The 72089-nt window shown below is 43.6% G+C and overlaps 2 protein-coding genes across 2 annotated transcripts; one reads left to right on the top strand and one right to left on the bottom strand.

Moving 5' to 3' along the window:
• Positions 1–14922: 14922 nt before the first annotated feature.
• On the top strand, positions 14923–38840 carry LOC310858291 (metal transporter CNNM1-like; the record flags this gene model as incomplete). Its single annotated transcript, XM_083764399.1, is given in 13 exon segments — positions 14923–15606; positions 16206–16739; positions 17600–17915; positions 26662–26805; positions 27650–27784; positions 28986–29155; positions 29425–29515; positions 30042–30193; positions 32926–33178; positions 34440–34544; positions 36720–36797; positions 36800–36820; positions 38703–38840. Coding segments are annotated over 13 exon segments (2763 nt in total). The 3' UTR covers positions 38783–38840.
• A 6488-nt stretch (positions 38841–45328) lies between these two features.
• On the bottom strand, positions 45329–69314 carry LOC310858696 (aspartate aminotransferase, cytoplasmic-like). The gene is made up of 9 exons (XM_083764924.1): positions 69107–69314; positions 60459–60640; positions 57519–57642; positions 55049–55161; positions 53670–53774; positions 53182–53332; positions 51658–51823; positions 49105–49247; positions 45329–47164 (listed from the first exon to the last, which is right to left on the bottom strand). The coding sequence occupies exons 1-9, from the start codon at positions 69213–69215 to the stop codon at positions 47025–47027; spliced, it is 1233 nt and encodes a 410-aa protein (XP_083621050.1). The 5' UTR covers positions 69216–69314; the 3' UTR covers positions 45329–47024.
• Positions 69315–72089: the final 2775 nt, after the last annotated feature.

The raw sequence follows: 72089 nt of genomic DNA, 5'->3' as shown, positions 1-72089 counted from the left end.
CACAAAAGCCACGGTCAACACCCACAATAACATCCTGTGAAAACTAGTGAACTCCCAAGTGGGGCGCAGACCCACAAACAATCCGTGCAACTGCCATGGCCCTGTCTTTCTCTACAGCAGAGTATTCCTGCTCAAGCTGGAGCCGATCACGTCACACCAAATTGGTCGACACAGCCCTAAATGACACCTGTCGCATCATCACGGGATGGGTCAAGAAAACACCTGTCCCGTCCGTGCCTTTATGCGCTAGCCGGCACCTCCCCCCGCACATCAGACGACTGTGTAACGCTCAAGATGAATGGAAAACACAGGAGATAGACAGTGAAGTCTGGAATGAAATGATAGAGAACACCTCACACACACAGTTTCCTTTCGTGGCTGTTTACATTCGAGGGTCGCCGGTCCTCTCAAACGGAACAGTTTAACGTCATGCCCAGGACGAAAAGATATAGAGAACACCATAATGACAAATGACAAATAACAGCAGGAAGGCATGGGCCACAATCCACCGTCTTGGCAAAGACCACACCACCCATAATTCACAACGGTCACAGCAAATTCTGTTGCATCACAACTAGTGTAGGTATTGGATGGAGCCCGCACACCACAGGTATAAGAAAGACGTGATGCAGAGGAGGGAAATGGGTCGGTAGCTCTTCGGGGATAATGGGTCTTTGCCAGGTTTAGGGATTGCAACCACTTTGGCCTTTTTCCAGACAGAAGGGGTGGTTTTCTGTGCTGTGCATGTGTTCAGCATCCCCACAAGCCAGGGCCTTGATTGAGTTAGGTCCCAGGTGCTGTATCATTTCTGCCAGTAGGTCATCAATCCCTGCTGCTTTTCCGGGTTTCAACTTTCCCATTGCAGTTTCAAGTTCTTCTAGGTCGAAGGGTTTGGTTTGAGTGATGGCTGATTATGGTTGGTCTGATACCACTGTGCGATGGTATTCTATGTGGGTCGGTGGCGGTGTTGGTTACAACTGTTGGCCACCAGTTGTGACCAAGACCGCCACCAACCCACAGGAGAATACCATCGCACAGTGGTATCAGACCAACCACAATTAGCCAGCCTTCAAACCAAACCCTTCGACCTAGAAGAACGTGAAACTGCAATGGGAAAGTTGAAACCCGGAAAAGCAGCAGGGATTGATGACCTACTAGCAGAAATGATACAGCACCTGGGACCTAACGGAAAGACCTGGCTTGTGGGGATGCTGAACACATGCATAGCACAGAAAACCATCCCTTCTGTCTGGAAAAAGGCCAAAGTGGTTGCAATCCCTAAACCTGGCAAAGACCCATTATCCCCAAAGAGCTACCGACCCATTTCCCTCCTCTGCATCACCTACAAGCCTATCCCGTCACACCAAATTGGTCGACACAGCCCTAAATGACACCTGTGGCATCATCATAGGATGCATCAAGACAACACCTGACCCTGTCCCAACACCTGTTTACATTCGAGGGTCGCCGGTCCTCTCGAACGGAACAGTTTAACGTCATGCCCAGGACGAAAAGATATAGAGAACACCAACATGACAAATAACAGCAGGAAGGCATGGGCCACAATCCACCGTCTTGGCAAAGACCACACCACCCATAATTCACAACGGTCACAGCAAACTCTATTGCATCACAACTGGTGTAGTTATTGGATGGAGCCCGCACACCACCAAAAAAAAGAAAAACAACATACTATAGTATGCCCTCCGTGACCATGGACTTTAGCCTTTCGCTTTTCTGCAATTTAACCTTTTTTCAAATCCTCAACAATGATGAAGAATCGCGCACTATAGCGTGCCACTTAATGACCTTGACCAATATCAATGACCTTGAGCAGTATAAATTACCTTCAATAAGACTAGTAAATGACCTTGACCAGTATAAATGACCTTGACAAGTACAAATGACCTTGACCAGTATAAATGACCTTCACCAGTAGAAATGACCGTGACCAGTATATGACTGTGACCAGTATAAATTACCTTCATGAGACTAGTAATTGACCTTGACCAGTATAAATGACCTTTAGAAGACTAGTAAATGATCTTCACCAGTATAAATGACCTTTAGAAGACTAGTAAATGATCTTCACCAGTATAAATGACCTTGACCAGTATGCGGTCCGTGACCATGGACTATAGCCTTTTGCTTTTCCTTGATTTTCACCTTTAAAAAATCCTCAACAATGATGAAGAATCGCACACTATAGCGCGCCGCTCAATGACCTGAGACCATGGACCAATGAATGAAATACAACACATTGAGCAGGGCACTGCAGGGAGTTGAACCCCGTTCCGGTAAACCAGAAGTCCGACACCAGTGCCTTAGTTTTTGTGTTGTTGTTCATTTAAAGGTCCAGGTGTGCATACGCATGTGCCCCTGTGTGTGTAGGTGCATGTGTGCATGTGTGTGCACGCTTCAATGACCACTGTTGGACCCAATGGCGATCAAGGACCTCAGGGAGCCACCCATAATTCACAACAGTCACAGCGAACTCTGTTGCATCACAACTGGTGGCCAACAGTCGTAACCAACACCGCCACGACCCACAGGAGAATACCATCGCACAGTGGTATCAGACCAACCACAATCAGCCAGCCCTCAAACCAAACCCTTCGACCTAGAAGAACTCAAAACTGCAATGGGAAAGTTGAAACCCGGAAAAGCAGCAGGGATTGATGACATACTGGCAGAAATTATACAGCACCTGGAACCTAACGCAAAGACCTGGCTCGTGGGGATGCTGGACACATGCATGGCACAGAAAACCATCCCTTCTGTCTGGAGAAAAGCCAAAGTGGTTGCAATCCCCAAACCTGGCAAAGACCCATCATCCTCAAAGAGCTACCGACCCATTTCCCTCCTCTGCATCACCTACAAGAGAGGCTGCTACTCCAACGCCTCATACCACTCATAGACACCAAGCTGACTAAAGACCAAGCTGGTTTCCGTCCCGTCCTGTGCTGGACAGAGCTCAACCTCACCCAACACATTGAGGATGGGTTTGAGGGAAAACACATAACTGGAGCAGCAACTGGAGGGCGAAGCAAGCACGCAGGCAGCTTGTGCCTGCCTGCGTGCCTGCCTGCCTTCCTCATGTGGAAGCTGCATAGTTGAGTTTGTGTGTGTGTTTCTTTTTCTGTCTTTCTTTCTTAGGACGAAGATCAAGGTAGACGCCGTTGGAAGGCTCAACACAAGCCGATGCCCCTAGAGATCCATCCCAAAGCTTCCCTCAGGGAGTCCAGCAAGCCAGCTAGCCAGCAAGCTCGCCCAGTCAGCCAACGCAGCCAGCCAGCTCCGCCAGTCAGCCAGTGTAGAAAGTCAGGCTGCCAAGCCAGCGCACATCAGCCCTTGCAGTCAACCATTGTAGCCATACCAGCCTTGCTCAGTCAGCTCAGCCAGGCCTCTCTCGAGGCCTGGCTCTCTGTCTGCCTGGCCCGGTCTGCCCCGCCCTGCCTTGCAGCAACAGAACCAGCCTTGCTGGCAAGCCAGCCAGCTCAGAATACGAGCTCAGCAAGCCAGCGCAGCTGGCAAGCACGCAGTTAGTCTAAACCAGTTTCAGACTGGCAGGCCAAGGCAGACAGACAGGAAGACCGAGGCGCCTAGGCAGGCAGACAGGCCAGGAAGGCAACAAAGTGCAGGCAGGGGGACTGTCCGGCCTAAGGCTGCGCTGCAAGGGTTGGAGCCTGGCCAGCTCCTGCTGGTCTAGACTGAGTGGCTGTGGCTGCACAGTAAGGCTGCGGTAACCTAGTCTGGGCTTGCTGCTGCACTGGCTTGCTCAGCTCGCATTCTGAGCTGGCTGGCTTTCCAGAAAGGCTGGTTCTGTTGCTGCAAGGCAGGGCAGGGCAGACCGGGCCAGGCAGACAGAGAGCCAGGCCTCAAGAGAGGCCTGGCTGAGCTGACTGAGCAAGGCTGGTATGGCTGCAATGGCTGACTGCAAGGGCTGATATAATCTGGCTTGGCAGCCTGACTTTCTACACTGGCTGACTGGCGGAGCTGACTGGCTGCGTTGGCTGACTGGGCAGGCTTGCTGGCTAGCTGGCTTGCTGTGCTCCCTGAGGGAAGCTTTGGGATGGATCTCTAGGGGCATCGGCTAGTGTTGAGCCTTCCTATGGCGTCTACCTTGATCTCCGTCCTAAGAAAGAAAGACAGAAAAAGAAAGACACACAAACCCAACTATGCAGCTTCCACCTGAGGAACCGAGACGCGAGAAAAGAACTGAGCGTCACTTGGGATGGTCACAAACTCTCCAACCATACCCACCCCATGTATCTTGGAGTTACACTGGACAGAACACTCTTCTTCAAAAAAACACCTGGAGAACACAAAAGCCACGGTCAACACCCACAATAACATCCTGTGAAAACTAGTGAACTCCCAAGTGGGGCGCAGACCCACAAACAATCCGTGCAACTGCCATGGCCCTGTCTTTCTCTACAGCAGAGTATGCCTGCTCAAGCTGGAGCCGATCACGTCACACCAAATTGGTCGACACAGCCCTAAATGACACCTGTCGCATCATCACGGGATGGGTCAAGACAACACCTGTCCCGTCCGTGCCTTTATGCGCTAGCCGGCACCTCCCCCCGCACATCAGACGACTGTGTAACGCTCAAGATGAATGGAAAACACAGGAGATAGACAGTGAAGTCTGGAATGAAATGATAGAGAACACCTCACACACACAGTTTCCTTTCGTGGCCGTTTACATTCGAGGGTCGCCGGTCTTCTCGAACGGAACAGTTTAACGTCATGCCCAGGACGAAAAGATATAGAGAACACCATAATGACAAATAACAGCAGGAAGGCATGGGCCACAATCCACCGTCTTGGCAAAGACCACACCACCCATAATTCACAACGGTCACAGCAAACTCTGTTGCATCACAACTGGTGTAGGTATTGGATGGAGCCCGCACACCACAGGTATAAGAAAGACGTGATGCAGAGGAGGGAAATGGGTCGGTAGCTCTTCGGGGATAATGGGTCTTTGCCAGGTTTAGGGATTGCAACTACTCCAGCCTTTTTCCAAACAGAAGGGATGGTTTTCTGTGCTATGCATGTGTTCAGCATCCCCACAAGCCAGGTCCTTGCGATAGGTCCCAGGTGCTGTATCATTTCTGCCAGTATGCCATCAATCCCTGCTGCTTTTCCGGGTTTCAACTTTCCCATTGCAGTTTCACGTTCTTCTAAGTCGAAGGGTTTGGTTTGAGGGCTGGCTGATTGTGGTTGGTCTGATACCACTGTGCGATGGTATTCTATGTGGGTCGGTGGCGGTGTTGGTTACAACTGTTGGCCACCAGTTGTGACCAAGACCGCCACCGACCCACAGGAGAATACCATCGCACAGTGGTATCAGACCAACCACAATCAGCCAGCCCTCAAACCAAACCCTTCGACCTAGAAGAACTTGAAACTGCAATGGGAAAGTTGAAACCCGGAAAAGCAGCAGGGATTGATGACCTACTGGCAGAAATGTTACAGCACCTGGGACCCAACGCAAAGACCTGGCTTGTGGGGATGCTGAACACATGCATAGCACAGAAAACCATCCCTTCTGTCTGGGAAAAGGCCAAAGTGGTTGCAATCCCTAAACCTGGCAAAGACCCATTATCCACAAAGAGCTACCGACCCATTTCCCTCTGCATCACCTACAAGGCTATATGAGAAGCTGCTACTCCAACGCCTTGTTGCCACTCATAGATACCAAGCTGACTAAAGACCAAGCTGGTTTCCGTCCCAGCCGCTCCTGTGCTGGACAGAGCTCAACCTCACCCAACACATTGAGGATGGGTTTGAGGGGAAACAAATAACTGGAGCAGCATTCAGAGATCTCTCTGCTGCCTACGACACTGTCCAACACCGCACAATGGTCAGGAAAAGCCTCCTCAACAACAGGCGCTTCTATGTCCAGTTAAATGACCAGAGGAGTAAATGGAAAGCCCAAAATAACGGCCTCCAACAAGGTAGCGTGCTCGCCCCCCTCCTTTTCAATATCTACACAAACGACCAGCCACTACCCAATGCCTAATGCCAGCGTTTCATCTACGCCGACAACCTCTGCATTACGACCCAACAAGCAGACTTCCAGAAGATTGAGTCTGTCCTTGAAAGTGCCCTCCAAGAAATGTCAAGCTACTACAATACAACCACCTGAAACCCAGCCTATAGAGAACACCTCACACACACATAATTTCCTTTCGTGGCCGTTTACATTCGAGGGTCGCTGGTCCTCTCGAACGGAACAGTTTAACGTCATGCCCAGGACGAAAAGATATAGAGAACACCAACATGTCAAATAACAGCAGGAAGGCATGGGCCACAATCCACCGTCTTGGCAAAAACCACACCACCCATAATTCACAACGGTCACAGCAAACTCTGTTGCATCACAACTGGTGTAGGTATTGGATGGAGCCCGCACACCACAGGTATAAGAAAGACGTTCTTTGTTGAAATACTGACAGCGTTTCGATCCATTTGATCTTCATCAGGTCATGTGTACACAAAACATACACTTTTATACTAAGGGAGTGCCCCCATTAAACAATCAAAATACCACATTTTGGTGCCCCTCCCATCACTGCAGGTGTGACACGTCAACCCTGAGTGAGTAGGTGGGGACCCAGACATATTGATGTAAATATAGTCTGTTCAGAAATTGTAGTGCCTCTCATAGAGCTTGTAGGTGATGCAGAGGAGGGAAATGGGTCGGTAGCTCTTCGGGGATAATGGGTCTTTGCCAGGTTTAGGGATTGCAACTACTCCAGCCTTTTTCCAAACAGAAGGGATGGTTTTCTGTGCTATGCATGTGTTCAGCATCCCCACAAGCCAGGTCCTTGCGATAGGTCCCAGGTGCTGTATCATTTCTGCCAGTATGCCATCAATCCCTGCTGCTTTTCCGGGTTTCAACTTTCCCATTGCAGTTTCACGTTCTTCTAAGTCGAAGGGTTTGGTTTGAGGGCTGGCTGATTGTGGTTGGTCTGATACCACTGTGCGATGGTATTCTATGTGGGTCGGTGGCGGTGTTGGTTACAACTGTTGGCCACCAGTTGTGACCAAGACCGCCACCGACCCACAGGAGAATACCATCGCACAGTGGTATCAGACCAACCACAATCAGCCAGCCCTCAAACCAAACCCTTCGACCTAGAAGAACTTGAAACTGCAATGGGAAAGTTGAAACCCGGAAAAGCAGCAGGGATTGATGACCTACTGGCAGAAATGTTACAGCACCTGGGACCCAACGCAAAGACCTGGCTTGTGGGGATGCTGAACACATGCATAGCACAGAAAACCATCCCTTCTGTCTGGGAAAAGGCCAAAGTGGTTGCAATCCCTAAACCTGGCAAAGACCCATTATCCACAAAGAGCTACCGACCCATTTCCCTCTGCATCACCTACAAGGCTATATGAGAAGCTGCTACTCCAACGCCTTGTTGCCACTCATAGATACCAAGCTGACTAAAGACCAAGCTGGTTTCCGTCCCAGCCGCTCCTGTGCTGGACAGAGCTCAACCTCACCCAACACATTGAGGATGGTTTTGAGGGGAAACAAATAACTGGAGCAGCATTCAGAGATCTCTCTGCTGCCTACGACACTGTCCAACACCGCACAATGGTCAGGAAAAGCCTCCTCAACAACAGGCGCTTCTATGTCCAGTTAAATGACCAGAGGAGTAAATGGAAAGCCCAAAAGAACGGCCTCCAACAAGGTAGCGTGCTCGCCCCCCTCCTTTTCAATATCTACACAAACGACCAGCCACTACCCAATGCCTAATGCCAGCGTTTCATCTACGCCGACAACCTCTGCATTACGACCCAACAAGCAGACTTCCAGAAGATTGAGTCTGTCCTTGAAAGTGCCCTCCAAGAAATGTCAAGCTACTACAATACAACCACCTGAAACCCAACCTATAGAGAACACCTCACACACACATAATTTCCTTTCGTGGCCGTTTACATTCGAGGGTCACTGGTCCTCTCGAACGGAACAGTTTAACGTCATGCCCAGGACGAAAAGATATAGAGAACACCAACATGTCAAATAACAGCAGGAAGGCATGGGCCACAATCCACCGTCTTGGCAAAAACCACACCACCCATTATTCACAACGGTCACAGCAAACTCTGTTGCATCACAACTGGTGTAGGTATTGGATGGAGCCCGCACACCACAGGTATAAGAAAGACGTTCTTTGTTGAAATACTGACAGCGTTTCGATCCATTTGATCTTCATCAGGTCATGTGTACACAAAACATACACTTTTATACTAAGGGAGTGCCCCCATTAAACAATCAAAATACCACATTTTGGTGCCCCTCCCATCACTGCAGGTGTGACACGTCAACCCTGAGTGAGTAGGTGGGGACCCAGACATATTGATGTAAATATAGTCTGTTCAGAAATTGTAGTGCCTCTCATAGAGCTTGTAGGTGATGCAGAGGAGGGAAATGGGTCGGTAGCTCTTCGGGGATAATGGGTCTTTGCCAGGTTTAGGGATTGCAACTACTCCAGCCTTTTCCTAAACAGAAGGGATGGTTTTCTGTGCTATGCATGTGTTCAGCATCCCCACAAGCCAGGTCCTTGCGATAGGTCCCAGGTGCTGTATCATTTCTGCCAGTATGCCATCAATCCCTGCTGCTTTTCCGGGTTTCAACTTTCCCATTGCAGTTTCACGTTCTTCTAAGTCGAAGGGTTTGGTTTGAGGGCTGGCTGATTGTGGTTGGTCTGATACCACTGTGCGATGGTATTCTATGTGGGTCGGTGGCGGTGTTGGTTACAACTGTTGGCCACCAGTTGTGACCAAGACCGCCACCGACCCACAGGAGAATACCATCGCACAGTGGTATCAGACCAACCACAATCAGCCAGCCCTCAAACCAAACCCTTCGACCTAGAAGAACTTGAAACTGCAATGGGAAAGTTGAAACCCGGAAAAGCAGCAGGGATTGATGACCTACTGGCAGAAATGTTACAGCACCTGGGACCCAACGCAAAGACCTGGCTTGTGGGGATGCTGAACACATGCATAGCACAGAAAACCATCCCTTCTGTCTGGGAAAAGGCCAACGTGGTTGCAATCCCTAAACCTGGCATAGACCCATTATCCACAAAGAGCTACCGACCCATTTCCCTCTGCATCACCTACAAGGCTATATGAGAAGCTGCTACTCCAACGCCTTGTTGCCACTCATAGATACCAAGCTGACTAAAGACCAAGCTGGTTTCCGTCCCAGCCGCTCCTGTGCTGGACAGAGCTCAACCTCACCCAACACATTGAGGATGGGTTTGAGGGGAAACAAATAACTGGAGCAGCATTCAGAGATCTCTCTGCTGCCTACGACACTGTCCAACACCGCACAATGGTCAGGAAAAGCCTCCTCAACAACAGGCGCTTCTATGTTCAGTTAAATGACCAGAGGAGTAAATGGAAAGACGAAAAGAACGGCCTCCCACAAGGTAGCGCGCTCGCCCCCCTCCTTTTCAATATCTAAACAAACGACCAGCCACTTGAAACCCAACCCATCAAAAACCCAACTATGCAGCTTCCACCTGAGGAACCGAGACGCAAAAAAAGAACTGAGCATCACAAACTCTCAAACCATACCCACCCCATGTAACTTGGAGTTACACTGGACAGTTTAACGTCATGCCCAGGACGAAAAGTTATAGAGAACACCAACATGACAAACCCTACACTTAAACCCTCTATATTTAATAAAAAACAATTCTGGACAGGAATCCTGTATTGCAGGGGTGCCCAAAAGGTACATTGTGATCTACCAGTAATCACAAAGGCTGTGCAGGTAGACCATATGGCATGCCCCTGTATATAATCTATCACTTGAATTAAGGTGACTTGACACCAGCTCAAATGTTGCACACAAACATCAGTAGCAAAAGTACAAAGTTATTGTGGCAGTAATAATTGCTATAGTGTGTGTTCAGTAACAGGAATATTCCTGTCTCTCCAGCTCTTTAATAAATAGAAAAGGGTTTAATCAGGAGTTGTAGTAGCCACAGGATAATCTAAGCGGTGGATATTGCTCTTGTCTTCATGTCTTTATGTATGTAAATTGTCTTGTTGTTTGTGTCAAATGCGTGTATATGTGTTCTGCATATACTTGGCTGCTGTGTTGCAAGATAATGGGAGTTACTGATACTATGGGAGTGAATGGGAGTGAAAGGGAGGTACTGTTACTATGGGACTGATACTATGGGAGTGCATGGGAGTGGATGGGAGTGAATGGGAGGTATTGTTACTATGGGACTGATACTATTTGAGTGAATGGGAGTGAATGGGAGGTACTGTTACTATGGGACTGATACGATGAGAGTGAATGGGACTGAATGGGGTGTACTGTTACTATGTGACTGAATGGGAGTGAATAAAAGTGAATGGGAGTGAATGGGACTGAATGAGAGGTACCGTTACTATGGGACTGTCACTCCCATTCAGAGTGAAAGGGAGTGAATGGGAGGTACTGTTACTATGGGACTGTGTTTAACAAAAAACTGGAGAGACCGGGAGACCTCTGTTACTGAACAAACACTATAGCAATGATTTTGTCACAATATAGAGCTATTTAACACTGTTACTGAACACACACTATAGCAATGATTACTGTCACACTATAGAGCTATTTAACACTGTTACTGAACACACACTATAGCAATGATTACTGTCACACTATAGAGCTATTTAACACTGTTACTGAACACACACTATAGCAATGATTACTGTCACACTATAGAGCTATTTAACACTGTTACTGAACACACACTATAGCAATGATTACTGTCACACTATAGAGCTATTTAACACTGTTACTGAACACACACTATAGCAATGATTACTGTCACACTATAGAGCTATTTAACACTGTTACTGAACACACACTCTATAGCAATGATTACTGTCACAATACAGAGCAATTTAATTTAGGTAACCAAATTGACCCCAATAGTAGATCTTTACACTCTCAATAGTTCAATTGTTGTTAAGCATCTGCTTAATTTCCAAAAAACTACACAATTAGAGAATGTAGAAGATTGCTACTTTTGATCCTTGGATTTTATAATGCTGATTGTAGCATAGCGATAGTGGTTAGTGACTGAGCTTTGTTAACATGAGTGCCCGGGATCGTTTCCCACCAATTTCAAAGAATGTTTGTTGCTTCGTGCCAATTTTCACAGAATGTTTGTCCTTTTACCTACCAGACAATACTCTTCTCACCTCTAGTCGATTATTTATTCAGCGTTTGAGCCACGGACCAACATTTGAGGCCATCTAGTCTCTCAGACCCATTTGAGCCACTGACCACCATTGTGAGAGTCTATTAATGTGAAATGGTGGTCCGTGGCTCAAACATGTTATCACTTTTGAAGTTACTTGTTGTGTTTAGATATGTAAATACTACTCTTTAAAGCCGTGTTTCGGTAGTCGAGTGGGTACTGTCGACGGTTAGTAAACATTGAGGCCGGGCATAGTTGTTTATAAACCTTCGACACTAACCATTCGGCTACTGAAACACTGTTTTACAGTTTCGTACAAACATCATATATAAACATCATAACAAGTAACTTCAAGTGATAGACGTTTGAACACACAAACAACAACAGCGTTAAGTATTAAATAACATTTATCACTTACTTGCTCCGAAGACCGATGGTGACGTGGCACTTCCAAACAAACACTGACCAAACCTACCTCCACGCGTCTCTTCCGTATTTGAGGGCGGCGGCACTTCCTTCCGGTGTGAGGCCACGCCCGCGAGATTTAACCGGGAATCTATTGTAGTCATATTGTAGTCATATTGCCCCTACGTTACATCCGGGTCCCTTGGTCCCATCCGCTTCTAATGCAAAATAGCTACATATGAACGCGTGAATCTTTTTTTTTTTTTACAATAACGTTATTTGTCAGAAAGGAAGCCATTGAGGGTTAAAATGGGTCTTAATGCTTCCAACTCATATAACTGTCACCAACAACACTTTTAATGATATTACATGAAGCAGACAGCCCTGTGATGAAACCTTTAGCATTACACTGTGGTTAATACGTTTTTATTCACAATGGAATGTTATTGTACTCTTAATATATCATGGTGTAGCACAGCACAGTAGATTCATATTTCAATCGATCTGGGATGTTAAAATTGTGCAAAACTCTGTTCAATGAATGGCCTCTTCTGCTACATTAAAATTACTAAACATTAAACGTTACTTATACCTGTTATTGAGACTCCTATAGAGCATGTTGACATGGATAGCTTGGTTAGTAGTATCTCTGTTAGTTAATGCAGTTTGATTGATTCAATTAATAGCCTATTTTATTAGACAAAAATGTAGAACAGTAGTGTCATAGAGTGGAAAATGCCATTTGGTTTAATGTCACAGAATGCAGTGCCACGTAGAGCAGCATGATAAATGGTTAACTTTATAGTGTGTTCAAAAATGGCAGATCTGCAAGTTCAGTGTCTTGAATGAGATGTGCTGTGAGTTTGCATATCTGCTATTGTCCAGCATAGGACCGTTGCACAGTGAAGTATAGACAAGGCTTTAGGATTTATAAGTCGTTTTTAGAATATAATAGAATATTCACTCCAGTGAATAGCATTTATCCATTTAGATAACTTTTTGATGTTATTTAATTACTTATTTTTACACAGAAACATAATGTGTGTCTTTACAATAACTGTAATGTAATAATAATACTAATAATGTAATGTAATAATTATTAATTAAATAACCTTATTTTATTCTGAAGGCAACCGGATGTCTTAAATTAGCTAGCTCTCAGAGGAAGTTCTAAATTAGCTCAAAAGACGGAGCCAAAACATTGCATGCAGAGCGCCATGATTGTAGTTTATTTATGGTTTAGAGCTCCGCCCCCAAAACGCCACATCAGTACAGTAGAGTAGAATGTAGATGGTCCAAAGCAGGTTAGAAAAAGTTCTACTGTATAAAATAAACTTCACTGGAGAAATTTCGAAACTTCAAAATTATTCTACTCCATACATGAGAAGGATCTCAAATGCAAATAGTATAGACCTACTTCTACTCCACTACAATTATTTGACAACTTTACTTATAGGCTGGTGTAAAGCTTTTTTTTGATTTTTTATTATTATAATTTATTACAAAACGCATAGGCCTACATTAACCACTTCGGCCATTTGAAAATATCCAATGCAAGGTCACAATGGGTTGCAAAATATACATTTTATACATTTGAAAACTTGAAATGTGACATTCTACATGAGTAGGCCTACTTTTAACTGATAACATAACATCTTATGAGCTTATATAATATAAGCTCATGTGCTTTAACTCGAATACAAATTTGACTGACCAACTTATCGGTACCCTTATAGTAGCCTATGAGTAATATTTGAGTAGACTATAGGGCCTAGAGTGAAGAGTCTAGGGCTAGGCTATACTTTGACTGAACTACTGGGGTTACATATTATGTCCACCACTGGCTGTTAGTGACTGTCTCTCTGAACTGAACATAATTCACCTATGGATGATTGTAATTGTCTTGACTTTAATTTTAGTCCAAGCGAGTCATTTATTTTGGCCAGAGTCGACTTATAATGATAACATTGATGTAATATCATGATAACATTGATGTAATATCAGGTGAATGGTTAAAAGGTCATCCCTTTGTTAATTGTCTGGTAAATATATATAATAGCCCTAGTAGCTTCTGAAGAGTGAGTCAATATGCAGCATGCTTTGCCTATACAATACTGCCCCCAAGTGGACGAGTTTTGAAATACAAGCTAGTCACTGCAGTAGCGGATTGATTGATTGATTAATTTGAAATATGTTACGTATTAACAGTTTGCAGAATTACAGTACATTTCAAGCACAAACTCAATACAAAGACTGTTAACTGTGAGTGGACGACCCAATTAAGCATTACACTTGTTTACAAGAGGGTCCACCATGTTCAATTAATCAAAACATTTAGAGACGTACAAATAGTCACTTCTATATAGTAAAAGAACAGAACAGGAATTCATCATAAAGGAGGTAAAAAGGGAAAAGAAACATATACAGTGAGGGGAAAAAGGTGGGGGGGATTCAGATTTTACGGGGGCCAGGTGCCCTTAATTGATTTCTCCTAGATAAATTCATGGACAAGCAAGCAGCAGCCAGACGGTAGCCTACACATAGCCACACAAGTCTACTGAAAGTCTGAAACTAGTTACTACATTACTCATCAATAACTGAAGTCAAGATAGTAATGATAACAATAACTTATATCAGAATGATTCTCGGAGATAATTACATTATCTTCGTAATTGAATTTAATACAGACAAGCCCCAACTCGCAAAGGGGAGTTACCATACACATACAGACAAGCCCCAACTCGCAAAGGGGAGCGAGTTGGGGCTTGTCTGCTGTAACCAACCATCACTATAGGCTAGATTGAATAATCTATATTCAAGATAGCCTATAATATTATGTAACTTGCTTGCATTTAGCGGTTCGGAACAGACCAGATAAGAGGATTGATTAAGTGGGTGGAACATTTTTCATTTTATTTATTTTAATTTTAAATATCTCTCGAATTATTTTATAATTCGAGAGATATTTAAAGTTGAGCAAAGTCCTTCTGTCTTTTATTTTTATTGAATAAATTTTATTTTTTATTCTACCCAGCCATTATAGGGTGCTGTACGGTAGAATAGCCTCAGTAGACTACAATCATCATCATCATCATCATCACCAGTCCCCCTCGCCCCTCCCTCCTAAACCAAGGAGCAGATGGACAGTCGAGCACAGATGGCGCGTGAGGAGAACGACACAGTCCGTCTCACGTGACTTTGGCTCGCTTGGAGGAGAGTGAACGAGTGCCACACAGGCACACACACACTACACAGGCACACACAAACACACCGCATCATGGCTGCGGAAGATGCGGCCGCCCGGTGCCGAAGCACCGGAGGAGCCCCGTCGTCGTCGTCGTCCTTCCTCCTCCTCCCCCGGGGCCGGGGCCGGGGGGCTCCCCTCTCCCTCTCCCTCTGGCTGCTGCTCCTCCTGCTCGCGGCGGCGGCGCCGCCTGCCCGCGGCCGCATGCTCGGCTTCCGCCCGGAGGAGACCGGCGAAGAGCTGTCCGTGGAGAACGGGGTGCTGAAAGCCACCGAGGGCACCCGCTTCATGCTGCGCGTTTACTACTCCTCCGCGTCGCCGCCCAAGCAGAAGACCAACCGCACCGGCGCCGCGTCCGGGTCCGGGTCCTCCGCGGCCGCCGCGGCGGCGGGGGCTCGCGCCAACAACGCCGCGCCCTGGATCGCCTTCATTGAGGAGCCGAGTCCCGGGAGAGAGGGCCAGGTGCACCCGAAGAGGAACCTGTGCATGGACAAGCACTCCCGGACGTCGGACATCGAGGTGATGGGCTCCTTCCGCTCGGCCTCGAGCCAGAACTCCGTGCTGGTGGAGCTCATCGCCAAGGACCTCCGGAGGGGGGAGAAGATCAAGCACTACTCCATGTGCGCCTTCGACGGCTCCAAGTGGGAGCACTACCGCACGCGGGACTTCTGGGTGGCGGTGGTGGAGCGCTCGTCGGCGCCGGACCTGTGGCTGCAGGTCAGTGTTCATTTTGTTGACTAGAGTAAGACTAGACAATAACAGAAGACTATAGGAATTAAGCCCAAAACCGCAGTACCAAACCAAAGGGGCTGGGTCCCCATGCAACTCATCGGCGACCAATATTGTTGTTGTTTGGGCCATTGAATTGAACCAGTTGAATCACTTGGGTCGACGTGCAACAGGACATATCATCACACCCCTGGGACGAACGCTAAAACCGTCTCGACCCTTTGGTGTGGTTTGGGCTAGAGCTAGACTAAATGATGTGTTATTCAAAAGACTAAGACTATCTTCTCTGGCAAAATTAACATTGCATTTTAAGACTATAAGACTAAAGACTAAAGATTTGATATTCAGCTGACGACTAGATTTAAGCCCTATAACCACACCAAATCGTCAAGAGACGGTTTTAGCTGTTGACTCCTTCCAACCGTCTGTTTGGACCCAAGGAGTTGCATGATGACCCTTTGGTGTGGCTAGGGGCTTAAGACTAAAACATTTAAGAAGACTAAATAGGACTACTAAATGGTGTGTTATTCAAAAGACTTAAATCCAACATCTGGCTGTGAAAACATTGAACACTGTTTGTCGGGCAGGTGCTGGTGTCGGTGCTGCTGCTGGGCCTGTCGGCGCTGTTCAGCGGCCTCAACCTCAGCCTGCTGGCGCTGGACCCCGTGGAGCTGCAGGTGCTGCAGAACAGCGGCACGGCCGCCGAGCAGAGCCACGCGCGCAAGATCGAGTCGGTGCGCCGCCACGGCAACTACGTGCTGTGCACGCTGCTGCTGGGCAACGCGCTCATCAACGCCTCGCTGGCCGTGTGGACGTGCCAGATCCTGGGCATGACGTGGCTCTCCACGGTGGCGTGCGCCTTCGGCATCTTCTTCGTCGGCGAGATCCTGCCGCAGTCGGTGGCGTCGCGCCACGGCCTGGCCATCGCCTCGCGGAGCATCTGGCTGACGCGGCTGCTCATGGTGCTCTCCTTCCCCATCTCCTACCCCATCAGCAAGCTGCTGGACCTCTTCCTGCAGCAGGAGATCTCCAACTTCTACACGCGCGAGAAGCTGCTGGAGATGCTGCGCGTCACCGACCGCTACAACGACCTGGTGAAGGAGGAGCTCAACATCATCCAGGTACGGCGTGGTGTGTGTGGTGGTGATTCTGTGTTGATTTTGTGTATGTCTTTAAATGTTTTGATTAATTGAAAATGGAGGACGCTGATGTAAACAAGCCTTAGTGCTTTTTCTGGTTTTATCCTTGACCTGTACCTTCCCTTGAACTGCACCCATTCTGCAATCTGTTAAATACAAATTTAAATTAATCAATCAATTTCGTCGACTAAAACTATGAAGGAAAAATGTTCGTCTGTGACCTTTTTTCACTGACGAGACCTAAAAGTAGGCTAAAAACAAAATAAAACTAAGCTATGATGACTAAAGACTAAATAATATATTGACAATTTTTGTCAACAAAGGGACTAGTGGAGAAGAGATCAATCCAGTAGAACAGTAAAGGACAAGTCATTTTTTAGTTTGGTTATGCTGGAGTGCTGGAGTATAAAAAGAGCAGTTCTACAAGCTCACAGCACACTGCAGCGTAGATCGGCTATTTTCAGCATGCAACCAAGTGTAAAATAAGTCATTTAGGTCGCCACCAAGGCCTGGCCAAATACATTGTCGTTCTATAGACGCATCTATAGATTTAGTCGACTAAAATCCTATGATATTTAGTCGACTAAAACTAGACGAAAACCTCAAACATTTCATATGACTAAAACTAAATGGAAAAATCAATCAAAAGACTATGACTAAAACATAATCTGAGGCCCCTGCATTTCCACCGAGGTTGAACTGGTTCAGTTCTTTTCCCCAGCCTAATATTATTGAACCAGAGTGTTTCCGCTGAAAATGTTTCAGAACCCTAAAAGTTGGTTCGGAACTGCAACCAAAATGTTTGTCCTAATCAACACTGCCCCTCTGCACGCACCACGCAGGGCGCGCTGGAGCTCCGCACCAAGACGGTGGAGAACGTGATGACGCCGATCAGCGACTGCTTCATGCTGGCGCTGGACGCCGTGCTGGACTTCAACACCATGTCGGAGGTGATGCGGAGCGGCTACACGCGCATCCCCGTGTTCGAGAGCGACGAGCGCTCCAACATCGTGGACATCCTGTTCGTCAAGGACCTGGCGTTCGTGGACCCGGACGACTGCACGCCGCTCAAGACCGTCACGCAGTTCTACAAGCACCCGCTGCACTGCGTGTTCAACGACACCAAGCTGGACGCCATGCTGGAGGAGTTCAAGAAAGGTAGGGAGGGAGGCTCTTCAAAACGTTGTCTGTGTGTGTGTGCTTCTCAGACGTTTTGAGGGGCGCTAGTAGCTCCTTATGCCCAGCTTTGTGTGTTTTGTGTACCTCATAGCATAATAATGATTTGATAGGCTCAGCACCCCAAAGCAATGATTTGATTGGCTGAGCATGTATTGAGGTTAAAAAGTGAGGACAGAAAAGTGACGGACGCAAATTGTGATTGGCCGCGTGAGATGACGTATGATGATAAGAGCGCCCCTCACTTCACACGGGTGTGATCTTTTATTTATTTCAAGGACTCCGGACTGAGTGTGTGTACATTTGTACACGCTCAGTTACAGACCTGTAAGGGAATATTTTGGACCCAGCCCAAGGACCCCCACTTTGAGAACCTGCATGTTGGTTGTTGCGTCCTGTTCCGGAGCATGTACTGTATACATACTGTAGGCCAAACACCTGAATGAATACATCATTGATTCATGTGTCATTTGTTCCATGTGATAATGGAATATCTGAACCAATATAGGCTACATTTGTCAGGAGGAGTACATAGATTAATTGAAGATGATTTTCACTTCAGGGTTGTTCCAAAACTAACCTACATAATGATGATATTGGTATTCATCTGATCTGGTATTGATTCACTCAAAGTATTAGCCCTGAAAGGTTTATTAGGAGTTTGAGGTGACTGGATTCAATTCTGTGCATGTGTCAATGAGTAATAATGTAACCCATGATGATGCATAGCATATTTAAAACAAATCAATCAATCAATCAACCAATCAATCATTACCAAACACTGATACAATGTGGGATATAGTGTTAATCAGTGAGGTTAAAAGTTTTTGGCTGGGGACCCCCAGAAATGCTTTGGGCCATGTCTCGCAACCCCCGCCCTGCCCCCCCTCCCCACCACTAACCAATACAAACTGACTGCAAGAATAACCTTAATAATAGAGAAAAGATATAATAAATGAATACTGAAAACCAGATTTAATCGTTAAGGAAAGTTTATGCATGCACCACGTACTATGTATTGTAAACTCTTAATTTCCATTTTCCAGCCATTCAGTTGCTATATATGTATATATAATTTTTATTATTTATTTTTGTTAATAATTTGAGGACCCCCCCCCCCCCAGAGGGGTCACGACCCACAGGTTGAGAGAACCCCTGTGATAGAGAGAATGACAATGGGATGGATGTTGCATGGTGTGGAAAATAAATGAAAGCACAAAGTCGAACACTAAAGCATAACAAAAGAGAACTGGGTGGAGAGATATATTCAGAGAGAGAGAGTCTACAGGGAGAGGAGGTGACCTGCATCTGTGGTTCCCTGACTCCACATGGCACATGGTGGTGTCACACCAGTCCCTCAGATGACATCAGGGACTGGTGTGACACCACCATGTGCCATTCATGCCTATTCATGGCATGACTCTGCAGGAGGAGGATAGCCATCTGTAGGGTCACATTCCCACCTAATACTTCGGTAGACTCGATGCGAATGGGCGGAGAAGTTGGGATTCTTGCATATTTAATTTGCTGTGGTTTGCCTTCACACACCGTCATCCGCAGCAATTGGAAACGCAGCAGGGGGGACCTTTTTTTTTTTTAAGATATTTTTTTTGCGGCTTACGCCTTTTATTGATTTTTGAAGGGACAGACAGTAGGCTGACAGGAAACGGGAGAGAGATGGGGGGATGACATGCAGTAAAGGCCGTGTCGGGTCCGGGAGTCGAACCCGCGGCACACTGCGACTGGATTACCAGTCCGGTGCCCAGACCGTTACGCTACGGCCTGGGCCAACAGGGGGGGGGGGGACCTTTATCAATGTGTTCCATTAATAAACCAGCCTAAACAGTGACATCTATGGTGATAGAATTATACTCATAATGTGCATGTGTCGTCTGGGACTGGATCATTTCAATTCGATCAGGGCTTCAGTCTCCTCATTCGACCACGTCTATCCACAGTAACGGGACATCTTTGTCAGCTCCTCACCCGCCACATTGTTTGCTTAATTTCCTTTATTTGCTGCGGATTGCATTCCCACCTGCACCGAATCTAAATCAGGTGCGTTTGGAAGCGAAGCGAAACCCCCGGTTTTGGTCGAAGTAGAATGCGGTTCTTTGATGCGCATTAGGATTCGAATGATGCTTCACACCTGTCAAACGAAGCAAATTTTCCGACAATGTGCAGCAGGATTCGTTTTAATCGCAGTAAAGCTTTCTGGTGTGAATGTCGTCTTAGAGTAGTGGTTCTCAATCTCAAACCGTTTTGATTTCAAGGACTTTAAGGGTCCAATTATTGATTACTATCAATAATTTAGCTGGAGGCCTCCAGTCCTCAAGGACCCTTGGTTAGGGTGACCAGATCCTGTTCATTTGAGGGACAGAAGTATCACTTGTGTGGGACGGGGATGGGGGGACGGGACGGGGTTAGCAACTTATTACTGAAGTATATGCCTTGATATCATAGTATATGTCATCATATTCATGTTAATTTTACATGCTTAAAAACACATCTTGCAGGAATTGAGAAAGCCAACTATTACGGGACTATCTATTAGCATATTGGCATTTGAACACTGCTTGCCTGCCAGTCACAATGTGGGACAGGGTCTCAATTTGTGGGACGCCTGAAAAGTCTTGGAAATGAGGGTCTCACGCAAAAGGGGACATCTGGTGGTTCGTGGACCCCACTTTGAGGACCACTGTTGTGGTTAGTTAGTTGATAATGGATAGTTTTCCTAGTTTTCTCTCAGTTAGGGCCCTAGATCTCTCTCAGTCAGGCCTTACACTTGCAGCTCTATTGAGCCTGTACAAGGCAGAGGCAGAATAAACCCAATTAGTCGGTCGTTGGTTACCACGGAGACATGCATTTGAGATGCCGCTTTTGTGTGAAGCTGTAGTGTGATCAAGTAGTAGGGCGTTAATTTACGGAAATAACAGAAACAGTTGAATTATGGAGGTTTCTGCCCGACAGCAACAGCATAATACTGCTAACGTTTTCAGGAGGCTTATTTGATGACCAGTTTAAAGACCAGTCCACTTTTGCTATCATAAAGACCTCTTACTTTTACTTTCTCTCCTCTTGATTCTAAAAAAAAAGAGCTTGGATCTCTTCTTTGTTTCTTCAGTGTTTGTTCCTGCAGATCCTAGCCTCACCACGACATTTGTTGTACTTACTACTTTTATCTCATTTAAAACGATCCCTGGGTAATAAGACTTATATGCCTTAAAGCATTATCATTATACTTGCCCTCTATAACTAAAAACAGAAATGAAAAACACCTTTAAATATTGTATTTATGTTTTTCAATTCACTGAATATAAGCCGCTCCCATTGCAAGTTGACGATGTCATATGTCCATCAGTCCATGTGTGTGTCCAGCCTGTGGAATTTATGGAATCCATGTGCTATAAATAAAATAAATCACACGTGTCTGAAGTGAGTGGCGCTCTCATCACCATACATCACATTCCATGCTCAGCCAATCAAATAATCACAAATGTCATTCTGGCCAATCACTTTTGGCGTCTTCACTTTTCTGCCCTCACTTTTATCCTCAATATGTACTTTGCTCAGCTAATCAAATCATCGCTATAGGGTGATCAGCCAATCAAATCATTGTGTTTGTGTTCACACAAACCCTAAAAGCTGAGTATAGGAGGGCGTGGCGCGCCTTCCTAAGGTTCATATGAGCATCAAAACTATATTTTTAAATATGTTTTGAGGGGCACTAGCCCCTCCTATGCCCAGCTTTTTCTGTTTGCGTGAACACAAACACAATGATTTGATTGGCTGATCACCCTATAGCGATGATTTGATTGGCTGAGCAAAGTACATATAATATTGAGGAGAAAAGTGAGGGCAGAAAAGTGAAGACGCCAAAAGTGATTGGCCGGAATGACATTTGTGATGATTTGATTGGCTGAGCATGGAATGTGATGTATGATGATCTATGATGAGATGAGAGCGCCCCTCACTTCACATGAGTGTTATTTCTAACACATAACAATTTTTATTGGCACAATCCATACGACTGGACCACACATGGGCAAATGACATCATCAACTGGCGAGAGGAGTTTTCTACTTACTATTGAGTGAAAGATGAACAATTTCATATTTCATATTTCAACATATTAAAGGTGTTTTTAATTAAGTATAATGTATTAAGGCATATAAGTCTTTTCAGCCAGGGATCCTTTTAACCTTTTTCCTTTGTTGTTTGTTACTCAAAAAGTTGCTTTTCCTCAGCACCACTGTCAGGGTGCCGTTGAGCAAGTAACTCGAAGGCATCGAATATGCTTTAGTTCAAGGCATTAATGTGTTCATATCAAGTATGAGCACGTGGCACTTACTGAAGAGCACAGTGCAATCTCATCTAACCTGCCCTGAATAAACTAGAAATACCGTTGTATGCCTTCCCCAGCCAGCTGCAGTTTTATGTCTGCCCAGACGTATATATAGCCTAGTAGTATAATGTAGTGCGGTTGGTTCTGAACCTTTTTAGGCTGCAACCTTTTTTTGGGCGGACCCCCTGGAACCCCCTCCGAAGGACCCCTCCGGGGGTCCTTGGACCCTACTTTGAGAACCAATACTCAAAAGGGTTAAAAGAGGTGGGGTTCCCAGCGGCCAATCACAGACCAGACATACCCCGGCTGGGTGTTGTGCAGAGAGCAGAGGCAGAGTCAGCGTTCTGTAGTCTGCAGGGTCTGCACTGAGTGAGGACATGGAGACAGGAAGGTAAACACTAGAGGACACCTTCACATGGGCTGAGCTGTGAGCTCTGCCTCTCTCTCTGTGTCTCCTTCCCTTACTTCACTCCTTCACACACGCACGCACGCACGCACACACACGCGCACACACGCACGCACGCACACACACACTTTGAATGCTTAGCTCAGTAAAAAATATAAGGAGGATGTTTCTTACAATGGCCCCTCTTCTGCCTCCCTTCCCCTTCCCTCCCTCTCCCTCGCTCTCTCTCTCTCTCTCGCTCTCGCCACCTCCATTCTTAGCCCTGTCTCCCTCTTTTGTTTCATTCCCCACCTTCCTCTCCATATACTTCTCCTTTTCTCGTTCTCCTTCTCAACACATTTCCTGAATCCTTCTCTTCCTTTCCCCCACCTGTTCATGCTTACGGCTTTGATTGATTCAAACATGAATGAAAACAGTGTGAGGGCCGTTCAAGACAATTCAATGTGCTTTCTTTTTGTTTAAACGTAAACATTAAGCAAGGAAAACACAATAATAAAAAGTATAAGATGACATTAGGTTGCCTGAAACAAAACAAGTAAAAATGTATAGATACAGTTACAGTGCAGTGGGGGAGAATAACTCAATCAATGGCAGCAGCAAACTGCAACAGTCTTTAGTTGTGTTTGAAAAGAAATAAGATTGGCAGCAGACCTGCAGTTTTCTGGGAGTGTTTTCCAGGTATGTGATGCATGAAAGCTAAATGCTGCTTCACCCACGTCTATTTTTGGTTGTAGGGGCAGAAAGCAGACCTTTTGCCAGATGACCCGAGAGGTCTGGATGGTTCATGATATCGTAAATAAAGAATACAAAAAATCTTTATTTCCGAGACCTGGGGTTCCGCAGCCAATACATTGTGTCGGACCTACACATAATAAACGTGTAGGTCCTCGACAGGAAATAGTTTGAGAACCACTGCTCTACTTTGCCACCCAGAATACCAGGTCTGCGGCACCAAAATGGGTTACAACAACAACAACCCCATTATGTTTGGGAACCTCCTTCTGTCCGCTTGTACTGTACCGTGTGTGCCTCTCCTCCTTTCCTCTGTCCTTGTCACCATACATACAGCATCAAATATCCACTGCCATCTGGCCTGTGTTCACAATACACACGGTAGACGTTTTATGTCCAATCAGAGAGTAACTAAATTAACACTCATGTTCATATTCGTCATCACTACAAGGTCTCGACGCAGTCAGACCAATGCCGGGTACATAGCCCTTCACAGGTGTTGATACTTGATTGATACAGAATTATACTGACTGAGTCAGACTGACTGTGTTTAAAGTGGTACCACGTCCTTCCTTTCGTACAGTAGCGAGCTGCAGACTGCTGGTACATGGAAAAGTTCAACAACAGAACCGCAGAACTCATGTTTAGTGAGTTTCCTGATAATAATCCCTCCGTGTGTGTGTGTGTGTGTGTGTGTGTGTGTGTGTGTGTGTGTGTGTGTGTGTGTGTGTGTGTGTGTGTGTGTGTGTGTGTGTGTGTGTGTGTGTGTATGTGTGTGTGTGTGTGTGTGTGTGTGTGTGTGTGTGTGTGTGTGTGCGTGTGTGTGTATACAGAAAAAATATCTAATCCTATCGCCTACTGTATCAAAGATAACAGCAAACATCCATAGTGATGGTGTTTAAGGGTTTTTAGCGAGAGCTTGTCATGAATGGCAATAGTAGAGCATTTGTTGAACCCTCATTGCATTCAAATAATCTAATAACCATATTTCAGTGTATTAGTGACAGGCTGTGGAGCAATTCCAACAATTTACAATGTTCGCATTTAGCGAACGTGCCACGTGTCATGAGCTTATAGATCGGCTGTTGTTTTTTTTTCTATGTCACCTGTAATGACATGCCCAAGAAGGATGGCAGGTTGAAGTGGTTAATGCTTCTCTCTTCCCCCTCCCTGTGTACTATAGCGAAGAGTGACCCATTTAGCCATATCCACAGCACTGCCAGAATAGTGTCTGTCAGCGTGTGTGTGTTTGTGTGTGTGTGTGTGTGTGTGTGTGTGTGTGTGTGTGTGTGTGTGTGTGTGCGTGCGTGCAGTAAAGTGTTAGTGAGGTAGTAGTTGGCAGTCAGAGTGGGCAGCAGAGAAAGCAATTTGGGGGGGGGGGGGGGGGCTGTGGCCAGAGGGACAAGGATCCTTTGTGTGTGCGTGTGTGTGTGTGTGTGTGTGTGTGTGTGTGTGTGTGTGTGTGTGTGTGTGTGTGTGTGTGTGTGTGTGTGTGTGTGTGTGCGTGCGTGCGTGCGTGCGTGCGTGCGTGCGTGCGTGCGTGCGTGCGTGTACGGCATGCGTGTACTGTGTACATGCGCGCCGCGTGTATGCATGTGTGAAGCATCGACTGTGAGTTATGTAATGAACGAATGATGAATAATAGACACCAGCTGCAGTCTGCAGCCTCCCCCCACCTTTCTGTCTGACGTCTGCACACACACACACACACACACACACACACACGCACACATACGGTACATGTGCGCATGTGCACTGCACACACACAGCCCGTATCCTCCCTAAAGCGTATACCGTGCCATCTTCCTTCGGTGACATCTCTCTTACATTTGGACTAGAGTGCATTGTTATCCTGCCCCCAGCCAGGACGGCGTGTCCAAAATGCTTTTGTTTCACAAATATCTCTGCGCAGGTTTTTTTTCCCTCTGTAAATTCTGAAGCAGAATACAGTATGAGTTGTTTTGCAGCAGGCAGTGCTACGAGGATTATACTTGTCACCTTGTCAATTAATTGCATTTCATTGAAATGCAGCACATTATAGGAAATGTGCTGAAGGAAGAGATATCCCGCACTACTGTATGCACTTGACTTGTACAGCAGAAATGTATTGAACAGAAAACAATGTTTGGGTAAGCTTCATCGGGTGTCTGAATGAACAGATGGACAGACATATGCTATGAGTGTGTGTGACTGTGTGTGTGTGTGTGTGTGTGTGTGTGTGTGTGTGTGTGTGTGTGTGTGTGTGTGTGTGTGTGTGTGTGTGTGTGTGTGTGTGTGTGTGTGTGTGTGTGTGTGTGTGTGTGTGTGTATAGCAAGGTCCAATTGTGGAGCTACGCCAATCAGTTATACTTCCAGTTACAGTATTAAAAATACGAGTACACAATGAAAGTAAAACAAAAACACTTTTCCAACAAGTCAGTAAATGGAAGAGAACATATTGAAAATGAAAAGTATTACTAAATAATGACGTCCTAAGTAGTGTATAGGCGTGCAAAAGAGACTCCCTATGCTATAGGAATGTGTTTGTCCAAAATGCTCAACGATCCATTGAAACGCTGTGTTCAATGAGTGTGCTCTGTAGTCTCTGACCATCTGACCTGATTTTAAAGACGGAGACATGCATTAATGACTACACCACTGACTAAAACTCTAAACTGTCTAATGGGAGGGCAGACCCGCGGGCCACTCCGTCACTATGACTCGGCCATAACCATATATTTTGATGCTTTTGTGTGGCGCTGTAAGTCGATCAAGCAGGACGTTCATTTACAACAACAAAAAACAAGAATGGTTCTCAGTCATAATTGCCAGGTGTAACAAGCTCTCGTATAGCGCCTTTGTTGGGTTTGCTCACTGTGTTTTGTTATGGTTGTTCTCTAGCTCCTGTTAGCTCAAAACACTAGCTTCTGTTGCTACTCGCTCCGCGTTGCGGTGTTCAGAGTATGGATTTTTTATGTCGCTCAGACTATCATTGGCTTTAGTAAAGGTCGCTGGGAGGCAGCCAATCATGACTAGGTCGTCACTAAAGTCGCCACACTAAAGTCGTCTTTACTGTCGTGGCTGCAAATGTAGTCCAGGTGCTTTTCAAGAACCTGACAAAAACCTTATGAGTATCGGATAAGAGGTTTATGCCCGACAGCAATAACATGTACCTGTACGACTGCACACAATGTGTGTGTGAGAATATATGTGTGTGTGTGTGTGTGTGTGTGTGTGTGTAGTAACTGTTGGGTGGTCCCACACAGGGAAGTCCCACCTGGCCATCGTGCAGCGTGTGAACAACGAGGGGGAGGGAGACCCCTTCTACGAGGTGATGGGCATCGTCACCCTGGAGGACGTCATCGAGGAGATCATCAAGTCGGAGATTCTGGACGAGACCGACTTCTACAGTATGTTCATTGTTTTATGTTTAATTCAGCTCTCAGCATTTTTATCATAGGTTTAAAAAGACAGGTGCCATTCAAAAAAGACAATCTAAAACATGCCAATTGCCTACCGGTATCTAAAAATCTAATAACCAAAAACACAAATCTAAAATCCAATATCATTTTAAGAGTATGCAGACTCTGCACATGTATGGGTGTGTGTGTGTGTGTGTGTGTGTGTGTGTGTGTGTGTGTGTGTGTGTGTGTGTGTGTGTGTGTGTGTGTGTGTGCGTGCGTGCGTGCGTGCGTGCGTGCGTGCGTGCGTGCGCGCGCGCGCGCGTGCGTGCGTGCGTGTGTACCAACCACTCCTATACAAACCACCTCAGAGCTAGTTTATAGGTGCAGACTATTGGTTCATTTGGCCCTAGGACATACCCACAGACTGGTTGTTGGAAGGCTTCAACAAAAAGGCAAAAAGGCTGTGTGCAGTGATGTAAATAGGTTTTCAATGTAATGAGTCCCGGGATGCAGGGATGGTCTTTTAGATGAATCCCAGGGACATTTTATGAGTCCCACTTCAACGACGTTATAGGAGTCATATTTTGCCATTTTTACAAATAGCAGCATTTAACTCCCATTTCATTTGATATGGTTATAATGTGATCATATTCATGTAGAAAACAGAAGAAGAAATGATTATTATAACTAAAAGCTAGCATAAAAAACTAGAATAAAAAACGGTACAGTAGTGCAGAGGTCGTTGTTTTATTGCGTCCCTTAACCATACACTGCGTTTTGGGATGCAAAATGCACCCTATTTTAATCTGTGTGTGTGAAATAAAAAATGTGTGTGTGTGTGTGTATCCAGCTGATAACCGTAGCAAGCGGCGTGTCTCCCACCACGAGGGGAAGCACCAGGACTTCTCTATCTTCAAACTGGCAGATAACGAACTGAAGATCTCTCCCCAGCTGCTGCTAGCCACGCATCGCTTCCTCTCCACAGGTATATCATTATCTACTACCGTGTGTGTGTGCGTGAGTGTGCGACTGTTCTTATAGATTTGGCCAAACCAAGCGTGGTTTATAAAAGAAAATGAAGTGTAGTGCCCCAGAGAAGACCAACTCTGCCAATCTTGGCTCAGCTCTATTGGCACGGTTGGTTTGCAGAGTGGGAGACTTGCTTTGTTCCATTTTAAATTATTTATAATATAGAGCAGTCCCGGGGATCCCCAGAAAAAAACAACCCTGTAAGACCCGGATATATTTCTACTTGCAAAAAAGAGATTTCAACCTTACTACTATTTTGTACTACTGGGACTTACAGTAGGTTAAAAAATATGTACAAAAATTAAAAAAATAAGTTTGATGAAAATGTTATAATAATTATATAATAATATAATAAATTAATAATTTACATTTGGGGGATATCTTTCACAATAATGAATAAAACATGTTCTAGACATTCTAATGATCACAAAAAAACATATATTACAATTATTTTACTTACTTTTATTAGGGTTAAAGGTCAAAAGTCATAGGTTAAAAATTGTCCAGACATTTTTAATTTGTGTGAATTTCAGCCTCTGTGGGGGGTATTTATATGCAAATATCATGACCAATGGCATTGCAATCGCATTGCAATGAACATCACTGATGACTGGTGAAAAAAGAACGGAAAAAAATAAAAATAATTAAGTAATTAATTAAAATAAGAATGTTACCGAAAAGCAACGCTGGGTCTTAAGCAGGGTTAAAGCCCCACTTAATATTTTAACTATTCCCAAAATACTAATACAATGTGAGCTGCTATTTTTGAAACATTTTGACAAATCTTAGACAAATCTTCTCCTCCATATGGGGCTTCCCTGCCACAAAAATCAAGTAGGGAGTCCCTTGGTATGAAACTGTTTGAGAGCCCCTGAAATAGAACTTATACCAACTCCAGTCTCCACCCAAACCCACCACCCAAGAGCATGTGATCACTTCATTCATCCCTCCATATTATCCCATTTTGGGGCAGGAACCCCTTTTGGTTTTTATTATGTTGTAATTTAGCTATTGAAAAATAGCAGATCTACGAGTGGCGCGCTATGAGCTTGTAGATCTGCTATTTTTTTTTAATCGTGAGGATTTAGAAGATTTTATTTATTTATTTTGAGGTCAAGGCCCACAGTAAATGGGTTATATCTCTCTGTCTCGCTCAGAGGTGGAGCCCTTCAAACCAGCCCACCTGTCAGAGAAGATCCTACTGCGTCTGATCAAACATCCCAGCGTGGTGCAGGATCTGAAGTATGACGACAAGAACAAACGGGCTCCACAGCACTTCCTCTACCAACGCAACAAGCCAGTGGATTACTTCATCCTAGTCCTGCAGGTACTAATAGGAATACCAAGTTCCTATATATATATAGCTTGTAGAGTGGCTCACTATGTTCAACGTGAGACCCATCATATGATTAAGTATGCATTTAGTGGTTAAAAGTTATCCATTGTTAGACCGCACAGAATGAGATAAGCGCCAAACATTTACTACTTCTCATCGTTATTGTGTCATATGTCCTAATTATTGCATGGTTCTTATTAGATACAAGTAAAAACAAAATAGAATTATAGCTAGTTTATAAAAATCTGCTTCTGCTTCAGGGTCGAGTGGAGGTGGAGTTCGGTAAGGAGGCCTTGAGGTTCGAGAATGGAGCGTTTGCCTACTATGGTGTGCCAGCAATTATGCCCACAGGTGTGTATATATACGTTAATAAGCTTAATAAGCTCTTAGTTAATAAGCCTCTTCATTTCATAATAAGCCTCGTTATTAATAAAGGTGCTAAGTATAGCCCTATACATTGATTCATAACTGGTTCATAAAGAGGCTTATTGTCCGAGCTGCTCCAGTGTCCTCTTCAACGTTTGCTACTTTACTAATTACTTTGACAATATGTACAATGCCTTCTGAACAGGCATTGAACTGCGATATAAAACAAACTATAATATATATTATATATATAATATATTTATATCGTGAATATGTATATTGTCTTGTCGGGTGGAAACTGTTACTTTTCAGGATTCAAATCCAAAAACAGCGAAAGATCGGCAAACGGCAACCACGTTTCGAGCTTGCAGATCTGCTACTTTGGATGTTTTTGTGTGGCTTTAATTTAAGAAAAAAACGGACAGCAACAACTATTAATCTTCCAGGCGAGATGTAAAAAAAAAAAAAACACCTTTCCTGATCTCCTCATGATCCTAACGGTTTCTTCCAGTTCATAGATCCCCCTCTCGCAGCAGTGGTCTGGACCGCTCTGAATCCATGCTGTGCGGAGGTAGCATGAACCAACTCAACGGAGGAGGAGGGGCCAACGTCTACCTGCCTGACTACTCCGTGAGACAACTGACGCACGTGCAGGTCATCAAGGTAAAGGGTCACAACAGTATAGCACTCAGCTGCAGCTGTGCTTTTTGTCTGCAGGGGTCCACGCTTCCGTAGACCGTACCGCGAACACACACACTGTGACTGTACCACCGAAAAGAGAATTTAAATTAGTTTAGGTCAGGGGTTCTCAGACGTTTTAACCCATTTTAGGCGGGAACCCCTTTTGGTGTTAGCATTATGTTATGCTTTAGCTATTTTTGAAAAAAATCGAAGAACGACTGACATAGAAACATAGCTTTTTCAGAAAACTGTCATTTTCAAACAGACATTTTTAGAATCTAATCTCAGGTCAGAATGGGTTAATGTCAATGACCCCCAAATGTATTATAGGCTATGTAGGAACCCACCATCAATATTATAGATGAATGAACACATCACTCTGGGTTCAGGGTCTAGTTTAGCCTCGGAAACCACATGCGTTTTTATTTCTCGAGGAAGAGAAAAGGTCTAGTTCAGTGGTTCCAAAGGGTCCAGGGACCCTCATGCCGTGTTCACACTGGCAGCTACAAAGACATAGGCTATACCATTCAATGGAAGCCAAGCGACATGAAGAGACAAAAAGCAGTTACAAAAAAGAAAGTTGAGCTGGTTTCAACTTCAGCTACAAAGATACAATGCTACAAACATGCGGTGTAGCTTTATATCTGCCAGTGCGTTCCAAATGGACCTGTACAGGTCTGTAACTCTTAAGAGTGTACAAATGGAACCGCATTTTGACACAATGAGAGTTATGGAGGTCCTTGGAATTAAAAATTGTGAGAACACTGGAAGCAAGCATGGGGAGCATGATTGTTTTGACACATGGGAGTGTCTGTGTCTGTTGGGGGGCGTCAGGGGGGCTGGTATGATTTCAAGAGTTGCGAGGACTTCTCATACGTACACACAAGACTGTATTGTTAAAAAATGACCTTGCTGCAATAGCTCAACAGGACAGAAGAATGCAGACACACATGATAAGAGCGAAGACCATTAGACAATGACATCCGCTGTGAACAGGTTCCATTGACTGCTCTGTGACTGTGGTACCTGGAAATGAATCTGACGGAGACAGTTTTTCCCACACATAAATCTCCTCGTGGACTTGGATATTGTATTGATCCCGTTTCACACACAAGCATAGTTGTTTTGCTTACATACTCAAAATGTACCCGCTTAAGGGCTAGAATCAGCTACAGCTATATATTTTTGTTGATGCCCTCTACTTTCGACCATGCTGAAATAAAACATGTTTCATTTAGTGTCGTTTAAAAATCATTGCAAGATGATTTTGTCAAATACGCTATGCACTATATATAATATATATATATATATATATATATAGGCTACAGTATATCGTTGCTGTCTGGAAGAAACCACCCAACTCCATTTTTGAGGTTTTAGATTTAATAAATCAATGATATTGAACATCCTTTACATCTACTGTATGTATTGGTAAAAAAAAACATATTGAACCAATGGAAAGTGTTAAAAATCACACCTGTGTGAAGTGAGGGGCGCTTATCATCATACATCATCCATTCGTTAGGACGAAAATGTGTGTTGGTTAAAATATTGAACCAATGAAAAGTATCAAAAAGCACAAACCTCTTAACCTCTTAATTTTTTTTTCAATCCTGAAACATTTTTGAGCAGCAGAGATATATAACTCCACATGTACTGTACATGCGGTTTTCTCACGACATCACATTATTACGACCATTAGGTTAGTGTGAGGTTAGACTTATAGTAGCCTGAACTAACGTGTTAGGTTTCTGGTCTAGAGGGGCGGGTCGCGGCTGAGATTTGCGCACGCCCTGATTGGATCTCATCGATCTGTCCGTCACCCCCGGCCCCTCCTCTCCCCCCTAGTGCAGCGCTACGTCACATCATTTGGAGCGACGCCCACCCGGAAGGGTTGACTCCCACTTTTAGACCAGAGCGGCCAATGCGTTCCTCCAGGCTTTAAATTTTTGCACCAACAAAAATGAAAGCCTGGTACCGATGCTAGACTTATAGGGTTAGGGACGGGTTTAATTATAATGAGACTTGTGTAGATGAAATGTAGATGAAACTTAAGTGTAAGGGGAGGATTTGATGTAGCAAAAGAGGTCATTAGGGACTAGGGAGATGGTATAATGCTAATAAAAGGTAAGTAGTAAGACGAACCATAAACTAATATATACCTGTATTTTCAAATATAAGCCCCACAACAGCTGATCAAATCAAAGTATCTCAGTAGCTCAGTTGGTTCAACTTCCATTTTCATAAGAGCAACGGAAATGTCTCAAATGTAGTCAGAAGGAAGCCATAAATAAATAAGAAATACATCGCATGGATGCACATGGGACGTATCTTCAGTGATGTTTCCTGAGGTCAACGGGGTTTCGGGTCTTCCAACATCATACCCCTCACTCAGGCGACCCAGCCGGGGTTGATCAAATCTCGACTTACGTCCCAGTAGCTACCCTCAATCAGTCCATCAGGGAATGAGCAAGGCCACACAATCCGTTGCTCCGGAACTACTCTGCCGGTACTGGGAGAACCAAAATCTGGCACGTGGAAGGACTAGGCTCTGTGGGTTGACTCCTGTCCGGGCCCCTCCTACGTCTCACCAGGTCCACTCCTGCTCTCAACAGGCCCAGGACCTGTGTGTTGCACCAGACTCCCAGTACCAGACACTGCATTCAGGAGTAATAATAATAATAATCATCGGTTCCTTCCTCCGCGTTTTCCAGATCACACGGAGCCACTACCAGAACGCGCTGACGGCCACCCGCATGGACAGCTCTCCCCAGACCCCCGACGCGGAGGGACGTCCCGCCGAGGGGAACACGCCCACGCCGGACCCCCCGGCACCGGAGTACAACGGGACCCTCATGCCCCCCAGGGACTACCACATGGGCCGGCCCGCCTCGGCCCGAACCCGAGGCCAGCAGTCCAGCGTTCCTCACAGCACGTCGCTGCTCAACGAGAAGAACTGCATCGTCCGTGAGTTGCCCGGTGCCGCTGTTATTTAGGGGACGCTCTGCAAATTGAGTACTTTCTTGGTACTACATTTATCTACATTTATTTACTTACATGATGGTACCAATAATTTAGTACTTTTTACTCAAGTCAATTACTTACAAAAGTCAAGTACTTCTACATTGCAGTATTGATATGTTTTTCTGAAAACCTATTAATATAAAAATATTTATTCAAACATTTAAAATAAATATATTGTTATATACTGTACTGTAGCAACAAGAACCCAAAAATGGGTTTCCTGTCTTGAAAGGTAAAAACCCCAAAAGGCGTTCCCGTCCAAAATAATTAATAATAATAATTGTACTTTTTCCACCACTGATTGTGGTCCTATGTATTCAATTAATCAACAGAGCATAAAATGTTAACACATTATTACATGTCATTAAGAAATACAAAGAGGGGAATAAAGGAAGGAAAAACGGGGCAGTGTATGTCCTCCTCATAGCAAGGGGGGTTTGTTCTATTTACATACTAATTGGTTATGATCCGTCATCTTCAATAATATAATTATCGTCGCCGTCAGGCAGACACCTCTTATGCTGCGTTCACACTGGCAGCTACAGAGACACAGGCTAGCATTTATTTCAATGAAATAGATATGCTATCTTCAGCTCATTCATAACTCTTCCATTTTGACTGTTTTTATTTTGTTTTGTAAAAGGGTAAAAGGAATAAGCTATGGTTTCAGCCTATACATTATTTATGGTCTGAAATTTAAACTATGTTACCACTAAAAGGGTATCTTTGGAAAAACAAAGAAAAGGACTCATGCTGTCGGAAACATGCCAAAAAAATCAGGACGAATATCCATTTTCGTCCTACGCAACGGGTGCAGTACTTAGTTTAGACAGTTTTTGGTTTAGACTAGTCATTGGTTAGACCAGTCATTAGTCCTACAACTACAACCTATCTCAAACCCTCACCCTAAACCTAACCTCCCACGGGGCAGCACACCTAAACCTATAACCTTAACCCATGTCTAACCAATGACTAGTCTAAACTAAGTATGCACCCCTACGCACCTCATCACCAACCTTTTGAGTTGTGCAGCGGCCTTTTTCTATAAACTAGGAAAAACTAAAGTAAACTAAAATAACTCATGTCCTCACAAGTATAATAATACAAACCTGTAACGTGTGTGTGTGTGTGTGTGTGTGTGTGTGTGTGTGTGTGTGTGTGTGTGTGTGTGTGTGCTTGCATGCGTGCGTGCGTCTCTTGGCAGGCAGCAAGTCGGACGGCCAGAAGAGTCCCAGTGACTCAGTGTTTCTGAGGATGGATGAGATTCCGTACATCAGAGAGGACCGCTCTGAGAGCGAGGCCACCACCGGTAAGAAGACCCCCACTGAGAACACTCACAGCACTGCTCCGTCTGAATCATGAATGAAACAAAGGAGACCTCGGCTCGGCCACCGAAGTCCATGAAATGCAATGAGAGAAAGAGCCATGAATACTGGAAACTACAGTCTATAGTCGAGTCAAGCCACCATTATTTATTTATCGGTGGTTCTCAACCCTTTTTCATGTCAAGGAAGACCCCCAAATTGATATGTATTTGACCGTCATCTGAAAAGAGTTTGTGCCAGGGCCCCGGAGAAGAGAATATTTATGTTCAGAAAATCTAAATTATTCAAAATGTTCGATATTTTTTAAACGTTAAAATAGCAGACCCCCCTCTCCCCTGCCGGACCCCCCCCTGGGGGTCCCTGGAGAACCACTATAGCAATTAAAATAAAAACAGGAGTTGACCCAAAATTCTTTCCAATCGTGGTAGATGACCAAACAAAAAAAACTGCCATAATGAATCATATTCATAATCCATACAATTGCAATGAAACGATAAAAAGCATGTTGCAAAGAGTTGTAAAATTCTAAATGTTAAGAGAAACTAAACATAAACAAACAACGAAAAATCTGCAAGAGGACGTTCAAAAAATAACTTGACAAACAAAATATCCCAACTTCAGACTGAACTAAATACCAAAGAGAGAGAAAAGGTGGGTCTTTAAAATTTGATTTAAATGGTGGACACAGGACTTGAATGTGGGATGAAAGACTACCCAGAGTCTAGGAGTAGTAAACGGAGAATAAAAGAACGAGTGGAGCAGGAACTGTTACGGGCCAACCTACAGCTTATGAAAAGGCAGTCGAGCTGTCAAACAACAGAGATGAAATGGTTCAAGGCAGTTTCAGGCATTCCACCAACAGAGCAATTCAATGTGATTCACACAGAGTACGCAAAGGAAACACAATTATACAATGACTTTAGAAGAAGTAAAAAAAAAAACAGTCATAACAGTCAGTTACAGTGCAGAAGAGTAAGCAAAAAAGAAAAGTAACTCAGTCAAAGTCAGCGGCAAGCAGAAAGGTCTTTAGTTGTGTTTTAACCCATTTTAGGCAGGAACCCTTTTTGGTGTTTTTAGCATTCTGTATAGCAGATCTGTATAGCAGATCTACAAGCTCATAGCACGCCACTGAGTGTCGCGATACGAGCTTGTAGGTCTGCTATTTTTGAAGTCGTGAAAATGTGGTGCAAATCTTTTAATATATATTTCAGAGCGAACATTTTAACTAAAATATTGGCTTCTGGGGGGGTCCCTGTGTAGTGTTTGCCCGATAAGCAGCTGGAAATGAGCACAGAGTCAGGATGTAAAAGGCAGCCACACCGTGGTTTATTCCCAAAAGAAGTTGTACAGCATGATGCACGCAGCAAACAAATGGGGCATGTTGGTGTGCAGCTCCACCATGCCCTCTCACTGAATCCAACACTGAGTGGGTGTGTGCTCCCTGGCAGCCTTTTATAGGCAGCTGAAACAATCAGTGCAGACTCTACCATATTACCAGTTAAACATGCAACACTTCTGAACCCCACATAACCCACATCACATGAGCCTATAAATCTATATCACTACACCGGTAAGTAAATATCAATTATGCCCACTATTGCAAGATAAACCACATATCACATTATCATTAGCAGCTCCAATGCATAACTCAAACACCCCCCCAGCCATTTCACTGTGGTCCAGTCCAGACCAATATATGGTGCTCTGGTAGCCTGGGGACTCTTTTGCCCGAACACACTGGAACAGACAGAACAGAAGCAGTCAGTATTCAAGTACCTTTGTGTGCAAATATAAATACTTAAATGTGCAAAATATCAGTAACGGAGTACCACTTCGTTACACTCTGGAACTACATATTTTGAGATGGGGGGGGTCCGTGGCCCAATAGAGATAATTCTGGGGGTCCTTGACATGAAAAAGGTTGAGCACCACTGACATAGAAACATGGTTTTTTCTCAAAAATGTTAGGATTTAGAAGACTTTTTTTTAATCGACCTCAGTCCAAAATGGGTTAAAAGAAATACTGCAGCAGACCTGCAGTTTTCTGGAGTTTGTTCCAGATATGTGGTGCTTCACCCACGTTTATTCTACATAACAGCACACATAACAAAATGTAAATAGAGGCTCTCTGTCTCTCTCTCTCTGTCTCTCTCTCTCAGACACTTCTGTTCCCATAGAAACAGACACATCTCCCTTCATCAGTGCTCTGTCGCTGAGTGGCTCAGAGGACACACTGGGAAGAAACTACTGCTCAAAATCAGTGAGTCGTGCACGCACGCAGGCGCACACACACAGACAAACACACACACACACACACACACTCACTCACTCACTCACGTGTTTACCATTTTTAATCATAACCCTAATGCCAAGAATATTGAACATTATCAGCTAGTATAGTACATTGGCAGTGTAGATCAGGCTTAATTCTAACCCCAACCCCCAATTCTAACATTTAAATGCCTAACCCTAAAACCGACCTGAATCACTGCCCAATTATAACACCCCAAATTAAAAAAACAACAAAACAACCATTTCTTCTGAGGACCACATTAAAGGCATCAGTGTGAGTTTTCTGAGAGCTGCGTATGAAAAGCTGTATCCTGGCAACCACTCATTCACTGAACCCTCTCTCTCTCTCTCTCTCTCTCTCTCTCTCTCTCTCTCTCTCTCTCTCTCTCCTCTCTCTCTCTCTCTCTCTCTCTCTCTCTCTCTCTCACTCTCCTCTCTCTCTCTCTCTCTCCTCTCTCTCTCTCTCTCTCTCTCTCTCTCTCTCTCTCTCTTCCCCCCCCCCCCCATGGCAAAAAGAAATACCAGGTCTGTTGGCTTCCATTCACAAACATTTGCACTCAAAGTCACACACACACACACACACACACACACATTTGGCAGCAGGACGGCCTCCCCTCAAGGCATCTCACAGTCTCTGTTGTCACAAAGAGAGAGAGAGATTAGGCCCGCTTCCCTTTTGCCTAATATATACAGTATAAATTATATATCAATGTTATATAATACTGTTGAATTGGCAGTTCTCATGATTGTATAATCACAATAACCGAATAGTATAACCAATAACAGTTTCCGAGAGGCCCTAGACCCTCCCATGCACAGCTTTGTGTTTGTTAGAAAAACCAAATAAGTAGTGGACTGCCCACTTTCCTTTTAAAACAAACAGAACAAACGATGCAGTATGTTGTTTAGGTTTTAGGTTTATTTATTTAGCATGTGGTACAAAAAATAGACAATAACATATCAAAGAAACAAAAATACAATGCAAGGAAGGGAAGAAGCCAGAAGGCTTATATGGAATCCTTTCCTGAAGGAAGAGGTCATTGGTTTAAAAGATTAAAAGTTCATAAAGAACAGTACATAAATCTACAAGTTGGCAAAGGGGGGCAACTGTGCAGTAAAGAAATAAAAACACAGACTGCACAAAAAACAGAAATAAAATATAACTAAATATAACTATAACTATAAAATAAAATGCAACAACAAACACACAAAAGAAAATATAACGCATCAAGGTAAAACATGTAATCTACAGAGGTCTGTGTGTGTCTCAGCGGAGGACTGTGTGGACACTTCAGAAACCCACCTACCAGTGACATCATCGATGGGGAATCCAAGCTAATGGAAACGGCAGGCTTTCTATTCCTGCAAAGTGGGCATAATAGAAGCCATTGTTCTGGCGTTAATGCAATGTTTGAAAAGAAAAAAAACCCGCCTAACGATGATGTCACTGGTAGGCGTGTTCTGAACCGTCCACACAGGTCACAGCCCTCCTCTGAGGACACAAACGCAACATTTTTACCCTATCATCATGATTAGCATTAGTGAGGACCAATTATATGAAGGGAAGTTGAAAATGGGTGAAGTCGTCCTTTAACCCATTTTGGGCGGGAACCTCTTTTGGTGTTAGCATTATGCTATGCTTTAGCTATTGAAAAATAGCAGATCTACAAGCTCGTAGCACGCCACCGAGTGGCGCGCTACGAGCTTGTAGGTCTGCTGTTTTTGAAAAATCCAAGAACGACTGACATAGAAACATAGGCTTTTTCAGAAAACTGTCGGGATGTAGAAGAACATTTTTAGAATCTGATCTCAGGTCAGAATCCGACACCAACCTCTTTGTCCCCAAACAGGTCACAAGAAGAGGAAAAAGTCTCGGGAGGGAGAGAAGACGCCCGAGGACATTTCAGAACAGCCACTGATGAAAACCTAGCGCACGTGTGTGTCTGTATGCGCTTCAGAAGAGAAGACACACACACACAGACAGACACGCACACACGCAGCAGGTTGTTCTACAGGTTGTTGGTCGGCTGGTAAACATCAACCTCTAATCAGAGGTTGATTGAGAGGAACCCGGTGAGCCGGTAGGCTGGAACATACTATTTCAGAAAAAAGAAGAAGAAAGAAAAAAAAAGGCTTTGGCAATTATGTCATTATACTGTTATGCCTTTCATTCTCAAGAAGCCTCATAATATTGACGCTCCAGAATGGTTATGAATGTGAAAAGGGAAATTGTGGGAAATACGTTTTAGAGTTTATATTACAAATGATGTTATACACGCGCTCGTTATTTCCTCTACTGCTGCTTTGGAAGCGAAGGGGACAATTAAGCTAAAGAGCTGAAGGACACCAAAGACATTCATCCTTTTTTATATCGCTCTCAAATGCACAGGAGAGCTCTGAAATAAGACATTTTAGATGTCACCTTGCACGTAATAGTGTTCACAGCCAATTACACCCCGCGTCCTTACATGCAGAATGTGTGTCAGTCTAGAGACATAATAGGAGTCATTTCTGTGGCGTCTCCTCATCCAAAGCACTAACGCACTCGTATTTATTGGACGTCCAGCTCTTAAGCCATCACCAAGGCCAGCACGTGACGCGCTGAGAGCTTGTATATCTGAACGACAGTTCAGTGCAACAGTATACGGCATTTCTTGCCAAGAGGTATGCTGTAAAGTGTAATTTATACTTATGTATCGTTATTACAATTTTCACTTGAAAATCTGCTATTTTCACCGAGCGAGGCAGGCTTACTACACACTATAATTTATGCTTAAACTGTACACATCAGTAATGGGGCTAATCTGAGTGTGACCCCAACCTTTAGATATGTGTTCGGTTCCGTTTCGGGGGGACATTATTCACTTCATGAGGTCCCCTGAAGTGAGAAAGCAGTCACTTATGCAGTGCTATCTTGTTCAAAGTGAAATGAAGCTACTATAAACATTTGTTGTTGCCTTAATGCAATAGTTTGTTTTTCATGGGAAAGCACGTAGCATGAAAAAAATGACTTGCCCCATAATATTTTCAGATATTGTATCTTATCAAAACATCACAACAATGCACCTTTACTGAATCTTAAGCTATACGTAGGTACTGTACATGGATCATTGCTGTCGGGCAGAATCCTCTCCAGATTTTAACTTTTTGACCCATTTTGACCTGAGATCAGGTTCTAAAAATGTATTCTACATCCTGACAGTTTTCTGAAAAAGCTATGATTCTATGTCAGTCGTTCTTCGATTTTTCCAAAAATAGCAGACCTACAAGCTTGTAGCGCGCCACTCGGTGGCGTGCTATGAGCTTGTAGATCTGCTATTTAGCTAAAGCATAGCATAATGCGAACACCAAAAGGGGTAAACGCCCAAAATGGGTTTTAAATTAACGCCCTATTTGATTATACTACAGCGTCACACAAAACCATCCAAAGTGGCAGGTTCACTTTCGAGCTTGCAGATCTGATACTTTTGCTACGTTTAAATTTGAATCCTGAAAAGTAAACAGTTCTGAATCTGGACATATATTATTATGAGTTTTCCACCCGACAGAGACGATATGATCTCTCACCCTCCAGACATACATGACATGCACACATTTGGGTATCATCATAAAACCTTTTTTTCTTTTTTTATATATCTTGTTCATCGATGATATATATACTATATTGTTGTATTATATTTCAAGTTGAAATAATACCTTTTTGGCTGCATGGACCAATACTATGGTGGGTGGTGGGGTTTAAGGTTTACAATGAAAAATGTTAAAAGTCCTCTTTACCACAGAGTCTCTGCCAATATGCAGTTATGCATGCTTTAGTTATTGCCAACTCAGCATGGTGCTCACTTTTCAGAGTTTCAATGGTGATGGTGAACATACTCCCCTTAAAAGTGGGCACTATAAGGGGGGGGGGGTCCGTCCGGGGTGGCACAGTGGTAAAGGTCACATGCCCACCACTGTGGAGACGGGTTCAATTCATCCACAGCTCCAGCTTGGCATGGCCAAGCACGCCAACGAACAAGCACGCAACACCCAAAGTTTGGTCCAGGCGTTCCAAGTGGAACTGAGGATAGCATGTTCCTCCACATGCCTTGCGTGTTACTCACTGTCGGCGGGAAAGAAGTGGCCACCATCGGTAGACCCCATTTGAAAGGATATGCCAGCGGGGACCCCCATGAGAGAAGATTCCAGTGTTTCTCGACCATTTTAATTTGAAGGACCATTTTGATCTCTCGGTCAGCCTTGGACAGACACAACCCGGTTCCATTTGTACACTCAGAGGTACAGACCCATAAGTCTAAGGGGACCCTCTGAAGGACCCCCACTTTGAGAACTCTACACCAGTGGTTTTCAAAGTGGGATCCACCTTGACTTTATACGATGTGCTATTTTCAAAATATCTCAACAACACAAATCCTGTATGGGGGAATCGATCTCTGGCCTAAAATCTCGTCAGCTGGTGGGTCTGCTGGCCAAAATGAGTTGATGAGTTACACACTCTCCACAAGACCAACAAGTAAAGTCTGCCGATGACAGGCGATGACTAAATTGGGGGAATGAAAGACTGTGTAGGGGAGGGAGGGATGGGCAGCTATTGTTGGCCAAGCATACTTTTATTCCTTTCTTGCAAATTGTCCCCTGAACAATGCAATCGCTGTGTATGAGAGCAATACTGAACTCCCAGATGACAGAGATTTGAATGTGAATTTAAGGACAAGAGGTTTATGTCCAAGAGAATGTTGTGTATTGGTACTGGACACCAATAGAGCTTATTTTTTTTAAGTGATTAAAGAGACCAGCAGTGCTTGTTACAAACCTGAAGACAATTCAGATAATCAGACATAATTGGTGTTATTATAAAGCATTTCAAGTCCAAGTGTTCTGTGCAATGTTAGCCTATTTCTTCACTGGAATAAAAAACAAAATGCCTGCTCCATTTTACAGTGGCTTCCCTTTTTATCCGAATATTGAGGTCTCACTTATCCATAGCAAGAACGCTCCCAAAACATGCTTGCTCCATAGTTGAATGTGAGGTGAGGTGACACCTTGAGGTTAAAACGCAGAATGTCATCTAAACTTGATTTGAACGTCTACCTCTACCCTACTATACCAATATAATATTGTAATGTTTTACAAATGTTAAATCTATAAGTTATTCATGATTATTGTAAATATATACATGTTCAAATTAATTGAATAGTTAATAGAAATACAAGGTAATATATGCATGCAGAAGACATTATAATGCATATTTGTATTTCTTTGTTTGTTGTTGGTGCTGCTGCATAATTGTAGCCTTTTTCAAGCATCACTTTATTAATAGGCGACTATTTGTTATACATAATAGGGGGGTTTGAAATATTAAGTGACCCCTTTTGAAAAAAGTATGCCCCCCTGCTGATTTGATTTGTGCCTGGAGACGCCACTGCCCCCACTGTACTACTACTGTAGTCCTCCCTCCTGGAGGAGGTTGTAAAGACAACCAGATGCCTCCTCCTCCTCTGATTACACAGAGTCACCAGCTGCTGCTTCTTTTCATCTGACAGCGAGGAGGAGCTCAGCTTCGTGCGGCGGTGACTCAACAGGCAGTTGCTAATAATAATACAGAGACAAGGACATTAACAACATCCTCCCGGTGCCCACGTGCCACCTGCTGCCAACACTGCATGCTAATTCAGTTGCTTGTCGGACTCGGAGGAGCGCCCGCCGCCCGGCCCAAGCCGGAGGCACCATGCACCACTGGTGGGCGTGAGTTTCACCTCAATATGCACCCATGCAGACAGTAGCCTACACACTTTTTTTTTTTTTAACCCATTTTGACCTGAGATCAGATTCTAAAAATGTCTTCTACATCCTGACAGTTTTCTGAAAAAGCTATGTTTCTATGTCAGTGGTTCTTCGATTTTTCAAAAATAGCAGACCTACAAGCTCATAGAGCGCCACCGAGTGGCGCGCTACGAGCTTGTAGGTCTGCTATTTTTGAATAGCTAAAGCATAACAGTGTTAACACCAAAAGGGGTTCCCGCAAAATCTGTGGTTCTCAAAACATTTTGAAATCCCATAACTCTTGAGTGTATAAATGGAACCAAATGGACCCTTATTGGTTCCATTTGTACACTCTCTCAGAGTTACAGACCTGGTACGGGTCCATTTAGAACCCCTTGAAGGAACCCTAGGGTCTCTCCCTGGACCCCACTTTATAAGAACCACCGCACTGAATTATTGGAGCTACAATGATCATTATGTTGCTGTGTCCAGTTATGGACTGGAGCTCAACATATCCCCCAAATTGTGTAAATGCATCTCTGGCTAGAGATGCATTTACACAAAACAACCAAAACCCATATTTTTATTTTTTACTTTTGGTGGAAGCCATTTCTGCCTGGACAGGCTTTTTCCTGTACTAGGCAAGCCTCTGTAAAAGCCTGATTTATACTGTCTGCCCCCGATACGCAACCACATAAATCAGACTTGCTTTTCAGTGGTGGAAAGAAAGTAACTAAGTGCATTTACTCAAGTACTGTAGTTATCTTTAATGTACAGTTTTGAGGTAGCCTACTTTTACTTTTCTGGAGTATTTCCAAATTTCAATACTTTTACTTCTACTCCACTTCATCTGAGAGAAAAATATTATATCTTTACTACACTACAATTATTTGAAAGCTTTACTAGTTACTTTGTAGATTTATTTTATTACAAAACATACAGTAACCAACCACTTCAGCCCGATATCCATTTCGACAATTTGAAAATAGACACTCTGCTATTTTCAAAAGATTTCTATACATTTGAAAAGTTATTAAATGGGACATTCTGCCTAATGAGTAGTTTCTACTTTTGGTACTTTAAATGCATTTTGATACTGATACTTGTTTTGTACTTTTACCGAAGTAAATTCCAGACATTTACCTGAGAAAATGTAGTAAAAAAAAAAGTAGTAACAGAGTATTTCCTTTTTAGTATTAATCCTGCCCATGCTGTGCAGCACTTTAAAGGTGCTATATAAATAAAGTTATAATTATTATTGCATTGCAGTATTGAAATGTGAGTACTTTCACCACCACCACTGCTGCTGAAGAGAGCACCGGATGAAGGCGTAGCTCTAATCTGAGGGGAGGAGGAGGTAGAGAAAAGATAACAGAGAAAGATGAGAGGAAAGCATCTGGCCGAGAGACGGATGGAGGACAGAGGAGGAAGGGGAGGAGTGGGAGGGGTGCTTTTGACTCAACCCATTGGCTAATGTAAGGGGGTGGGAATGCAATATAACAAAGATGCTGAGTCACTTTACTGCATTGGAGCAGAGGCTACACAGACCAACCATAACAAAAGGTCACATTCACAAAGCCAAAACATTCACATTCATTGAGATAAAAAACACACTTCAGAAGGAACGCAAAGGAGATTTGCACACTGTAGCTGCCTTAAAGGACCACTTCACCACTTTTCAACCTATCTTCATATAATAGGTCCTCACTAATAATCATGAAAGAATGGCGCAATTTTTTTCTACTCTGTCTGTCTCTCATAGGAGGGCTGTGGGCAGTTCAGAAACCGTCTTCCACTGACAATCATCGATGGGGAATACAAGCTAATAGAAACTGCAGTCTTTCTAGTCCTGAAAAATTGCAATGTGAAAATGGAAGCCATCATTCTCACGATAATGAAAATCTAAACATTTTTGTAAAAAAAAAAATCTTGTTTAAAACAAATCTGCCTAATGATGTCACTGGAAGACGGTTTCCAAACTGCCCACAGCCCTACTATGAGACACAGACTGAGTAGAAAAAAATCGTGCCATTTTATCATGATTATTAGTGAGGACCTATTATATGATGTGCATTTAAGAGAGAGCTAGAGTGTGTGACTCTCCTCTGCCTCTTTTACGATAGTCAACCTTTGATCCAGCACCTGCCTTTACTTGGTTTGTGGTTGTGGACGACTACATTGCTCCGATTAAAACACACTGTCCCATTGATGTTCAGCCTAGAAGCTTGGAGGATGAGTGTCGCTCTGGATTCTGCAATTAAATCTGACCTTGGATCTTTCAATAACAATATTTCTGATATTTGCTAGAGATGGGTATTATTGGCTGCACACGAAATGGACCATGATGGACATCATCATGGTCATCGAGAAAGAGATGAAAATATTTCCCGAGACGGGATCATATTAAACTAATGTGCTATGGATACAGCACTGCATTGAAGTAAAATATACTTTTTTTTGCATGAGCACATAACATTACAGCAATTATTGATCGACGCATTGTCTTACATAACTTCTGACTTCTGAGCTATTCATCATAGGATGAAAAAGGTTGCATTTTAACGCTCCACTGGATTACGTTGCCTAGAATCCCCTAGAAGACAAAAGATCATGAAAACTGATATTGAGGGGTTAGCATTTCATGGCTCGTCTGTCTGTGCGAGCACATGTCTTTGTTGCTCGCTTTAGTAATACAAATCACATAGACAAAGACTTTTAGTTCCATAGTTTATCATTTATTTGAATACACATTACTCTATGCCATAAACAATGGCACATGAAGGAGTGTAACTATGTGCTAATCAGTTGTTCATGACAATAAACAACTTTGAGTGAGGGTAACAGTAACAGAAATACAACCAAGAGGAGTCATTATTTGTGTTTGTCAAAACACAAATAAACAGGCGCTGAGCCCATCACAACATTGTCGGTGCTAAAAATTATACAGTATGTGCGGGTTTGTTTTTTAAATATATATTTTTATCCCACGATTTTGTAACCCATTTTCACCCCTGTGTCAATCATCTAACGTGATCCTGGGCTCTACACACCCTCCGCCAACCTAGTCCCCATATATGGGGGACAAGGAGAGCAACGGACTTGAACTCATGCTTCCTGAGTGTCCAAGTTTCTCCTTTACACCTGACAGGGGGGAGTTTCCCTGGTTGGACGTAGCGCGTGGAAGGAACACGTTATTCCAACCAGTTCCTTTCCCCTCCATCAGGCGCCCCGGCTGGCCAGGGGGAGGCACATACATTATGATTGATTGTAGAATTGGGTTTTGAGAGTGGTCAAGTTAAAAAATAATAAGCCAATATAAAATGAAATTATCTGAAATGTTTTGCTTGTTGGGAGCACTAAGTATTCCCATTAACTTGCATGATGCCTGGTACAGTTCTGTGCGACACAATTGTCACATCGAAAAATGTATAATGGACATGATGGTGATGTGTTGACTCAATATCAATTCTGTGAGTAAAATTTTGACGAGGGAAGACAAAAGACAAAGGTTTCACAAGGTACAGAAAAATAAGACACAAAACAACTTGACCTGTAGGCACATCATCATGCATGAGTGGTCATTCATTTCATTCCAGTCACAAGGAATTCACAAGGAAAGACAATAAGTGACCTCATGACAAATCTATATTAGGCCAGATTTATACATACAGTGAGTACATGTCACACACCGAAAATAGCCGATCTTCAAACTTGTAGATCTTCTATTTTTGGCACGCAATCAAGTATAGATCAAGTTTTAGACTGGCCTAGAGTGAGTCGAATGTGCGTCTAAGCAGTCTGTTCCTAACAGATAATCTAAAAACATTTAAAACAGTTTAAAAACAGTTAAAATAGTGAGGATGAGGCTATAATAACATCACAGTAACTCAAAAGCACTGTGATTTGTTCAGTCCTTTAGACAAATAATGGGCCAAACCCTACCCATCGAAGTGCAGGTCTGACTTCATAGTTGGGACGCAACAAATCTATTGGGATAAACAAAAATGTAAAAGTGTGTGACCAAAAATGATTTGACAGGAGTCTTATTTGCCCATAGATGATGGGACAGTACTGTGGTGACAATGAGAACTGTAGAATGATACTCTGTGAAATGTCTCAACTTCTTACAACTTCTATATATACAAACATGTATGTGCTGTGCTGGGTACCGTACAGAACATTAAAAGTACACAGAGAACCGAGTGCATGTTTGTTTTGTTCTTAAATATCACTTCATCAGATTGGAGGAGTCTCTGATTGGCTAAACGTATGGTTTAGCCAATCAGAGAGAGAAACAAAAAAAAGTGCAACATTCACACAAACACAAGGACGGGGGGAGAGGCGGCTCACACGATGCTTCCTGCGGCAGACAGGGAGCAAGGAATTGGGCGGATGTGGAGCGGATGGATCTACTGGACGTTGGAGACGGTGTCGTGGATGGACTGGGCTACGTAGTCGATGTTCTTGGAGGTGAGGCCACACATGTTGATACGACCGCTGGCCATGAGGAACACGTGCTTCTCCTTGATCATGTACTCCACCTGCTTAGCTGTAAATCAAATAGATTTAGTCGACTAAAACTAGACTCACACTAAAACATTCCAGGTGACTAAAATGTGACTAAAACTATTCAAGGGACTGACTAAAACTAAAATCAAAATGTGCTGCCAAAAACAACACTGCTCTAAAGCTACTGGTTCCTAAAGGGTGTCTGTGAATCACCTGTGAGAGCAGAGAGAGACCGCTTCATGTGTACCGGTATATGCATAATATCGACACTTTTGTAAATAAATATCTGACATTATCATACCAGTGCCACGCAAAAGTAGCAAAAATAGCCAACTATTTTGCAAAGAAAAGAAATAATCAATTTTAATCAATGAATATGGTTAACAAGAGCTTGTTGTGACAAAATAATAACTACATCAAATCCACTGGAAAACTGTTCCTCCCCTTCTTGAAAAGTAACAGTTTTCTGCCCAACATCCCCCTGACGACTTTCTGACCCAAAAACCCAGTTCAGTCAGAGGAGCACGCTTGTCAACGCTTACATGCAGTAGCAGCTTAACCTGTTTTGGACTGAAGTCGATTAAAAAAAAATACTTCTAAATCCTAACCTTTTTCTGAAAAACCCATGTTTCTATGTCAGTGGGGCTCAACCTTTTTCATATCAAGGACCCCCAGAATGATCTCTATTGGGCCACGGACCCCCATCTCAAAATATGTAGTTCCAAGGACCCCCCAGAAGCCAATATGTTAGTTAAAAATATTTGTGCCACATTTTCACGATTTTTCAAAAATAGCAGACCTACTGTACAAGCTCGTAGCGAGCTATGAGCTTGTAGATCTACTATTTTTCAATAGCTAAATTATAACAATGTTTAAAACACCGCCTAAAATGGGTTAAGCAAAGCAATATATTTACATTTGGCAGTATGCTTGTGTTCAGAAGCCTGCTGCTCTATCCAGCAGTAAGCAGGATGAATTAGGGGCATTCCACCCAAGCAGAAAGCCTGAACAGAATAACCCATTTAGGCTCAAAATTAAAAAATTAATCTTTTTTTTTTCTGAAATAAATAGTCACGATTTTTCAAAAATAGCAGACCTACAAGCTTGCAGATCTGCTATTTTTCAATAGCTAAATTATAACATAATGTTTAAAACGCCAAAAGGGGTTCCCGCTCAAAATGGGATAACAAAGTGCCAGGTGGAGGCGGTAGTTTACAAAACACTGCCAAGTACTGTAAGCCTGTCCATTTCAGGATTCGTGTCATGAAAAAGGTACAAGTCATATTATATATAGAATACATATTGTCGTGGGTGGAACTGCGGCCCCATTTCCACCAGTTGGTTCTTAGTCCCATGAGCCAGAGCTCTAAAATTGGAACGTTAATTATATGATTCGAGTGTGCAAAACCATATCTATATTAAATTGTTATCACCATGAAACTTCCCCAGTTGATTACTTACACGAAGACAATGATTTACTGTATTACAAATCTTACATTTTTAAATATGCAAATTAGGCATTTAGGAAAATATGCAAAGAAATATATATGAAAAAGGCTACTGTGGAGTGTGGAAGGGTTATCAATTATCATATTAATTTACTTAGTTATATTGATCCTATAAAACAATTTAATATAGGTATGGTCTTGCCCACTGCACACAAACAATTCATAATTAATGTTTGGAGGTCTGGCTCAAGGACTAAAAACTGGTTCTGAACCAACCAGTGGAAAAGGTTGTCTGCATGTCCAAAACTGTTACTCTTCAGGGGGAGAAAAAAATTAAGTGTTCCAATGGAGTTATTATTTAGTCACAAGCTCAGCTCCTAAATACTTTGTATTGGTTCAATAAAAACCCACAGATGCACTTAACCACTTTCACTTCAAAATGCTTCCCAAAATAGCCGAATTACAAGCCCTTGCTTTTTTTGTGTGTGACGTGTGACACGTTGCGTGCACTTGCGAGTTGCATGCTACTCACGGTTGAGGCCGGTGAAGCTGAACATGCCGATCTGCTGGGTGATGTGGTCCCAGGTACCAGGGGTCCCCAGAGCCTTCAGCTTGGACTGCAACTCATCCCTCATCAGCAGAACTCTGTCAGCCATGGTCTTCACGTTGTCTTTCCTATGATGGAAGGAACAGAATGAGAGAGAGTACAAATATAATAGGATAAGTAGCCTTGCCGAGGCATGAGGCCCATAGGGGCAGGAGCCTATCTCCTGTTTCTGTAGCGTGAGGCAGCTTGATGTACAAGTACACCCCCTGGACATGACGCTAGTATGTCGCAGGGACTTACCCCCAATCCAACCCTTGATGCTGAGTGTCAAGTAGGGAGGCACTGGGTCCCATTTTTAGGGACTTTGGTATGACCCGGCCGGGGATCGAACCCCGACCTCCCAGTCTCAGGGCGGACACTCTAACCACACGGCCACTGAGCTAACAGAATGAGAGAGAGTACAAATATAATAGGATAGAGGGGAGACAAATTAGAAAGAGAAACGGAAGAAAGCACAGAGGAAAAGTAGACACTTTGCTTCTTGTTGCGGTGGGATTAATAATGATACACTGGGGCTTTACCACAGAACAGAATACACAGCAGTGTTGTTTTTTTGGCAGCAAATTTCTATTTTAGTTTTAGTCACAGTCTCTTGAATAGTTTTCATTTAGTTTTAGTCACAGTTTTAGTCACCTGGAATGTTTTAGTGTTAGTCCAGTTTTAGTCAACTAAATGTCATAAGATTTTAGTCGACTAAATCTACAGTTGATTTAGTCGACTAAAATGTATTTTGGCAGGCCTTGATGTTGTCGTAATGACTGATTTTACACTTGCTGAAAATAGCCGATCTACAAGCTCACAACGTGTCACGCTGCAACGCGTTTTCAGCATGCAACCAAGTGTAAAATGACTTATACTGGATCTCTTGTCCACTAATCCCTTTCCTAGCATTTTAGTCTAGGTTTTAGCTGTTGACGAAATTGTCAATACATTTAGTCTTAGTTTTAGTCATCATAGTTTAGTTCATTTAGTTTCCGTCAGTGAAAAAAGGTAGTCGACGAACATTTTTCGTCTTAGTTTTAGTCGACAAAAACAACACTGATACACAGTCAAATTCTATGAGTGCATTGATCCCATGTGTAACTCTTGATAGTGTACAAATCAAGCCGTAAAGATTTTATGTACCATATTCAGTGGTGTGACACCGACAGTGGCGACTACAGAGAGTAAACAAGGTGCATAAAAGGTGGTTTGATGGAGAGGAAATCAAATAACTACTGAAAATGTAATAAATGCTGAATCCAAAATCTTCATCGCACAGAAGGAGGCCTGTATATTTCTTCAGTAATCCTATTTAACAGTCGATTGCGACCATTACAAACATTTCGCCACAGACTTAAGGAGGTTTGCGAATGTGATGGAAAGCACATTCCATCTATACTGGGCTTACATGGGCTCACTGATGGAATGGCATTTTGTGGCAGAACTTTTGAGAATGCCAAATGTGTGTAATATATCATTTGTTCAAAACATTATCTATTATAGAATTACAAAGACTGAAAATCTTAGATTAATATGGCAAAGGGATTTAGGATGTGAAATGGTCAAACATAATTTCCAAAGTTGGGTGGGCCACTAGGGATATTAAAAGCAAATGTATACATTACAAAATTACACATAGATTCTACTATACCCCTGTGAAACGGTTTAGGATGGGCTTGGAACAAACGGTGTCGGAAATGTAAAGGGGGAAAATGGTACATTTTTACATGCTTTTTGGGAATGCCCTGTGGTTTTACCATTCTGGAAAGAGGTACTGGGGAAACTTGGAGAATACTACCAGAATGCCCAAGGTTATGTCTCTTGGGAGATGGCACGGTGCTGCCACAGGGGGTCACCAAGGCACAACATGCATTAGTGACTGCAGGTCTTATCACTGCAGCCAGGCTGATACTGAGAAACTGGGAAGAGCTCTGCTACGCCAGAGATCACAGACTGGACCCAACTTATGACGGAAACGGCATCTTTCAATTGCCAGGAGGAAGTCGGAAACAATGTCAAAGGAAAGTTCCATGAAATATGAGACTACTTTTATTTGTATATTAAAAGGATGGTTGCATTAACAATTTGTATTTGGTAATACATTAGAGATGATATAATCACTATTGTCAACAACGGAATGTGGAGGGGTGTTTTTTTTTTTTTTTTTTTGACTGCTTGATTGTTTTTCTTGTCTCTTTCTTGTGTGTAAGTCATATGTATTTTGATGACAAAAAAATAAAAATAAAAATCTATTGTAGAGCATCTTGGATTCTGTCAGTGGTCTATTCGTTGAGAGTGTCTGGCTCCACGGCAGGGGGTCCGGTCACAAACCCCTGATAGGCGCAGACATGGATGGGCAATTGGGCACACAACATTTTGAGGACTACATAGACACAGATGAACGCCAGACAGCTCATCCCCCTAAGTGCCACAGCATAACAACTAAAATCTGTCTGTTTTTTTTGTTTTGTTTTTGTACTGTTGTGGAGCATATACCATTCGGCAAAGAGCTCGGGGCAGTTGAGGGTCTTGCTGACGATGCGTGCGCCCTGGGATGGAGGGTTGGACCAGGTGGTTCTGACGATCTTCTCCATCTGGGACAGAATGCGGGCAAGGTTCTCCTTGTCCTTGGCGACCACCGTCAGGTTCCCCACTCTCTCGTCTGAGGAGCAAACAGAGACATGCTTAAGGACGTGCATTTCTCAGTGTCCACAGTGTAATTACAGGACAGTGTTTAAAACTCACTGGACCGTAGATAGTGATAAAGGAATGTGAATCAAATAGTACTCACAGGTGGCTACAATTAGAAAACTGGACCCAGTAAAAAGTCAAATGCACCCCCCACACCCCCCTTTACTGTACATATTTATTTTGATCTCTAAACGTGAATATGATGTTAGTACTGTATATTTGTATGTCATTAATTAAATGTTCAGATGAATTGAATAGACCCCAATGGAAACCAGCCATATGCTTTATTGGGTTATAAATCCCGCAGACGTATTAAACTGTACTTTGCTGTGCTTTTTTCTGCAAGTATTCAATCAATCGACAATTCGTCATCTGAGATATTGAATGAATGATTAAATTACCCACTCTCTCAAATATATTATGCAGAATGTCCTATGTTTAAAGTACAGGACATTTTTTTGTTTCAGTGCAAAGACTGCAGTGTCTGTTCCAAATTCAAAACTACCAAAGACTATAGAGCGTCGCAGTCCCGCCCCCTTTCAGAACGACGAGTGGCCCAGGAAAAGATTCTCCATTCATTTTCTCCATAGGCTTTTCAAAAAGTATTTATTTAAAGACGGTTACGCTGCGGACAAAGCCAACTCGGATCGTGACAAATCATGACGGTAATTACAATGTGTTGGGCCGATCAAATTAGTAAGAAGAAAAACAAAACAAATATGTTGCATCCTGCCTTTATTTTCTTCTTTCAAATTATTTGATCGGCAACAAAATATTGTGTTTGTTGTCATGATTTGTCACGATCCGAGTTGGCTTTGTCCGCGGCGTAACCGTCTTTATATAAATACTTTTTGAAAAGCCACTGCGAAAATGAATGGAGAATCATTTCCTGGGCCACTCGTCGTTCTGAAAGGGGGCAGGCCTGCGACGCTCTATACCTTAAGACCTGAGAATGATAGTTGGCTACCTGACACACACTGGTAAGCAGCCGAGGGTAAGAATTCGCTAAGCAAATCCACTATGTAACACTATTTGGCTGGTAGTTTTTGCCCCAGGAGGTTGGTAAATTGCCCCGGCGGTTGGTAAATTGCCCCAGGAGGTTGGTAAATTGCCCCAGGAGGTTGGTAAATTGCCCCAGGAGGTTGGTAAATTGCCCCAGGAGGTTGGTAAATTGCCCAGGAGGTTGGTAAATTGCCCCAGGAGGTTGGTAAATTGCCCCGGCGGTTGGTAAATTGCCCCAGGAGGTTGGTAAATTGCCCAGGAGGTTGGTAAATTGCCCCGGAGGTTGGTAAATTGCCCAGGAGGTTGGTAAATTCCAGAACAACTTACTGTAAAGGCCGAAGTTCTTCGAGAACGACTGGGCCACGAAAAGCTCAAAGCCCTCGGACACGAAGTAACGAATGGCCCAAGCATCCTTATCCAGGCTGCCAGAGGCGAAGCCCTGATAGGCCGAGTCAAAGAACACAAACAGATTCCTCCTCTGTAGACACAAGAGACAGAAAAGGAACAATAATAATTGTACATTAATGTGTGTTTCATGAATCATGGATTAGACTTGACTTGACTTGACTTGACTTGACTTGACTCGACTCGACTTGACTCATGACTTCACTGCAATTTGTGAAACGGCATGAAAGGAGCTGTTCTTGAAGAGAAGATTATGGCTTTAAACTTTGCTTTTACAAAATATCCAAGAACTTAGGGTTTAATGGAAGATGGTTCTGAACATGTATGTATGACATAGTTTGACTACTCCAAAATAAAACACATCCAAATGACTCAGCCGTGAACTGAACTGAACTGTAAGACTTTTTTACCTTCATGACTTCTGAGATCTTCTTCCACTGGTCTGGGGTGGGGTCTGTTCCCGTCGGGTTGTGGGCGCAGGCGTGAAGGACAAACACGGAATGTTCTGGAGCGGTCTGCACATGAAGATTTGACAATGAAATGACATGGTCACATCATGACATTTATATCCAGGCACGCGTCAAAATATTCAAGAAGGAAGCCCCATCATTACGAGCTCTGGTGTCACGTACTACAAATGTCTATCTACAGTCCTGTAAGTAGACTTAGAAATAAAACTAGTGTTAACTAATCATCATTACAAGTGGCTCTTATTTTGTAACCAAACTGCCGTTCGAACTTCGAAGTGCTAGTATAACCCTTAGAGTATATATGAATAGAGACGGCACCCGGAGGAAACCCTGAGGCGAAATGGACATAGTGGGCGAATTTGGTATTGCAGCTCGAGCCAGTGCTGGTCCGTTGACTATCATTGCGCACGTTCATGTGTTTGGGGCCATGACACGTGAACGAATGTTTCATACGTGAACGCGCACAAACGGCACAATGATAGTCAACGGCAGCGTGTTCATGTGTTTGGGGCCAATCCATCCCAGAATGCACTCTGTTCCTACACGGAAGGAGGAGTGAAATCGCATCATGCACTTTTGAGCAACTTAATGCAAGTGGATGGGAGGAGAACTCGGGTGTCTTCTCTATTCTCTATTCATATATACTCTAAGGTATAACCAAGTAAACAAGAGCCCACAAGGCGGTGGTGGCTCAGGGGTAGAGTGCCTGGATGGTAACCGTAAGGTTGCCAGTTCGAACCCGGGCTCCCCCAGAGTTACTGTCGAAGTGTCCTTGAGCAAGACACTGAACCCCTAATTGCTCCCGATGTGCTAGTTGGTGCCTTGCATGGTTTCCGCTGCCATCGGTGTATGAATGTGTGTGTGAATGGGTGATTGTAATGCACAATCTCTGTAAAGCGCCTTGGATAAAGGCGCTATATAAATGCACCATTTACCATTAAACACAAGCTTTTAGCCGAAGTTCATATTTACGATATGAAAGCCATGCATCTGTCACACTGGAATTACGTTAAACATGGAACGTTCGCAGCATTAGCCGAGTAATTCACTTGATCTGGGATTAAGTGGTACTGAATTTGAGGCTCAACAAAAGCCAATTCATCCTAGCGTATATGACAGAGGACAATTTCACAATAAATTAAAATCTCTGCAAGTTTATTTTTTTAAATCACGATAAACAATAATAGCGATTATCATCCCATCCCTAGGTCCATGAATGAACGAAGGAAAGTTCATTCATTCCTAGATCCATGTGTAGATCAACGTCAAAGTCAGATTAACTCAAGGATGTTGCCGTGCCTCCTCCTTCCCAGACATACCTCTAGGTCGTTCAGAAGACCAGCGAGGTCCAGTCCTCGGTTGGCTGCGTCCCAGTAATGGTAGGGCCTGATGTCTGTGAAGCCAGCGTCAGCAAACACTGCATTGTGGTTCTCTGGAAGGAAGAGGATAAGTAGAACACAACACACATTCAGTGTTGTTTTCGTCGACTAAGACTAAGACGAAAAATGTTCGTCGACTACCTTTTTTCACTGACTAAAGCTATAAAAACGAATCTATGATGACTAAAACTAAGACTAAATATACTGACAATTTCGCCAACAAATAAAAACTAGACTAAAATGTTAGGAAGGGACTAATGGACAAGAGATCCAGTTTTATGCTGGGTTGCATGCTGAAAATAGCAGATATACTATATCTGCTATTTTCAGCATGCAACCAAAGTGTAAAATATGTCATTACAACGACATCAAGGCCTGTCAAACCACATTTTAGTCGACTAAATCAACTGTAGATTTAGTCGACTAAAATCGTATGACATTTAGTCGACTAAAACTAGACTAAACACTAGAACATTCCAGGTGAATAAAATGTGACTAAAACTAAGTGAAAACTATTCAAGAGACAAAGACTAAAACTAAAATAGAAATTTTCTGCCAAAAACAACACTGCACACATTACTCTACACATATAAAAACTGAAGGCTACTAGACTGAATCTTTAAAAAAAACAGTCATCTACATCTACCTCTGTTTTCTACCCCAGGAGAATGGAAGGCTAATATGTAACTGAGGCAGATATAATTATATGCTTTTTTGGTTTGTTTCTCTTCCAAGAAAATGGGGAATCAGAAGGTGGATGAGGAAATTGTTGATCAAATATTTTTTATTGTATTTTATTTTATTTATACAGTATATCATTGTCCTGTAATGTCATTCATGTCGAATGTCGTGTTTTTATGTTCTGTGTGGACCCCAGGAAGACTAGCTGCTGCTATGCACCAGCTAATGGGGATCCTAATAAAACTCTAAAACTCTAGATCAAAGCAAATCGTCTCCGATTCAAATTAGTATTCCGTATCGGAGGACAGATATAAAACTGATGTTCGGATGTTACCGATGTTTGGATGCCATTTGCAATCATTTATGTACAGTATGCATGCTGAACAACGCCCATCTGCTTCAAGCACGAAATCATTCCATGATTAATTAAAAGTATATGTATCTTTTAAAAACTCTACGAGCTTGTAGGTCTGCTATTTTTGAAAAATCGTGAAGATGTGGCACAAATCTTTGAATATATATTCTTTCAGAGCCAACGTTTTTAACTCAAATCTTCGCTTCCGAGGGGTTCCTGGAACGACATATTTTCAGATGGGGGTCGGTGGCCAATTACATAACATTTTTGGGGTTCTTGACATGAAACATTGAGCACCACTGACACAGAAACATCTTTCCCAAATAAACAAATATGTGAAAAGACAACAGAGCCATGGGATTCCGGTTACAACGTGGCCCTAAAGGGCAAGACCATTTTGGTAGAGGTTTGAGTTGTGGTTATCTTGCCCATGATTTAACTCCAAAAAGGTGTACAAGAAATCAACAATAGCTCCGTTGACTAGAAATGGATGCTGCTTACTTACATTGTACAGTGAAACGGCTCTCAAAGTAACACTTTTAAGCATCAAAGCATCATAATGAAACCCATAGAGTACCGTTTGTTTTTTAAATAAATATGTCAGCTTCCTGTTGATTTGGCAGAAAATAAATCTGGACTGGATTCACACATCCGGATCCTGATCTTCAAAATAGTACCACCAATAAGAAGTTGACAGTTTTATAAAAAATCACACCCGTGTGAACCGAGTGGTGTGAACCGAGTGGTGCAGAAGAATTATTCATTTTACTATATCGTTATGTTTGCTTATATCCAACCTTTATATTTTGCCATCAATTATAGTACTTGGCAATAATAATAATAATAATGAGTAGATCTGCTATAGGCTATAACATAATGTTTAACCCATTTAGGCCTGACGTCGAAATAAAAAAAAAGTCTTCGAAATCCTGGCGGTTTTCTGAAAACACATTATGTTTCTGTATCAGTGGTTCTCAAAAAATACACATTTTCACGATTTTTAAAAAATAGCAGACCTACAAGTTCATAGCGCGCCACTCGGTGGCGCGCTATGAACTTGTAGGTCTGCTATTTTTGAAAAACCTCATGTTTCTAGGTCAGTGGTGCTCAATATTTCATGTCAAGGACCGCAAAAATTATATGTAATTGGCCACCGACCCCCATCTGAAAATATGTTGTTCACGGGACCCCCCAGAAGCAAAGATTTGAGTTAAAAACATCCTGAAAAAAATATATATATTCCAAATTTGCGCCACATTTTCAAGAACTTTCAAAAATAGCAGACCTACAAGCTCATAGCACGCCACCGAGTGGCGCGCTATGAGCTTGTAGATCACAGCTATGAAGTATGAGGGCCCCGAGCTCCACACTAACCCCAGGTGGGCGCAGAGACATAGATGGGAGTTGCCGTATTGTTGACGCCATTGTACCAGCGACGCAGGAACTCTGCCCCGATCCTCAGGGCGCCGGTCCCTCCCAAAGCCTGGACTCCTCCTACCTGGAAGATATAAAAAGAAAACAAGGCACATGAGAGATGTTTTTAAGTTCTCCAAGGTCCCCAAGGTCGTATATTAACAGAAGTCTCAAGGTGAACCAAGTAGCTGGGGAAAAGCTTAGATAACACATAGTCTGACCCTGGAAGAGACAAAGCAATCGGTTTGCCTGCAAACGAGGGATGAAAATAACACAAAATTGCAGTAAAAAGGTTGACGCAATCAACTATTGTATTATTAGAATTTGGGGTTGTACTTGTAAATAGCCATTTTATTATTTCCATGATAAATTGTTTAATCTGCTTTTTAACCCATTTTGGGCGTGGACCCCTTTTGGTGTTAGCACTATGTTATGCTTTAGCTATTGAAAAATAGCAGATATACGAGCTTGTAGGTCTGCTATTTTTGAAAAAGATCGAAGAACCACTGACATAGAAACATAGCTTTTTCAGAAAACTGTACATTGTGCCAGTGTATTTACGAATCGACCAACAATTATGGACTCAAGGAGAGTGTAAAGTTGCCCGAGGGCCAAGGCTCCACAAACAGTCAGCGATGCTTTTTGATGGTTTTTATTGCTCCAAACTCCAGCTCCAGTGCAGATATTCGCACCGGAAAAATCAAACAACAAAAGTAATACTGGCCAAAATACAAAATAAAGAACTCAAAAATACTTAACGCTCAACGAAGGAAAAAGGAAAAATAACAAACTGCACTAGGCTATGCCCAGGACATGGGCCCTAGCAGCTCTCTCACGGGTGTGTCAGCATGATGCCTGCCCGAGCCTAACTGACTATCTCTGCCTGCAGTCTCCCCTTTATAGGAGAGGATCCTACCACCAACAGAGAAGCAATTAATTATACCCAGCCTATCTACAAGCTCCCAGTTATCAGCTGAACCTGAATCAGTAACCCCATACCTAGATGTTCTATTTTAGATTAATCATCATATGGGGTTACCTTAATTTCCCCAGATAATAGACATACTTTGATAAATAACATTGTGGAACACCCCTACTCCTCACCAGTACTTGGCACCTTCCCCCTCTTAAAGTGCCAGCACTGGAGAGGCCATACAAAATACTGAGGTTACAATAAACACACAGGTTAATAAACTGAATGTTTTCCCTGTGTGTATCATTTCATTTGTACATCCTGTAAATGCATACATCAACAGTATTGACATTAATGATAGGACCTGTCTGCCCCACTACCCACAGTCTGTGTGGTGTGTGCGTGCGTGCAATGTCCTTAATCAGTGTGTGTGTGTGTGTGTGTATAGGGCACGGGCTGCCCCGTGACAGAGAGCAAATTACTATCCAGCAAATTACTATCCTGGCTGTAAATCTAGCGTGCATGTGCATGCGTGTAGCCCTGGGATATATATAACTGTCAACTTATTGGTGTTTGAGAGTCTGAGCAAAAAGACAAATGCAAAAAAGTTGGCTAAATAACGTTCTGTCTCAGCTCTCATGGGCAGTGTATCTGGAGAAAATGGGGTGCGCACGCTTATCCGACATTACATACCATAAGACCGATATGGGGAAAGCGATCGGATCAAGGTCGGCGAACATGCGTTAAGGTTGGCGACCGGATTAAAGTTGGCGAAAATGCGTTAAGGTTGGCTAACATGCGTTAAGGTTGGCGACCGGATTAAGGTTGGCGAACATGCGTTAAGGTTGGCGACCAGATTAAGGTTGGCGAACATGCGTTAAGGTTGACGACCGGATTAAGGTTGGCGAACATGCGTTAAGGTTGGCGAACATGCGTTAAGGTTGGCGACCGGATTAAGGTTGGCGAACATGCGTTAAGGTTGGCGACCGGATTAAGGTTGGCGAACATGCGTTAAGGTTGGCGACCAGATTAAGGTTGGCGAACATGCGTTAAGGTTGGCGACCGGATTAAGGTTGGCGAACATGCGTTAAGGTTGGCGACTGGATTAAGGTTGGCGAACATGCGTTAAGGTTGGCGAACATGCGTTAAGGTTGTGACCGGATTAAGGTTGGCGAACATGCGTTAAGGTTGGCGAACATGCGCTGCTCCGTGCTTGCGGTTATGGTTAGGTTAGGGTTTGAGGTAGGTTGCCGTTGTCGGAAACTGTCGAAACTAAAGCCTGTACCCGAGAAAATTATGTTTCATAATATATCATTGAGTAGCGTTATCTTTTATCCTCTGCGTGTCAATAAGCATATGCAGCTGCAGTCGTATCTGGTTCGACCGCAATGTCACCTGTTTGGACCCATGCATTGCGCTTTTGTGCAGATCAACCCATTAAATCCGTTTCATTATAGAGTTTTGCATTGGATATAAAAAAAATAGCAGATATACAGGCTCACAGCGAGTCACTTGGTGCCACGCTGCAAGCTTGTACATCTGCCATTTACTTTTTGGGACAATCCTGAAAGTATGGGGAACTACGAATTTAGAAGGCATTCGTAGAAATCGGCCTCATGTCTTAAATCGGGTTAAAAAGATCACAATGGAAACAAGCCTTTGGGGTTTTCTTGTGTATTATGCATTTTAATTCATTTTTAAAACCCATTCTGTGCGGGAACCCCTTTTGGCGTCAGCATATGTTATGCTTTAGCTATTGAAAAATAGCAGATCTACAAGCTCATAGCGCGCCACCGAGTGGCGCGCTACGAGCTTGTAGGTCTGCTATTTTTGAAAAATCGAAGAACGACTGACATAGAAACATAGCTTTTTCAGAAAACTGTCAGAATGTATAAGACATTTTTAGAATCTGATCTCAGGTCAAAATGGGTTTTAATAAAGCGCTCATTCAATTAAATCAATCAAATAAAAACAATCCTAGTCCCTACCCTGTTGTCCTTGATGGCAGCGCTGTCCTCTCCCAGGGCCACCATGGAGGACGCGGAGCGGAACTCGGGCAGGCCCAGGATGGGCAGGTACTCGTGGTTCAGACTGTCGTCCTCCACGATCAGCTTCTCCACCTTCTTCACCACCGGCAGCACCCAGGGCAGGCAGTCATCAGTGCGGTACGCTGGAGGGAGGGGGACACAGGGACATCAGTACGGTACGCTAGAGGGAGCAGTGTTGTTTTTGGCAGCAGAATTTCTATTTTAGTTTTAGTCGTCGTCTCTTGAATAGTTCTCACTTAGTTTTAGTCACATTTTAGTCACCTGGAATGTTCTAGTGTTTAGTCTAGTTTTAGTCGACTAAATGTTATACGATTTTAGTCTACTAAATCTACAGTTGATTTAGTCGGCTAAAATGTGGTTTGACAGGCCTTGATGTCGTTGTCATGACATATCTTACACTTTGGTTGCATGCTGAAAATAGCAGATATACAATCTCACAACGCGTCGCAGCATAAAACTGGATCTCTTGTCCACTAGTCCCCTAGTCCCTTCCTAACATTTTAGACTAGTTTTTATTTGTTGACGAAATTGTCAGTATATTTAGTCTTAGTTTAGACACAGGGACATCAGTATGATATGCTAGAGGAGACACAGGGACATCAGTATGATACGCTAGAGGAGACACAGGGACATCAGTATGATACGCTAGAGGAGACACAGGGACATCAGTATGATACGCTAGAGGAGACACAGGGACATCAGTATGATACGCTAGAGGAGACACAGGGACATCAGTACGATATGCTAGAGGAGACACAGGGACATCAGTACGATATGCTAGAGGAGACACAGGGACATCAGTATGGTATGCTAGAGGAGACACAGGGACATCAGTATGATATGCTAGAGGAGACACAGGGACATCAGTATGATATGCTAGAGGAGACACAGGGACATCAGTACGGTATGCTAGAGGAGACACAGGGACATCAGTATGATATGCTAGAGGAGACACAGGGACATCAGTATGATACGCTAGAGGAGACACAGGGACATCAGTATGATACACTAGAGGAGACACAGGGACATCAGTATGATATGCTAGAGGAGACACAGGGACATCAGTATGATATGCTAGAGGAGACACAGGGACATCAGTATGATATGCTAGAGGAGACACAGGGACATCAGTATGGTATGCTAGAGGAGACACAGGGACATCAGTATGATATGCTAGAGGAGACACAGGGACATCAGTATGATACACTAGAGGAGACACAGGGACATCAGTATGATATGCTAGAGGAGACACAGGGACATCAGTATGATATGCTAGAGGAGACACAGGGACATCAGTATGATATGCTAGAGGAGACACAGGGACATCAGTATGATACACTAGAGGAGACACAGGGACATCAGTATGATACGCTAGAGGAGACACAGGGACATCAGTATGATATGCTAGAGGAGACACAGGGACATCAGTATGGTATGCTAGAGGAGACACAGGGACATCAGTATGATACGCTAGAGGAGACACAGGGACATCAGTATGATATGCTAGAGGAGACACAGGGACATCAGTATGATATGCTAGAGGAGACACAGGGACATCAGTATGGTATACTAGAGGAGACACAGGGACATCAGTATGATATGCTAGAGGAGACACAGGGACATCAGTATGATACGCTAGAGGAGACACAGGGACATCAGTATGATATGCTAGAGGAGACACAGGGACATCAGTATGATACACTAGAGGAGACACAGGGACATCAGTACGATATGCTAGAGGAGACACAGAGACATCAGTACGATATGCTAGAGGAGACACAGGGACATCAGTATGATACGCTAGAGGAGACACAGGGACATCAGTATGATATGCTAGAGGAGACACAGGGACATCAGTATGGTATACTAGAGGAGACACAGGGACATCAGTATGATACGCTAGAGGAGACACAGGGACATCAGTATGATATGCTAGAGGAGACACAGAGACATCAGTACGATATGCTAGAGGAGACACAGGGACATCAGTATGATACGCTAGAGGAGACACAGGGACATCAGTATGATATGCTAGAGGAGACACAGGGACATCAGTATGGTATACTAGAGGAGACACAGGGACATCAGTATGATACGCTAGAGGAGACACAGGGACATCAGTATGATATGCTAGAGGAGACACAGGGACATCAGTATGATATGCTAGAGGAGACACAGGGACATCAGTATGATACACTAGAGGAGACACAGGGACATCAGTATGGTATACTAGAGGAGACACAGGGACATCAGTATGGTATACTAGAGGAGACACAGGGACATCAGTATGATACGCTAGAGGAGACACAGGGACATCAGTATGATATGCTAGAGGAGACACAGGGACATCAGTATGATACGCTAGAGGAGACACAGGGACATCAGTATGATATGCTAGAGGAGACACAGGGACATCAGTACGATATGCTAGAGGAGACACAGGGACATCAGTATGATATGCTAGAGGAGACACAGGGACATCAGTATGATACGCTAGAGGAGACACAGGGACATCAGTATGATATGCTAGAGGAGACACAGGGACATCAGTATGGTATGCTAGAGGAGACACAGGGACATCAGTATGATATGCTAGAGGAGACACAGGGACATCAGTATGATACGCTAGAGGAGACACAGGGACATCAGTATGATATGCTAAGAGGAGACACAGGGACATCAGTACGATATGCTAGAGGAGACACAGAGACATCAGTACGATATGCTAGAGGAGACACAGGGACATCAGTATGATATGCTAGAGGAGACACAGGGACATCAGTATGATACACTAGAGGAGACACAGGGACATCAGTACGATATGCTAGAGGAGACACAGAGACATCAGTACGATATGCTAGAGGAGACACAGGGACATCAGTATGATACGCTAGAGGAGACACAGGGACATCAGTATGATATGCTAGAGGAGACACAGGGACATCAGTATGATACGCTAGAGGAGACACAGGGACATCAGTATGATATGCTAGAGGAGACACAGGGACATCAGTATGGTACGCTAGAGGAGACACAGGGACATCAGTATGGTATACTAGAGGAGACACAGGGACATCAGTATGGTATACTAGAGGAGACACAGGGACATCAGTATGATATGCTAGAGGAGACACAGGGACATCAGTATGGTATACTAGAGGAGACACAGGGACATCAGTATGATACGCTAGAGGAGACACAGGGACATCAGTATGATATGCTAGAGGAGACACAGGGACATCAGTATGATACGCTAGAGGAGACACAGGGACATCAGTATGGTATGCTAGAGGAGACACAGGGACATCAGTATGATATGCTAGAGGAGACACAGGGACATCAGTATGATACGCTAGAGGAGACACAGGGACATCAGTATGGTATGCTAGAGGAGACACAGGGACATCAGTATGATATGCTAGAGGAGACACAGGGACATCAGTATGATATGCTAGAGGAGACACAGGGACATCAGTATGATACGCTAGAGGAGACACAGGGACATCAGTATGATATGCTAGAGGAGACACAGGGACATCAGTATGATATGCTAGAGGAGACACAGGGACATCAGTATGATACGCTAGAGGAGACACAGGGACATCAGTATGATATGCTAGAGGAGACACAGGGACATCAGTATGGTATGCTAGAGGAGACACAGGGACATCAGTATGATACGCTAGAGGAGACACAGGGACATCAGTACGATATGCTAGAGGAGACACAGGGACATCAGTATGATATGCTAAGAGGAGACACAGGGACATCAGTATGATACGCTAGAGGAGACACAGGGACATCAGTATGATATGCTAAGAGGAGACACAGGGACATCAGTATGGTATGCTAGAGGAGACACAGGGACATCAGTACGATATGCTAGAGGAGACACAGGGACATCAGTATGATATGCTAGAGGAGACACAGGGACATCAGTATGATACGCTAGAGGAGACACAGGGACATCAGTATGGTATGCTAGAGGGGACAAGCAGAGAGACTCAGGCCTCATTTATAGTACATTTATTGCACAACTGTGTCTTCTTGACGAAGAAGAGGGGGGGGGATCACACCCGGTACAACTATACTTTTATTTACTGTACTGTACTGTACTGTACTGTGCTCAGTACAATATTGGCCTGTGAGATGTAGTGGGGTAGTAGCTGGTGTCCTGCTGGGTGTAATAACAAGCACAGTTGTTGACTTAAGCACAGGGTTGTAATGACCCCTCCTTCCTGGTGTGTGTGTGTGTGTGTGTGTGTGTGTGTGTGTGTGTGTGTGTGTGTGTGTGTGTGTGTGTGTGTGTGTGTGTGTGTGTGTGTGTGTGTGTGTGTGTGTGTGTTCAAAACAGCTGCAGGGGTCAATAGGTCATACTCTGACATATAGGGACAAACAGACATACAGACAAATTACACACACACACACACACACAGTCACGCTTGGCACCGCTTCAGAAAGATTAGCATTTTAGAGCAGGGGTCCTCATCTTTTTTCAGGCCAGCTGAAAGAGATGAAGCAGGGACGCACCACAGTACCACTACATGTTGTATAAAATTGTGTTTCAAAATCAAACTTTTTCATAGATAGTTTAATAGACTTGTTTGACAGCACTATCATTGTGTAGCGTACTAGTGTTCATTGTGTTGGATTCACTCTGCTATTTGTGGCTAAGTTCTCCTCAGAACAGGGATGCTAGGGTTCAAGCCAATGGGGTAAAACAAAACCTATTACGCAACGATGTGGCCCCCCCTGTATTAACCCATTCTGACCTGAGATCAGATTCTAAAAATGTCTTCTACATCCTGACAGTTTTCTGAAAAAGCTATGTTTCTATGTCAGTCGTTCTTCGATTTTTCAAAAATAGCATCCCTACAAGCTCATAGCGCGCCACGCTATGAGCTTGTAGGGATGCTATTTTTCAATAGCTAAAGCATAGCATAATGCTAACACCAAAAGGGGTTCCCGACCCAAAAATGGGTTAACTCCTGGGCTACGGCCTGGACCAGACCCCTGCTTAAGAGACCACATCCTCTGTGCTGCCTATTAATCAGCTAAACATCCCAGACTATAGAGCGTCGCAGTCCCGCCCCCCCTCGAGAGACCCGGAAAATAAATCCCTGTTAATTTTCCTATTCATAGACTTTTCAGAAAGTATTTATTTAAAGACGTTTACGCCGCGGACAAAGCCAACTTTTGTCGTGACAAATCATGACAATAAACACAATGTTTTGGGCCAAACAAAGAATTAGAAAGTAGAAAAAAATGGCAGGTTACAACACTTTTTTTTCTTTGTAATTATTTGTTTGGTCCAAAATATTGTGTTTGTTGTCATGATTTGTCACGACTCGAGTTGGCTTCGTAAAAGGTCGCTTAAAAGGTCTTTAAATAAATACTTGTTGAAATGTCTATGGGAAAAATGCATTGGGATTCATTTCCTGGGCCTGGCGTCGTCATGAAAGGGTCGGGACTGCGACGCTCTATAGTGGGTTTAGGATAACCTCTTCCCTCTAGTTTCTACCCGAGAGATATTTTTTTGTTGCACTTTACCATTTCCGTCATTGCCTTGCACGACTCTGCCGAGGTCACCTTGACTACTGTGGGATCGACTGTGCATGTCTGAGGGACATTGCACAGGGAACTCGCGTCCCCTCAAATGAAAGCAATCTAATCTGTGAGCAGGGCACAGTGTATCAGGTGACAACTGCCAAGTTCATTTAAATGCCACACATCCACCAGACTGGAGGAATTCATTATTACAACAATCAACACATTGCCAATAAGTAACTCATTTTATTATAATAGAACATTCACAATCACCATAGGATTCTGTTCTAAGGTCGACCTTAAAGACTGTGTGTGTCAGTTTAGAGCCAGCATAAGTTTAGAGCCAGCATAAAACAGCAGAGGCCTGTCTGCAAATTCACTGCAGTGAAGCCTTTTCATATCAAGGACCCCCAGTTTGATATGCATTATTTAGGCTATGGACCCAAATTTGATATTTATATTTCTACACAGAGTTGCAGATCCGCAAGGGTCCATTTGTCCTGAACTGGGGACCCTCTAAAAACACCCTCAAAGACCCCTGGAGGTCCCGGGACCACATGTTGAAAACCAGAGTCCTAAAGTAAGAACAGTCTTGTGAGTGGAGGATTACAGGGTTTGAAAGCATGAGTCAGCTAAGAACATTCTCTGCCGATCCATGCAGCGGTATGAACTCACCTGATCATTTCCCAACACAATGCATTATGTATTATGTTATGAAGGTATGGTGGCAAAGTTCATATACATGTAATGTTACTATACTTGGCAATTTAACACCAATTACTGTGACACTCTCCAGGAGGCTGGGAAGAGCACCTGTTATTGTTAACCGTTTGGTAATTACAAACCCCCGCAATGGCCCGCATAGCACAGCTGATTCAAATGAAACTAACCTATTTATATTACGCTAACTGTGAATGTTAGTCAGCTATACAGTAGGACCGTGAAAGGGCAGACCACATGTCACTTCTGTGTTGTTCTGAAAGAGTTATAAAGCTGGGAGGCAGGCACACTGCTGCTCTGTAACCTGATGACGATGATGACTACAAAATAAATAAAGAATGGATTGATCCCTAAAAGATGGTTTTGCGGCATGCTTTTTCATTCTCTGCTGAATATTATTAAGTAAGATCAAAAACGTCCATTATACAGTAGGACTGTGTGTGTGTGTGTGTGTGTGTGTGTGTGTGTGTGTGTGTGTGTGTGTGTGTGTGTGTGTGTGTGTGGCGCAGTAAGCCATGATTACAGGACATGGGTGAGGCACTCTGAATATCTCATGTCATGTACCATCCGTTACATATATTGACCTACAGTAACTGGTTTTTGTGGCACAGAGAAATATTGTGGCAACAAGACTAAAAATGCATGCAACACAAAGACTATTAGATGCCTTAAACCTGAAAACATCACCTGTCCCTCTCAATGGGTAACCTTTAATAGGTATATCGGGAGAGGCTTGTTGTCGGCATCAGCCAATAACACGGTTACAATGTGATATAGACGGACCCCTGGGAGATGGATGCTGAGGTGGAGGTTTACCGCACAAACGGACACACCCAAGCCTTGCTGCTCATACGCCGATTTGGCGGTGGCCCAGGATCGAACCCATGACCTTGTGGTCCAAAGGCGAGAGCTCTACAGGCCGAGCTATACCGCACACACCGTTGAGCACTCGTGAATGATGGCACATGCGCATCATTGTGATGTCTCAGAACATCATTGTGATGTCAGAACAAGGCCAGCTCCATATATGGAGATCTAGGGGTGATCATAGTGTGATCAATTTGGGCCCTGTCCAGAGCCTGGGCAGAAGCTGGTTCTGGACAACCGGCTATCCGACGGACTCGACACCGGGCACGGCACTCCCTATGGTGGTGTCGCGTGTGTCAAATTTGAAGACGGTGAGGAGAACGGTTTTCGAGTTACGTGCATTACAGTCGTATGTACAGACACATGTACAGAGGCATTTCTTGTAAGATGGGGGGGGGGACAAATCGCCCATCACAGGCAGCGTGAAGGGTGATTTGACCCGTCCCGAATCAATTGTCATCAGTCCAATCATCTCTGAGAGGAAGTGAAGTCAATCATAACCGAATTACCTTGGATCAAGACTATCATATACTAACATATACTCGTCGAAGTCACTGAACGGCCCTGCGTACCAAACTGTTTCAAATTTGCACACAATGCAGGAGGAGGCAGCAGCGCGACCCGTTAATAAAAACACTTGGGAAAAAAATCACCTGCACAGAATTTCTTGACAGAACGTAGCTCATAACATGTATACGGTGGATTTTTATGAAACAAAAGCTTGGCAGATTGAGAGGGCAATTCAAGCTTTCCCTACACCTGTCAATGGAGGGTATTGCAACTCTAGATTCATCCCATTATAAAAGAAATCTAGAGTTGCAAATATATATCATAATATATATGACAGCCTTGTATCAAGGCTAGCCATTTTCCAGGATTACACCAGCGAAATCAAATATCATCCTTTGAAATTCAGCACCTGGCATGACAAAGCACCAGGACTTAGTATAGTACAACAGCAACTATAATTTTAGTAAGCAAAGCAGTCATTTCTGGATGAGCTCCTAACTGCACAATCTAACCTTCAAGACTGTCACATACTGTGTTTTATCGAATCTGACTGGACCAAGGCAATCTAAATGTTTGGGCTACTGTCAAATGCCAATGCACTTGGCACAGACATATACGTTACTGTAGTAGTTTGACAGCTGAGCTGGCTAGCAGCAGAGAGCTCAAAGGCAAAGCTAAGGTCAACTAAAGGATGTATAAAAGAAAATACGTTGGCATGACATTCAAGATAAGTAACCCCCACTTATAGTCCCAGCTGCTTAAATGTGTACCAGCATTCTAGAAGACGACATTCTACGTTAGTTGCATGGCAAGCTAAAGCAAAGCACAAGAACGGCTGAGTATCCTCGGGAATCTGCGCTGTTAGCATTAGCATTAGCTCTGGTCCATTCTAACGCTATGGACCAGAGCTACTACATTAGCATGATATGAGTCTCAATTCGTACCTCCAACTCCCAGGTTCACCTTCTGCGGATGGGGGTCTTCTCTGAAGTCAGCCGTCAGCTTGAAGACAGCCACGGGTGGGGCCTGGGGGACTTCGCTGAAGATGGACATGCTCGTATAAAGGGGACGGGGGGACAGTGACTGCAGTGACGGCTGTGAGGAGAGTCTGAGAGCCGGGGGCCTGGGAATCACCTTCAACCGGCCGCTTTCAGGACGAAATGGGTGTGAATCCAACAACCAATTGAAACGCAAGGGGAGGGGATAACAACACTGGATGCGGCCAATCAGGGTAGAGCAAAAGTCACGTCACGCACGCGACCTTTAATCTCTACCCTGACGTCTCCCTGACGTTAAAAGCCTGGTGACGCGAGGTTAGTGGTTACCCTGACCAGAGCCATGTGACCCTGACCAGAGTAATCTGGTCTTTTTTCCCCTCACTGTATAGGCCTATGTATCTTTTCCCTTTTAACCTCTATGATGATTTCCTGTTTTGACTATATAGTTGTGTAATATTCGTATGTCTCTAATTGTTTTGATGAATTGAAAATGGTGGGCCCTATTGTAGACAAGTGTAATGCTTTATGGTGTCGTCCACTCACAGTTAACAGTTGTTGTATTGAGTTGTACTTGAAATGTACTGTAATTCTGCAAACTGTTAATAAATCAATCAATCAATCAATCAGAGTGTCGACACCAGCGTTGACTCCCATAGTCCCATTGTAACAATGGAATGCGGAAGTGCTCAATCTATCTATATCTCAATCTTAGAGTATCTCAATCTGATCTCAATCGATCTCAAATTCTCAATGGGATAGTTCCAAATTCAATGTTTGGAACTATAGCCCATAGCACTTGCTTTGTGGCGAGATAAAAGCGTGTCGCCACTCTCTTACTAGATTACTCTGACCCTGACCAGAGCTTGACGTGTCCCTGCTGATTATTAGTGATACAACTCAAAACTGATATGTATAATGGTGAATTTGAATTACTAGAGTGGTGACAGTTGGGCACTGGCCTACTTGGAACACGTAAATTGGAAATGCATGCCCCACCCAGTTATTATGCCCAGATATGGAGTTCTTTGTCAGGCATGCCCATTATCCAACGGGCCTGTTGGGCCCAAGCCCAGGGGCCTCTGAGCTAGGGGGCCCCCTGAGCTTCAGCCTCCGGCTCAAGCTTAGGGGCCCCCAGAAAGTGCAAAGTTAATAACAACTCTTTGCCAGTTATGCATGGGCTTATCATGTCAATAAAATAACCCCAAATGTCCTAAAGACCTAAACCAGTGGTTTTCAACTGATTGTGAATGAGGCACCGCCACCCTGACTTAGAATCAACCTGGGTACCATTGTTGTGTTGGGTGGGAATATGGGCTAAGCCTAAGATTAGTGCTCTTTTATCACTTGCTATGCATCCCATGTGTATACAACATCCCACTGTGTCCCAACTCTCAACCAATGGTCCATAGTAGGCAGAAAATGTAAAAAGAAAAAAAACAAATCCTACATTACTAAATGCATGGTCAGGGATCACATGCAATACCTCCACAGACGACCTGTTGAAAACCCCTGTCCTAAACCTTATAATACATGTTACTGCAAGTGTTTTAAACCATGGGTTTTCAACATGTGGTCCGTGGACCACTGGTGGTCCGTGGAGGTATTGCATGTGGTCCCTGACCATGCATTTAGTAATGTAGGATTTGTTGATTTGTTGTCTCCACCAGGCCGAAGGCATGTGGGGAGAGTATGTTTTGCACTCCGTCCGTCCGTTTGTGTGTCCGTCCGTCCGTCCGTCCGTCCGTGTGTCCGTGACCAGCTAATCTCGGCCACCGTTAACCCGGTCGATGCCATATTTTGCACACACACTCCCTGGATGCCAACGATGAACCTCTGCCCCAAACTTTCCAGAACGGCCTGTTATAGCGCCACCAGGAGGCCGCTTTGTGCAAAACAAGTTTTTGCACAGTACACCTACAGATTTTGTCCAAACATCACGCAAATTGGTACACAGTCTCTCTAGAGCCATTCAACGAAACGGGTCTTTCAGATTTATCAGACTCCATCCTGATTGGTTAAGATTGGCTTCCAAAGTTCACAGGAGTGCTCAGTTTCAAACAAAATGCTGCAAATCATGAACACATCGCGTGATTTCCGTGAAATTGTGCACCCACATTCCCACTAGGCCGAGGACAAAATGCCACATGAACAATTTCAACTCAGCCTCAAGGTGGCGCTATAACTGGCCGAAAAGTGTTTTTACCTCTAACTGCACGGATCTGTGGATAACCTGGTGGAGACCTGTGCCCGGAAGGGCACTTTTTCTAGTTTTAAATGTTCTTTCCACTAGTTGAGAAACCGTGAACTGAATGACCTGGTGACCTTGACCATGTAGTCATTTACTGACAAGTTGGAGTTCAAGAAAAAGGGAGTTAGAATCTCAAGAAAGGGGAAGTGCACCAGATTGTCTGGTTGAGTCATAATTATTAGGACATTTTGCCAGCAGTAGTCAACGGTTGAGAAACAGTGGGATGTATACACTAATACACATGGGATGCATAGCAAGTGTTAACTTACAAAAGCACTAATCTTAGCCCATACCCCCACCCAACACAATAGTGGTCCCCAGGTTGATTCTAACCCTCTAACACCCGCATTAATTTCTACTTGCAAAAAATTGATTTCAACCTTACTACTACTTTGTACTACTAGGACTAAGACTAAATAATATGTTAAAAAAAAAAAAAAAAAAAAGTTTGATGAAAAATGTATAATAATGATATAATAATGATATAATAATATAATAAATTAATAATTTACATTTTGGGGATATCTTTCACAATAATGAATAAAACATGTTCTAGACATTCTAATGATCACAAAAAAACATATATTACAATTATTTTACCTACTTTTATTAGGGTAAAGGTCAAAAGTCTTAGGTTAAAAAATGTTCAAAATTAGAGTCCAGACATTTTTTATTTGTGTG

Source organism: Protomyctophum parallelum, assembly GCF_964188405.1.
Source record: "Protomyctophum parallelum genome assembly, chromosome: 5".
Taxonomy (NCBI): domain Eukaryota; kingdom Metazoa; phylum Chordata; class Actinopteri; order Myctophiformes; family Myctophidae; genus Protomyctophum; species Protomyctophum parallelum.
Note: the sequence above shows the minus strand (reverse complement) of the source record. Positions and strands in the feature narration are given on the sequence as shown.

What these genes read in the sequence shown, in the direction of transcription:
- LOC310858696 (XM_083764924.1), bottom strand. Translation starts at nt 69,215, where the DNA reads ATGTCCATCTTCAGCGAAGTCCCCCAGGCCCCACCCGTGGCTGTCTTC. An exon ending in AGATCTCAGAAGTCATGAAG is followed by an intron (nt 53,333 to 53,669) that starts GTAAAAAAGTCT and finishes TTGTGTCTACAG; the next exon opens with AGGAGGAATCTGTTTGTGTT. An exon ending in CCCGAGCTCTTTGCCGAATG is followed by an intron (nt 49,248 to 51,657) that starts GTATATGCTCCA and finishes CTTCCATCATAG; the next exon opens with GAAAGACAACGTGAAGACCA.